A 70,515-nucleotide genomic window follows, 5' to 3' on the forward strand; every position below is an offset into this window, starting at 1 on the left:
GTATGTATAAATGTAGACATATGTATGGCCCATGTGTATGTCTAAATGTCGACATATGAATGGCCCATGTGTATGTATAAATCGATCTAATAAATTATGTCTAATTAATCGGTAAATTTAATTTTATTAAATATTCGATTAATCGGTCGCACCTTAAATCATCTAATCTCTATTAGACGATTTTATTGTTTCAAAATATCTCGTCGATTTAGTCGTCGTGTGTGACCCTGTAGGTTCCCAATTACGTTGATAGTAATATCGAAATCTCTATTTCAATATTACAAACAGTGAGCGGCATCTAGCAATGTATTACTGTTACTCAAGTAATCGGAAAGTCAATTTCTCGACGAACCTCGTGACCTACATTACCGTGTAATATAATCCATTGTCCTCTATATCTCTATTGAGCGCAAGGCATGGTTGATGACATCCTTGTATGGCTCAATATCTCTCTTTCTTGGTTTACCGGGTAAGTCTATCAGAATAAATGAGCTCGATATCATTATATCGACTCATTTGGGTATGCATACACTTTTAGACTTAACCACCAAGTGGCCGTGAGATATCGCTCCCGTTTCGTAGGAGGGACAAATCCTATCTTGGTCACTCACATTCTTTTCCATGCTTTGTGGCATACCCAATAACTATATTTATAACCAGCCTGTTACGGTGGCGTTTGACAGTATCAAAATATACGACTTTACATGTAGGAATCCATGGTGACCTCAAGTCAAAGGACCATTACACTATAGTCACTTTGAGATATGCTAATGACAGTCACGTAACAACCCATGTAGCAATTTCAGGGCGGATCAGTCCAATACACATTACTCTTAATGTATACATGTGGTGTGATTTGATATCTCCATATCCATGACCTATGAGACTTGGGCATCAATCAACACCCACACTAGTTTAACCGTATTATCGTTGTCCTAATTAACGATAATACTTTGACTATGGACATTTAGGAATAATGTTCGGTAATTATAGGATCTCACAATCAAGTCACACTTGATGCCTATTGAACATACTATTCCAAGGACATTATTGTGTAAAATCATATTTAGCGCAATCTACACAATAACAGAAATGCCTCGTTTTATAATGAAATAGATATCATATTACAGAACTGATTATAGATTGCCTCTAGGGCATACACCAATTCCCAACATGTCCATCGTCTACTGCGATACATCTTTATAACTAAGAGTTTATTTGTTATGTCATTTACTAAACCTTTGTTTTATATTTGTTGCGTGTGCTATTACTTTGCTTGAACTATGTGTTTGTTTTATGTGACTCTTGTGACATGCAATTACGATGTTTGTGCATTGCACTTGCATTTGTTTTACATTTGAATCCTGATTCCTTTGACCATATCATTTCAATTCTATGCTTTTGGTAATCTGCCATCTTGTTTGTCGATATAGTTCGCTAAGCTAAAGGGAACACACAATGTCAAGACACAGGAATTCACGACGAAATGATAACAAATCAAGAGATGCCCAACTTATGGGGATTTATCTGGCGCTGGAGATTGTGGCGGCCGAAGAAGATGTCCCGCGCAACATTCCTTGTCGAACCTCACGTCTACAAGGCAGATATTACATAGAGGAAGTTCTTGGCAATGACACAAGGTGTTATGAGAATTTCAGGATGAACCCTCACGTATTTCATAACCTGTGCGATACGCTAAGAGCAAACTGTGGAATCAGAAATAGCAGGAATGGTATGACCGTCGATGAGATGGTCGGCATGTTCTTAATGGTAGTTGCACATAGTACTCGCTTGGCCGTGGTTGCCGAACGATTTCAGCATTCTAAGGAGACGGTGTCACGAGTCATCAAGGTAATAGCTCATGGAATTCATTCGTTGTCACCAACGTATATAAGACGGAGGAACGTTGATGTGCAGCTAGAAATTCAGAGTTGCCGAAAATGGTACCCATTCTTTCAGGTATGTGTCGTACATGTGATAAATTAAAATACCACTAATTTTTTTTGCTTTATAATGTAATTCGTATTCTTTTCATTATTATTGTAGAATTGCATTGGAGCAATCGATGGGACCCATGTGTCTGCTTGTGTTCCATCATCGGTGAGAGGCGCGTATCGCGATCGGAATAACGAGATTACGCAAAATGCACTCTCCGCTTGTTCGCATGACATGATGTTCACTTATGTCGTCACTGGATGGGAGGGCTCCGCTCATGACTCTCGAATTTTGTCCGATGCCGTTACATTATAATTATTTCCTGCACCATATGGCGGTAAGTTCTTCATGCTCATATCGTATGTTCCCTTGTCAATCGCGTATGTATTTTCATAAATACATTCCACTACTGTTATATCTTAGATCTACATTTGTGCTTGCAGAACAATATTATGTAGTCGATGCGGGATTCCCTAATATTTCCGGTTATCTGGCTCCTTACAAAGGCCAAAGGTATCACTGCAGTGATTATAATGACGACACCCCACCAACGACGGAGAAAGAGTTATTCAATTAGCGTCACGCGTCCGTTCGTAATGTTATCGAACGGTGTTTTGGAGTGCTGAAGAACAGATTTGCAATACTGCAGACAATGTCAAATTACGGCCCGATTCGCCAAGGATAAATTACTCTTGCATGCTTCGTGTTGCACAATTTCATTCGGCTAAATAATTATCACGATAGATTATTCGAAGAGTATGGAAATGCATGGGAATATTACGATGAATTCCGAAATCCTCCGCATCTAACTGGGGATCGGGTTGATGTAGACATGAGAAGTAGGGAAATGGATGTATTACGTAATCGTATTGCAAATGCAATATGGAATGCGGAAACAAGAGGAAACCGGTAATATTGGAATGAATGAAAGGTATAGATAATTAATTATAATGGGATTGTATGTTTAATAATATATGAGGCCCACCAGTTTGACTTTTGAAATGTGTGTTTTGTTGTGTAGTGTATTGAGTTAAAGTTAAAGTTAAAATCTTAAACCACGACTCTGAAAACAAACGGGCCGTTGGATTGGGGTAGAGGATGAGAATGGCATGGAAAAATTCCCTATATTAGGTTTATGATTTTAATGGAGGGGAAAGAGAACGAGGGTAATTATTTACCTTGATTCCCCTTCAGATCCCGACTTTCGTTCAACTCCCATTTGGACCGAGGTTAAAAGGAGGTGACAAGAATAATTAGAAAAGTCATCCATTACAAATTTTCCAAATAAGAGTAATTTTTATATTCCCTTCCCTTCCTCCCCCTTGCTATGTCAAACAAGGTTACCCTTTCCTCCCCTCCCTCCCTCCCTCCCCCTCCCCTCCCCTCCCCTCCCCTCCCTTTTTAATGAACCATACTAAAAACTTTTCTCCCTCTTTGACGATTGGCATGCAACATTGGGATGACTAATGAAAATAAAAATTAACATGGTTCTTAATTTATTTATTTTTGCTTCAAAGTTAATAAGCTAATCGTTCTTATTGATCTTTTTATAATTTCTTTCATGTATAATATAAACCTTTCAAAAGCTTTAATGATACACTAGAAATTATGAAAATTTTTAAACATTACCAGGATAAAATATAATATCAGAAAATATGAAATCCATAAATAAATTTCTATCAAATTTAAATAAAGGTAGATTTTACAATGGAATCCCAACTTGTATTACATGATGGAACATTAATTTCAACTATTAGATCCTATCAACTTTTGATTACATTTGTCCATTATTTACATATTTTACCATAGAATTTCTAATCCTTTATATTTTCATTTTCCAATTTTCGCCTACAATAATACTATTCCACTGTTATTTAATATTCCCGCCCCATGTACCAATCACATTCCGCCACGTCACCCACCATCTCCACGTCACCGAACCGGACCATAAAATCAATTTTTAAAGAAAATCAGTCTAATATAAGACGGACAAATTAGTGACACATCATTGACATGTAAGCGGGTTTTAATTTATATAAACGTCAACGACAAGCCATCGACACTAGGCAACCCTTCAATTTTATTGTACTTTAGATGCGGCCTAATGAACTTGTGACGTTATTGAAAGATCTATAGGCCAAAGCGTAGTCTTGAATCAATTCGTACTTCCAACCAAAAAATTCAGACAAATATCACAAACTTCAGCTCGATCAATCTGTGGCACGTGGCCTTGATATTCATCTTGTTTATTACCGTGATCTCCAATGGTGGAGTAAATGTTCAAACTATCAAACCAAAACGCTGGGAAGTTACTTTTTATTGAAAGATGATGAACATTTTGTGGCACTCTGTGTACATTTTGAAGGGGATTATTGGAGAAAATATTATCTAGGAAATATAGTAAATTCGACCTATGACCACCATATTTCAATATCTTTAACTCCTCTCCTATTATTTAATTTTTTTTTGCGGGTAACATAATACTATTACCGACGGAAGACCTATCATGGGAGTGACCTGAACATAACATCGAATCTTGAATTTATATGTTCATTGTATTAGACAGAGTAAATATTACTTCTTTTTTCTTTACCGCAAAAATATTGATTGAAGAGCCTCTCCCAAAAAAAAACTTGAACACGTTTTATGTAGAAATTCCATATAGCAAGTAATGTGACGAATGGTCTACCTCATAAATTACATGGTCTATACGTAAGCATAACGTGGTGGGTATAGAAGATCAGTGGAAACACATCGTAGTAATATGTCCATCGAGATAGGGCTTCAGCCCCAAATTCACCCAAATAAAAGATATCCATCGAGATTTCTTTTGGAGATGTAGCCATAATTTTTCAAGATATTATTGGGCTATCGATGTGGTTAATTTTAGGGTGCCACTAACGTCAGGTAAGCTCTATACATAAGATTGCAATAACTGAAAGAATCCTTAGAAAATCAGAAGCTGGACAACCAAGCATTTTTGTATGCAGGAATGGTACAGTTAATCAACCAGATCCTCTTTGCCATGGTGAGCATGCTGGTATTCGATCTTATATCGTCAAAAAATGCCATCAAGATTGTCCATCAGATATGTTGAGCCTTCCTTAAACTGGCTCAGATAGTCAGAAGTGGGCTTCAATTAAAGTTAAATGGATGTCGTCTGCTTGTCTAAGCCTGAAGGAGAATTAGGTTTCAAAAATCTTTCTTGCTGGGATGCAGAATGTATTGTCAGGCATATATATATGGTTGTTATTTGTTGAATGCAGGTTCACTTTGGATTGCCTAAGTGCGTTCTTTATCTGGTGAAGCGGAGGAGAAGTTCCAGGAAACTGTTCTTGAAGTTGGAGGAAAATGTCGTAATTTAGAGCAGTTGCAAAAACTCTAACCAAAGGTAGAATTGGTGATGGTTCGAGGACTTCCATTTGGTATATTTTTTGGCTACGAATAGAAGATTAGAACCTGGTCTAGGACGTCAAATGTGAATATTGTGGCGCTGCCATGGAGACGTGGGACTATTTTTTTTCTTTCTTGTACAGTTACCGAGTTTTTTTTTTGGGGGGATATTTGAACAGTTACTGAGGTTATTTGGCTAAGCATTATGAGTAGAATTGATATATACAGGTCTCGGGTAGGGACGGAGCCAGGAAATTTTTTCAGGAGGGAAACATATAAAGCGTCAAACGTGACGAATGATAAAATTTTGCTTTGGCAATTTTAATGTTTACGAAGATTTGCCAAATCTTTATTACCAAAGCTTATTCTGTCATGTTTAAGATTTCGATGGTTTTGGAGAGATGTTTTATTTCAGAAAAGACTATTTTATTAACTAAAATTAAAACAAATTATTTCCTTCTTAATTAAATAGATGCTACTTATAAATTTTTCACTTTTGCCCAAATTTAAAAGAAAAGTTAGGGACAAAATCAAATAATAGGGCATGTACAAACTTTTGGGAGCAAAACTTAAATAAATTTCAAATATACATGGTAGATTCTCTAACTGAACCGCAACTTATGTTTCATGATGGAATATTAATTTCAACCATTAGATTCTATCAACTTTATCCGTCCATTATTTACATATTTTACTCTAGTATTTCTAGTCCTTCATATTATTTCACGATTTTTGCCTCCAATACTATAACATTGTTCTCGAATCTTCCCGCCATATGTACCAATTACATTCCGCCACGTCACATATTATCGCCACATCACCGAACTGGACCATATATATATCATATATATTTCATATATTTTAATTCAAAATATTAAGAAATAATAAAAACGCACTCACCCCTGGTCCTTGCCTGGGGGGTGATCACGGTGGCGACCACTACTTTTGAGAATGATGTTGTTTGTGATTCTGTGAAACCATAAGTCATTGATGACCTCATCTCGGGAGGTGATGGCTATCGGGTAGACCACCACAGCTGCAACCGCATGGAGATTGGAGATCTACTAGTGACGACACTACCCTTAATAATGGGTGGTGATGGTCTCGCCAACAGCCACCAACCCTAATAAATGAGGTCGTCTTTAATCTTGACTTATTATCGCGGGTTGTCTACTAGAGAGGCCACCACCCTTGACAAGGACCAAGGGTGGGTGGTTTTTTATTTTTTATTTTTTAGAATTATAATACATATAGCATATTAATTAAATTGGGGTCCATCTAAGTGTCGCGTCAATTTTTCCTTCAGTTTTGGACGGAAAATTGATAATAATAGATTTCGAACGAAAATGAAACTATTGACAAAAAAATTAATTTCTCTATTATATTGGGTTTCAAAAATCTTTCTTGCTGGGATGAAGAATGTATTGTCAGGCGCATATATATGGTTGTTATTTGTTGAATGCAGGTTCACTTTGGATTGCCTAAGTGCATTCGTTATCTGGTGAAGCAGAGGAAAAGTTCCAAGAAACTGTTCCTGGAGTTGGAGGAAAATGTCGTAACTCAGAGAAGTTGCAAAAACTCTAATAAAAGGTAGAATTGGTGATGGTTCGAGGACTTCCATTTGGTATGATTTTTGGCTACGAATAGAAGATCAGAGCCTGGTCTAGGACGTCAAATGTGAATATAGTGGAGCTGCCATGGAAACGTGGGGCTATTTTTTCTTTCTTGTACAGTTGCCAAGATTTTTTTTTTTTTAATATTTAAACGGTTATGAAGATTATTTGGCTAAGCATTATGAGTAGGATCGGAATATACAAGTCTCGGGTAGGGATGGAGCCAGGAAATTTTTTCAGGAGGGAAACACATACAAACAGCATCAAACGTGACGAATGATAATTTTGCTTTGGCAATTTACGAAGATTTGCCAAATCTTTATTACCAAAGCTTACTCTACTATGTTTAATGTTTCGATGGTTTTGGAGTAGATATTTTAGTTCAGAAAAGGATATTTTATTAACTAAAATTAAAACAAATTATTTCCTTCTTAATTAAATAGATGCAACTTATAAGTTTTTAACTTTTGCCAAAATTTAATAGAAAAGTTAGGGACAAAATCAAATAATATAATCTCTTGGGCGGCATGTACAAACTTTTGGGAGCAAAACTTAAATAAATTTCAAATATACATGGTAGATTCTACTATTGAACTCAAACTTGTGTTCCACGATGGAACATTAATTTCAGCTATTAGGTCTTATCAAGTTTTAATCTCATCCGTCCGTTATTTATATATTTTACCATAGTATTTCTAGTTTTGCCTACAATACTAAATCATTGTTCTCGAATCTTCTCGCCAATTGTACCAATCACATTCCGCCACGTCAAATATCATCGCCACATCACCGAACTGGACCATAAAAATCGATTTTTAAAGAAAATCAATCTAATACAAGCCGGACGCATCATCGACATGTAATCGGGTTTTAATTTACGTACAAGTCAACACACGCCATCGACATATAAATGACCCTCCAATTTTATTATACTTCACGTGTGACCCGATGAAATTCTGATGCCATTGAAAGATCTATGGGTCAAAACGTTGTCTTTAATATTAAAAGAACTAAAAAAATCTAGCGTTCCACTGTGAAATATAATTTGACGTTCCATTGTAGAATTAGCCTACATATATTATGTAGTTTTTTGAAAAATCTCAGGATGGCAATTGCGCCCAAAACCACCCTCTCACACACAAACGACCGATTGCCATGTACCTCCGTCTATAGGCTTAGGTTGATTGGAAAACAGAAACAGATTGAATTCTTGCTGAGAAAGGGAAGAAGCTGGAATACAAATTACTTTGAAGTCGATTTCGTCATATTATATATACTAGGTGCAGAATTGCGCGGGCGTATGAAAAATTAATAAATCTAAATTATTCAATATTTATGAAGAAACTTTTTAATTTACCGAGATTTTTCTCTAAATAGCTTTTAGTGTTATTCAATTGGCATTAGATAAAAAAAAAATATATACATCTTCATATAGTAAAATGTTATACTGTGGTATCCATTCATAGTATCATACACATATATATATAGATTGAGAAGAGAGGTAGGACTAATCAAGAAAACAACGACACGGGAGCCTACAAAATAAATAATGCTAGCACTTTTATTTAATAAATCTTCCATGAATATTGCTTTAGGACGTAAAAATATTTTTAAAGTGCGGCCAAGATCTTATCTATTTAGTCCCTTCATTCCCACTCTCATGAAAGCTAGAAATATATCTTAGTAAGTTATCATCAGCATCTCTTGTAAGAGACTTCACCACTTTCGATCCTCGTTTGCCGTCATACAGCTGCCACCTTTTCTTGAAGTTGCCATCGCCACCACCATTGCCTCTGCTCCCACTACCTCCTCCACCCATGCCTCCACCAGCCGCTACTACCCTTACATACCACCCCATTTTTTTTTCTTACATAACTGTTATATATTATATGTAACCTAAATTTTTATATGAGAATTAGGGAGAAGATGTTGATCGAGTGCAGAATTGGAAAGAAAAAAATTGGTATTTATAAGTTATTTGATGGGAAGTCTTTAGGTGAGATCAAATTAATTGTTATATCATGAATGGATGTTCATCCCTCGAAAATGACTCTTAGGATGAATAAAAGTTTTATATTCAGATAAACATTATTAAATTTTTTCGAGCAAAGAGGATAGCCAACCAATCTTTTTATTATAAATTTAATTTTTCAAGTAGGTCAAGAGGTGACCATGAGTTAAAGGTTTGTAAAAGACGACGACTCATAAGCGTTCTTCGGCTTTTGTATATTGTAATAGATTCTTTCCGACTTTGAAAAGAATAGAAGAGTCTTCCGGAAGGACTTTCATAGATAGGAAAGTTCGAATTCTGTAAAGCAAAGACTGCAAAATATTCCTAATCTCGAATATAAGGTCGGTAGGTCTGTTTTTGCCGAGGTTCGGGCTGCGTGCCGTTGAGAATGTTCAACTTGTGTAGCTATGATTTCGGCCTCTACGCAATTGTTCTTGGATGAGTGTTGGATTTCGCATTGCTTGTACATATGTTTAATTGAAATGGCTATCGATGTGCTTAATTTTGTCCGAAACTTACGGTCGGACTAAAATAAGCCCAGCCCACACAGCCCAAACAATGAATCCAGGCTGGGCTTTCTGACCCGTTCTTCATTTCTTTGTGCTGATCGGGCCCATGGCCGGCTCTTGACCAAACATCTTTCTCGCCTAATCGCGGTTCTCATTTTCTAAAAAATATATTATATATTTTTCTCCGTAAAATTACGAGTGTTCCAAGTTCATCCGCGATCTGGCTGGGAAGCCTGAGATATATCCTCATTGGCTCGTTGGCTTGTCATTATAATGAAGTACTTACATATGAGTCTGATCATATATTGCAGATAAAGTGCATTTACTGGTTATATTTATTTTTTTAATATCACTCCTCTATTGATTTCTATTTTCTTTCCACGACCTCATAAATTTCCAATATATATCCTTTCTTTTTCTTCATTTTGATTGGATTTTAATGATATATAAATAAGATGTCCCAATTCCAGATAAATTTACCAAGTTTTTAATAGAGTATTATTTTCATTTCTTTTTTTTTTTTTGCTCGATTTGGGGATCTAAGTTTGAGTTCATAAACAAAATGAGTTAAACAATACAAAGGCAAGGCATGATGGCCTATACAATCTCATCAAATAATAAGTATGAAGCCCAGGTAGCAAAGACTAAATCTATGTTCTCCGACCGAGAGTATAAGCGCATGATTTGTAAGCCAGTTTGCACAAAAATTACATTTTTTGGATTATATATAATATTTAGCTATGTACAGATAATATGTACGAATATAAGAAAGTTCGCTGAATAAATAACTAATAAGACATAATAAAAATTCAATTAACTGAAAATGATGGTTGATTAACTTAGAGCTTCTAAATATGTACAAATAACAGGGACAAATACAAGAAAGTTCATTGAATATAATACTAATAAAATATAATACAAATTCAATTAACTGAAAAAAACGAAAGGTTGATTTACGCAGAGATGGGAATTTTACGATTTGGCTTATGTGATGCAGCCATATCATGCGTTCCGACTTTTATATATTATAATTGATGAGATGTCTAAGTAATTTTTCTAAGGAAATAAATCATGTTTGTAACTGTGTTCGGTCACCTCTATTTTTGAGGTCCTAGACAAATATGGGTTCAAGTCTGAGCTCATCGGTGATGCTGAGATATATCCTCGTTCGCTTATTGGCTTGTCATAATAATGAAGTAGTTTTTATATGATTCTAATCATATATTACATGTAAAATTCACTTCTATATATAGGTATTTAAAGTAGACTTTTAAACCTCATGCGATGGGAGGCACCGGTTCATTTAATAAGAGCTTTCCACGTAAGCTTTTTCAGCATTTTCCTAGCATGTGGTTAATTGTCCGTTTGAATTCTATGCGTTAATGAATTTCTTTCTACATGATATTAAAATATACATTAATAATGAAAAAATGCAAAGCAATACAATATTTCAAGACATGATCGGACATTGAATTGCTCATTTTTAAATTTTTAGTATTCATAAAAATAATCCATTAACTTGTGACAAATGATCCATTTGATGTTATAAGGGACTTAATTGATGTGGCAATGGACTAAGTTGATGTCATTTTCGTCCGAGGGATTCAGGTGATGTAACTCGTTCATCTCATGAGTGAAATTGATAATTAACTCGATTTTGAGGATATACTAATAAGATGTCGCAATTCCAGATAAATTTACCAAGTTTTTATAGGACTATTGTTTTTTATATCTTAGCTCTGCATAAAATTGAGCATAAATTGTACTTGGCGGATTGCTCCCATTTGGGTATATGACAAGAGAAGTGAATCACAAAACTTAAACGAATTGGACCGCGCCATTTTGACTGTGTGTAAAACAAAATAATAGACTGTGACATGTCTGTCTTATATCTCCTTTGTTTTTTTTCTCAAATTTGCATTAACATAGAACAGCAAAATCCACAGTCTGTTCGAACTTAAACACCCTCTTAAAATGCGAATTAAAGCACGACTCATAAAACTAGGGAAGCGAATGGGATTAAATATTCCAGTAGTTCTAGCCGTAAACGATGGATACTATGCGCTACGCTTATTGATCCATTCAGTGCCATAGCTAACACGCGTTATGGATGCTGGTAATAAAACAAACGATTCATTGATTATGAATTAAGAGAGGAAATTTTTTTAAAAAAAAACTCAAAAAAGAGAGTGCATAAAATAAAATGATAAAAAAAATAATTAATTGATCATTAGATTTTCCCAAAAAGAAGAAAAAAAAAGAAAAAGAAAATGGAGGGGGATTCATGTAAATACAAAAACGGCAGCAGCGACTTCTCACTGTCCCCTCTCATCTTCTTGTAAACCATTTTCCCTCTTTCTTTGATCCTTTCTTCTTCTTCTTCTTCTTCTTCCCTCTCCGTTTTGAGGGTCTTTTTTTATTTTTCTTTTTCTTTTTTTCTCTTTTTTCCATTTTCCATTTTCTTTTTTTTTTTTGGGTTTCTCCTCTTCATCTTCTTCGTCCTTTCAATCTCCCGAAACCCTAGCTGGAGAGGTTTCAAATCAAGGAAGATGCAGCAGCAGAGACTTAAGCAGCCAGCGATGATGCAGCAGTCGCTGTACCATCCCGGTCTGCTCGCTGCTCCTCAGGTACGGGCTCTGTGTACTCCCGGGTTTCCATTTTCAGCTCGGCAATGAAGAGATTGAGCTCTTTTTGAGCTCGGTTGCAAGGAAAATTGGAGTTTGAATTCTACTTCTGCTGTATATGTTAAATTCTACTTCCCTCTGGATATCTCAGTAAGCTCAATTGATTTCAGTAGTTGCTTATGATGGTACTGTTATTAAATAACAGTAATTTGAGCTGTTGATTGGGGTGTGGTGGCACTGGTTACCAAGATTGTGCTGTAAGATTGAATTTTGAATGCTAAAACTGGGCCGATCAGTGTGATGTTGTCACCGTAGTATTTCCCGTTGGGTTTTCGTTTAACTGAATTGTGAATGCTGAAGCTCATGCATCACCGTCAGTTTTTGTTTTCAAGAACTTCAGTGGAGCTTGCCGTCAAGTGTAGGAATACTATTTTTGTCAAATTTCCTTTCTCATTCCTCTTTGTTTTTTGGGCATTTTGCAGATAGAGCCTATCTTGAGTGGAAATCTGCCTCCTGGGTTTGATTCGAGTACATGCCGCAGCGTGTGAGTTATTTCTTCTTCTTCTTCTTTTAGCTTCCAATGTTTCTTGTGGACTTTCTTTTATATATGATTATGGCTCTCTCCCTAGCGAGGACAGAAGGAGGAAGCTCTCTCTCATCTTATGTTTGAGTTAAAAGGAGCTAATGTTCGAAGGCCCTTTTCATATACATATGTGACTGGACTTAGTCTTCATTTTTCCTGCGCTGCTACTTGTGTTTCCATAAACATTTGCCCTTGATGTGAATCGATGATTTATCTTTACTTTTCAACGAAACAACTCTCCGAATTAATACGTGCATTTGCTCTTCTCTGTGATGAATGCAGGTACGTGGGGAATATTCATCCACAGGTCACAGAACCCCTTCTTCAAGAGGTTTTCTCAAGTAACGGGCCTATTGAAGGTTGCAAGCTCATTAGAAAAGAAAAGGTCTGTCTGGACTACTGAAAGAACCATTACATAATCAAATGTGCATTTTGGAATTGATATAAATGGAAAACGTACTTCCTTATCTGTATTGGTCACCTCAACAGTGCTTCTGAGGATGCCTCTGCTGAGGGTGCAATCGACTTCTGACATTTGTTTTCTATTTTTATGCAGTCATCATATGGTTTTGTGGACTTTTTCGATCGAAGATGTGCCGCTTTGGCTATTGTGACACTAAATGGAAGGCATTTGTGAGTTCAAATCCTAGTTGAATTCTAGCCATGTTCTTGTCTCTATCCTAATTTAATGGAATCGTTGCAGGTTTGGCCAGCCCATCAAAGTTAACTGGGCATATGCCAGTAGCCAGAGAGAAGACACATCAGGTTCGTAGCATTTAAAAATAACTGAATATGTCATTTCTAAGTTCCATGTTTCTCTCATTTGATATATCTAACTATTTTCTTGCAGGGCACTTTAATATATTTGTTGGTGATTTAAGCCCTGAGGTTACAGATGCAACACTGTTTGCGTGCTTCTCTGTCTATTCTAGCTGTTCGTAAGTTTCAATTTTCCTTGATGATCATTAAATTATTCGTTGTAGCCTAATGTCTATCGAGAATGGCAGACAACACTTTGATTTGATTTTTGGAGTATGATATGTACTTATTCAGTTTATTTTACCTTTTTGATATCAGTGATGCAAGGGTCATGTGGGATCAAAAGACGGGTCGTTCCAGGGGCTTTGGCTTTGTTTCTTTTAGGAACCAGCAGGTATTAGAGTTTTTCTTGCAAAACCTTCTTCCTTATGATTCTGAAGATAGTTGTCTCATAAGTTGCCTTTTTTAAACAGGATGCTCAGAGTGCCATAAATGACTTGAATGGTATGCCTCTTTTATGTAATGGGATTTTTTTTCTTCCTTTTTTTTTTTTGGCTGATTATACTTTCATATATTAAGGGCATGTTCTCTTAACGGTTCTTGATGCATATTTTCCTTCCATATGGATAGGGATTGTTTCGACAAGTAATTCTGTTATTATGCAGGAAAATGGCTGGGAAGTCGGCAGATAAGATGTAACTGGGCTACCAAAGGTGCTAATAACAACGATGATAAGCAGAGCTCAGACTCAAAAAGTGTTGTGGAGCTAACTGCTGGAACATCAGGTTAATGTCCAACATGGACTCTCCTTCCCCCCCCCCCCCCCCCCCCCCCCCCCTTTAACTTTTATACAACTGTACTCCTGTTAATAAGTCATGTAATTTTCATGCTTAGTTTGCATCTTTATTTGCCAGGTGGTGTAGCATAGTGCTGAAATGGTGGTTGTTATTCCCATCATGACTTTAAAGTTCATTAGATTCCTGAAACAGGAGAAGCATGCTTAGATTGGGACACTCATTCCTAGTAGTACAGCTGCAAGTTTAGAGCGTAATATCAGGAGTTTGAGGCTGCTTTATATGATGTAGAAATTATAAAGAGGCCAGACTAGTATTAATGATATACTAACCAAGGGAGCTGAAGCATGATCATTTCTACCCATTCTTTCTTCGGATTTAGATTCCTTCTGGCTGAAGTGAGTTGTTGATCCTTTAGAAGTATCAATTAGCCAGCTTTTGGAAATCAGCACTCTAATGAAGTATATACTTTTAAGATCTGATTGTAATTATCCCCATTTTATGGATCTGGCATCTTTCAAGTACTTTATTTGTTGATGATTGACCATTAATTATCATGCTCAGAATCTCGTATAAAATCAATGGTAATTGTTTTATGCTAATTTTTCTTGGCTGATTAGGAAACCTATGACATTGTTGTGAAGTATACACTTTAGATCTGATTGTAATTATCCCCATTTTTATGGATCTGGCATCTATCAAGTACTTCATTTATTGATGATTGACCATTAATTATCATGCTCTGAATCTCGTATAAATCACAGCCTTCAATTTAAGTGTCCTTTTCATCAATCGCCTTTCAATGTGCAGATGACGGTCAAGAGAAGTCTAATGAAGATGCTCCAGAGAACAACCCCCTATACAGAACTGTTTATGTTGGCAATCTTGCTCCAGAGGCATGTATTTTATTAGTTTGATATATTTGCCCTTCGACTTTCATTTCAGCATGATTCTTTTTTCTTCTTGAGACCTCACTGATCTTTACTAAATCATCTCACACTTATGCTATGGATCATTACCTTTTGTAATGAGTGGACGAGTGGGGAAATAGAAAAAGAACATATGTATCCAAAGGCAATTTCATGAAAGAATTCCCCTTGTGGGTAAGATTATTATTCCATCTTATGTTGTGCAGGTGATATTCCGATTGTAAGTCTTACATGGGTTTTGATGTAGTAAAAGTGATGGTTCGTGCATCTTATCTTCCTTCATTCTCGATTATCATGCAGGTCACTAATGCTGAGTTGCATCGGCATTTTCATGCACTCGGTACTGGGGCCATCGAAGATGTTAGGGTGCAACGTGACAAGGGCTTTGGTTTTGTTAGATACAGCACCCATGCTGAAGCTGCTCTAGCTATCCAGATGGGGAATGCTCGAATTCTCTGCGGTAAACCAATCAAGGTAGAACTCAAATAAGCCAAGAAGTAATGCTTCACCGCATATTACTCTCAATGATGATATAATATTTGGGCATTTTCCCTGAAGATATTGCTTGTTGATATTGTAGTGTTCCTGGGGGAACAAACCAACACCACCAGGGGTTTGCTCGAACCCTCTCCCTCCGCCGGTTGCAGCCCACTTCCCGGGCTTCACTGCATCTGAATTAGCTGCCGCATATGAGCGGCAGATGGTCCTGAGCAAGATGGCCCTGATGCATCATCACCACCCTCAGGCAGGCCTCAAGCAGGCGCCCCCCCTGGGAATGGGTGCTGCCGGAGCCAGCGGGGCTATTTACGAAGGGGGTTTCCCGAGTGTCGCGACCACCCAACAGCTCATGTATTATTAGTACATCAATCACGAAGGACGCCAACATTCCTCCCTGGTGTATCGTCGTGGCGAAGGGACGCTTAGTATAATAAGTCTTGTCAGAACTCACTTTTGTCTATCTGGTTCCCTTTCTTCCTGTTTCTTTGTCACCTTTTTTTAACTCTATTACTATTACTCTCTAGTAGTCTACTATTACTGTACAATCGCTCGTGCCTGTGCTTTGCAGCGGACCGATCAACTTATGTTTCTCAATTTCAGAAAGTCATTCGATTGAAAGAACCGACCACGTGAATTTCGACGACGATTGTGTGTTTTTACGTATAATGGAAGCATGATTTGTTATCCAAAGAAAGATTTGTTCACAAATGGAAATCACCACTCAATTGGAGCTTTCCAAGCCCATCCCATTAGAAAATGGTCGGCTCTAAAACAAAATCATCAGAGGCCATGATAAGATTGAAACGAACCAATACGAATTCCATTATGTTGAAGAGCGAGATAAATACTGTACAGTCTTTATAAGGAAAAGGAAAGCAATCGATATTCTAGAGCAAAAAAGATTAAAATCTAAGACTACCAAAAGTATCGACTATTGACTACCAAATATACAAGATATTACTAGTATACAGTTGTATAATCCAAAATATTTATAACACTCTCCCTCAAGTTGGAGCATGTGAGTCACAAATGCCCAACTTGGAGAGAATAAAATGGAAGCGATCTCAACCCAGTGCTTGATGAAAATGTTTGTTAATTGAAGTCTCGTTGGTAAATGATCAGCAGTCACGACCCCGATTTGAGATGCTCACAAACAAAATGACAATCAATTTCAATGTGTTTCGTTCGTTCATGAAAAAAAAGATTAGCTGCAACATGTATTGCAACTTGATTGTCATAGAACAATCGAGTCGGTGCAGCCATCTGTACTCCAAGGGAAGAAAGAAGACTCCACAACCAAATGATCTCACTAGCAGTTGCTGTCATCGCTTGATACTCTGCTTCAGCAAACGAGCAAGAAACTGTGGTTTGTTTCTTCGTCTTCCATGAAACTGGACATCCCCCATGCATGATAAAATAACCCGTAATAGACCAACGGGTCAAGGGGCAGCTTGCCCAATCCGAATCACAAAATGTTTCAAGCTCGAGAGAAGTAGGCCGCAGAAAAATCCCTTGACCAAGAGATTGCTTTAAGTAATAAAGAACCCGCATAGCAACAGCCCAATGGTCCTAACTTGGCTTCTGCATAAACTGGGCCAAAATATGAAGAGAATGGCTAATTTCTGGCCTGGTGATAGTCAGATAAATAAGTCTCCCAATTAAACGCCTATACTTGCCTGGATCCGATAATAAATCACTAGAACTCGTGGACATTCGGTGATGCTGCTCTATGGGAAAAGGTGATGGCTGCAATGCCAACATACCACACTCAGTCAAGATGTCAAGGACATACTTTCGCTGACTGAGGAAAAGACTAGAGTTCAGTCAAGTAACTTCAATGCCAAGAAAATATTTTAGAGGGCCTAAGTCCTTTATGCGAAAGCACTTATTCAGATAGCCCTTAAAAGGATCACAATGGCTAGAACTGTTCCCAACTATGATTAAATCATCCACATAAACCAACACACTAAGGAAGATGTTACCTCGAATGAAGGTAAAAAGGGAATGATCCGCACCTGATTGAACAAAACCATATTGTCGAAGTGCATCAGCAAACTTCGAGAACCAGTTGCTTGATGCTTGACGAAGTCCATACAAAGACTTGCATAGTCTACACACATCACCGTTCTTCGAAACAGGAAAACCCGACGGCAGTTCCATGTAAACTTCCTCGTCCAAGTCTCCATGCAAAAGGCATTATTTACATCAATCTGCCGAATTTGCCACCCCTTTGCTACTACAACCGTCAATAGGCATTGCACAGTTACCAACTTGGCCACTGGTGTGAAGGTCTCATGATAATCAATTGCCAGGCCTTCTAACATTCTATGCTTCCATCAGCCCGGCACTTTGCAATCGATAGGACGTTTACCAGGAGGAAGCTAGTCAATTATCCATGTCTTATTCAACTCAAGTGCATGGATTTCTTCTGCCATTGCAATTCTCCACCTCCGATCTTGAACAGCTTCTCGATAATACGTGGGCTGTTTGTCATAGTCAATTGCTACCAGAAATGCTTTGTGATGATTGGAGATACTCGAATAATCAATAAATATCTCAATAGGATAAGACGTAATTAAGGAGTTCAAAGAGATGGATAAATCAGGAGATGTGGTCTCATGACGCGCAGTATGAATGACAAAGTCATTGAAGCGTTTGGAAAGACTGGAAACCCGCTCAGATCTCCATAAATGCAATTCTAGCGGAATATCACTCGCATCCAGTTCAGACACCCGTCTATTTTGCTCACAATCTTCCTGACTAGATTCCGAATTTTCTATGAAATCAGCCGGCTTGGATAAGTTTTCCCACTCTATTAATTCCATCTGGTTCTCCCTCACTTTAGGGCTTTGGCCCACGTGTTTTGCTTTTCTCGTCCGGCTCTCTTTCACTTCTGGACTGTGGCCCACTTGTTCTCCTTCTTTCGTCCACTTTTGAACTGCGACTTACACGTTTTTCTCCTTTCGTTCGGCTCCCCTTCGCATCTAGATTGCGGGCCACTTGTTCATCTGCTCCGGCTGCTTCTGAAATCATCTGAATTGGGCTAGGCCTTGCTTGTGCCGCTTCTAAGGCCAATCGTGCCGGACTGGGCCTGTCACTATCTGAAGTTGGTTGTTGCTGCCGACTCAGTCCAGAATTGTGCCCGCTTTCTGCTTGCTTGGGTCGCCTGAATCAATTTGTTTAGCTTGCCACCCATTCAACCGGTCCAACTGCCATGTGGTGGGCTCAGACTAATCATAAGTTTCCGTGGATGAGGCCGGTAGATTTCCATCCAAAAACAACAGGCTGCCTCTCCCTTGTTTTCTCAATTCTCCATTTTTCATGGCAAAAGGAAATATTGTCTCATAAAACCGAATATCCCTTGACACTAATATATATGTCGATTCTTCAATTCATAAAGTCGCCAACCCTTCTTTCCACGAGGATATCCAATAAAAACGCACTTTTCCAGGGTATGATGCCATGTGTAGAGAAAAAGTCTTGCAACTCTCTTGACAAAAACTCCATCCCATTATCACTTCTCAAAATTGTAATCGTGCGATCAAATTGATTCCTGATTAGATTATAGAAATTAATAATAAACAGCCGAGCTTCAGATTTTTCTCGTAGCAGATATAGCCATTCTCATCGACTAAAATCATCGACAATCGTTAAGAAATAATTGGCCCTACAACTAGCTTTAGTTATGTATGGTCCCCACAGATCACAATGTATCAACTGAAAAGGGTACTTCACTTATTCATACTCAAATTAAACTGTAAGCGTGTCTGCTTTGTTCTAAGAAATACACCACACTCCTTATTACTATTATCTTCAAAATTCAAATTAATACCATCAAACTTTATTGCGCGAGATGGATGACCGAGACTCCGATGCCATATATCTGTGGATTCCTCTACGACGACCTGACACATCTGCGGTACAGTTACCACTCGACTTAGATAATAGACCCCCCTCGAAGTTCACCCACTCCAAGCGTCCTCTTCAAGTTGTTGTCCTGAATTACACACAAATCGGAGCAAAAAGTCACGGAACAGTTCATTTCCCTTGATGATCAAGCAATGAAAATTGGATTGCAATTAAAGGTCGGCACATAAAGCACGTCGATGATCTTGACAGAATTAGCAATCATCACTGTTCATATTCGGGTGGCTTGTACCATGCCCCCATTAGGAATATAAATTGGTGCACCGCCCTTGATTGGAAGAGATGCAAAAAAATTCTCAAGACACCCTGTCATGTGCCTTAAAGCTCTTGTGTCCAAAATCCATTCACTCTGTAAAGTTACAAAATTAAATTCATTACCAACAAGTCGATTAGGATCCGTAGTGTTCTGTGCGAGCATGTTGAGCAACTTCTAGAACTGTTCGTCAGGAAGGGCCTCCAGCTTTTTAGGCCGCGAGCTGTTGCCCTGAACAACCTGGGCCATATTTACTCAGTTTGGGCCTCGCTAAAATTGAGATTTTCCTCGCGGCCCATTTCCCTATTTCATTGGCCCTTGTCCAGATCCCTTCCTTGCCATGGACTCGGGCTTTGAGTGCCATGATGGATAACCAATCAAAGCCCAGCAAGAACTGTTCACATGGCCTAACTTGCCACAATGCGTGCAGGTTGGCTTCCCTTCTAGACCCATCCCCTGCATTCTATTGCTTCTTGTAACTCCACGCTATGTTTCTTTTTTGACAAAGAAAACTGCCACTTTAGGGACCGCTTCCCTAGATCGTGTGACGATTTTATGTCGTTCTTCATTTGCAATCATCTTGTAAATCTTGTTTAGGTTCAACAGCGGCTCAATGCTCAAGATGGTGGACCAGATTGTGTTGAATTTGGAGATAAGCCCCATGAGAACTGAAACGATTTCTCTATTTCTCTTTGTGTCGTAATTGTCGCACTCGCACCACAGCTGCAGCCTGGATACTCCAGGTAAAATTCTAGCTCATCCTACAGTAGCTTGAGATTGTCATAATAATCTCGAACACTCAACCCTTCTTGCTTGAGAAGACATATGTCGGTCTTAATTTGGAAGACCCGAGATTAGTTACCCTCGGAGAATCTCTCCTTTAGGTCATCCTACAAGCTCTTCGCGTCCACTGCGTAGGCAACAATAGCATGTAGACTCTCTTCCATCGTGTTAAACATCCACTCTATAATCGTGGAATTACATCTCTGCCATTTTTCTCTTAGGAGATCATCTTCTCCTGATTTTTCTAGAGGGCCATCAATGAAAGGCAATTTGTTCCTATTAAGGATAATATGGATTGTACAGTTGTATAAGAAATTAATTACTCGATATATTAGGTAATCGTAGATTTAGCCTTAAAATATTACTCTATTTCCTTTTGTGTGAGAATGTACAGCCTATTTACATGGCTCACTAACGTAATACAATTTGAGTTGGAATCAATCCAAACTTCACATGGTATCAGAGCGCCTACGCTCTTGGACCGAGTAATATATATATATATAGGTAAATTGCACTGGTGGTCCAAAATGTTTTACAAATGTTTCATTATGGTCCAAAAAGTTTTTTTCACTACATGATAGTACAAAATGTTTCAAAGTTGTTTCATGAAGGAACACACCGTCAACTCAAGCTTGACGCCGTCAAGCCGACGCTGACATGGCTATTACGTGTCACTTCCATGTTGACGTGGCCGAAAATTTTAAAAATAATTTAAAATTTTAAAAACTTTTAAAAATAATTTTAAACTTTTAATTTAAAATTTAAAATAATTTTAATATTAAATATTAATTTTTTTATAAAATTATTTTTAAAATAAAAATATTTAAAATAATTTTCAAAATTTAAATTTTTTAAAAATAATTTTAAAATTTTTAAATAATTTTTTTTTTTTTCTAAATTTTTACTCTTTTTTGTATTTTTTATTATTTTTTTATATTTTAAAAAAATTTAATTTTTTTTATATTTTTAAAAAATAATTTTCACAATTTTAAAATATTTTTTATTTTTTTGAAAATTTTTACTCTTTTTTGTATTTTTTAATTATTTTTTTGTATTTTTTGGACTTTTTAAAATTTTATTTTCTCTTAAATGACGTGGCGCACTATGATTGGTTCCACGTAACAAAAGTGACACATAAGACGCGCAACATCAGCAAAATATTAACGGCGTCAGGGCCAATTGACCGTTTGTACCATCATGAAACAACTTTGAAACATTTTGTACCATTATATAGCGAAAAAACTTTTTGGACCATAATGAAACATTTGTAAAATATTTTGGACTACCAGTGCAATTTACCCATATATATATTTGACTTCAAGATGTCAGATGTTAGCGATGATGAGAAGAGTCAAGTAAAGAACTCAGGCTCGTCAAAAGACAGGAAGGTCGGAGACAACTTTGGAAGGGGCATGGAAGTTCTGCTAGTCTATCGCCTAACTTCATCGGATAGCACCGGGATTCAGATAATCGGGTGCACCCTCACTGGCGATAACTACCTCATATGGTCGCGTGCAATGTTATGGCACTCAAGGCAAAGAACAAACTGGCCTTTACTGGTTGTTCTCTCGAGAAGCCGGGAGAAGATGATCCCTTACGGGAGAAATGAGAGAGATGCAATTCCACGATTATAGCGTAGATATTTAACACAATGGAGGAAAGTCTATAGGCTACGGTGGCCTATGCAGTGAACGCGAGGAATTTGTGGGACGACCTTAAGGAGAGGTACTATGAGGGAAATTAGTCTCAGGTCTTCCAAATAAAGACCGAGATTTGCCTCCTCAAGCAGGAAGTGTTAAGCACACGGGATTACTACGGCAAGCTCAAGCTACTCTGGGACAAATTGGAGTTTTACCTCGAGCAATCAGGCTGCAGTTGTGGTGCGAGCGCCATGATTACTGCTAAGAGGGAAACAAAGGAGTCGTATCAGTTCCTCATGGGACTTACCTTCGAATTCAACACGATTCGCTCCACCATTCTAAGTATTGAGCCGATGCCAAACTTGAATAAGGTGTACAAGATGGTGGCGAATGAGGAACGTCAGAAGATTATGACTCAAGCTCGAGAATTGTCATTTGATGCAATGGCGTTTCTAGCGAAAGCAGAAACAAGACATGGAAGGGAAGTGGGCATTAGCGACTTCCAGCACACTCTGGAAGGGAAGAGAGTTTGTACCCATTGTGGCAAAATGGGCCACTTGAAGAATACCTGCTAGGCTTTAATTAGGTACCCGTCATGGCATTCGAAGTCCAAGACGAATGGAGGAAAGAGACATAGACAAGGGCAGGCAAAGCCAATCAGTGGGTCGCAAGTGAAACCTCAAAACTAGCGAGGCCCAGATCGGGCGAATATGGCCCAAACCGTGCAGGGAAAAGGCTCACGGGCTAACTGACTGGAAGCCTTGCTTAACGACCAGTTTCAAAAATTGCTGGATATGCTCGCCTGAGATACTGCGAACTCTAATCGACTTGTTGGCAATGAGTTCAATTTTATAAATTTGCAGAGCAAGTGGATATTGGATACAGGAGTTTCAAAGCATATGACCAGATGTCTCGAGAACTTTTCGACATCTCTTCCGATTGAAAGGAAGGCACCGGTTCATATTCCTAATGGGGGCATAATACAAGCCACCCGAATAGGAATTGTGAAAATTGCTAATTCTAATGAGATTACTGATGTGTTTTATGTGCCTACCTTTAATTGCAATTTAATCTCTATTGCTCGATTATCAAAGGAGATGAACTATTCAGTGACTTTTTGCTCCGACTTGTGTGTGATTCAGGACCGCACCTCGAGGAGGACACTTGGAGTGAGTGAGCTTCGAGGGGGGATCTATTATCTGAGGCGAGTGGAATACACACTGCAGGCGTGTCAGGCTGTCATAGAGGAACCTACTGACATCTGGCATCAGAGGCTCGGTCATCCATCTCGCACGATAAAGATGAATGGTATTAATTTGAATTTCGAAGATAGAAGAAATAAGGAGTGTGATGTATGCCTTAAAGCTAAGCATACACGCTCACAATTTGATTTGAGCATGAATAAAGCCGAGTACCCGTTTCAATTAATACATTGTGATTTGTGGGGACCATATAAAGTTAAGGCTAGTTGTGGAGCCAACTATTTCCTAACCATTGTGGATGATTTTAGTCGAGGTGTATGGTTATATCTATTACGAGAAAAATCTGAAGCTCAGCCGTTCATTATTGATTTTTATAATTTAATCAAGAATCAATTTGATCGCACGATTAAAATTCTACGAAGTGACAATAGGATGGAATTCTTGTCAAGGGAGTTGCAGGATTTCTTCTCTATACATGGTATTATTCATCAGACATCGTGTACAGATACGCAGCAGCAAAATGGCAGGGTTGAGAGGAAGCATCGGCATATTCTCAATGTTGCTCGGGCACTCATGTTTCAAGCCTCATTACCAACACGGTTTTGGGGCGAATGTGTCTTGATTGCCGTTCATTTAATAAATATCACATCGACGCCTTTGCTTGGAAGCAAGAGCCCGCATGAGATACTTTTCGGCAAGACACGTAATTATTCGAATTTACAAGTTTTTGGGTCACTCTGTTATGCGCACATACGAACCCAGGATAAATTTGCTCCAAGGTCTCGGAAGTGCATTTTTATCGGATATCCCCATGGGAAGAAGGGTTGGCGGCTTTATAATTTGAAGGATCGACATATATTCGTGTCGAGGGACATTCAGTTTTGCAAAATGATATTTCCTTCTACCGCAGGGAATGAAGAATTAAAGAAAGAAATGAGGGGGAGCCCACTATTTTTGGATGAGCATCGGCCAGATTTTTCACCGGATGATGACCACGAATTAGAGCCTAGCATGCGGAAGTCGACCCAATCTAATGGACTGTCGTCACAGAAAATTGGTGTGGGTCGACCATTTGTTAGAGAAGGGCTCGCGGATAAAGATAGGCCCAAAATTGGTGTAGGCTGGCAGCAGAATACTTCAGAAGTTGGAGTGAGGCCCGCTGATGAAGTTGGGTACAGTTCGACTCAGAAGGCAGCCCAATCAAGGATCAGCCCAACACGGGCGAAATCAAAGAAAGCCCAAGAAGAAGGGCTTGCGGGCCGAGATCCAGAAGTGAGGGGGAGCCCCAGAAAATTGGCAGAACATGGAAGCATTACAGAGCCGGGTGTCATCTTGGGAGATCCGGAGATAAGTCAAAAAAATTATGGGGAGAATGCACCGATGCCTATATCGAGCACAGAAAACATCAGAAGTCAATTTGCAGAGATCTGGACGAGTTTCTAATCTTCCCAAATGATTCAAGGATTTTATTGTTCACACTGCACGCTATGCAACTTCCCCTCCTACTCTACCCATCTCCTCAGACTCCTCAGGTATGTCATATCCCATTGAGAAATTTGTTGATTATTTGAATATCTCCTATCATCACAAGGCGTTCCTAGCAGCTATTGACTCTGACAAAGAGCCCACGTCTTATCGAGAAGCCGTTAGAGATCGGAGATGGAGAATTGCAATGGCAAAAGAAATTAAGGCTCTTGCATTGAATAAAAATTGGATGATTGAACAACTTCCTCACGGCAAACGGCCCATCGACTGCAAATGGGTGTATAAAGTAAAGCGTCGAGCTGATGGAAGTATAGAACGCTATAAAGCTCGACTGGTCGCCAAGGGATTCACCCAGGTGGAGGGAATCGATTACCACGAGACTTTAGCACCAGTGGCCAAGTTGGAAGATTGTGCGATGTCTATTGACAATTGCAATAGCAAAGGAGTGGCAAATACATCAGATGGACGTGAATAACACCTTTTTATACGGAGATTTGGACGAAGAAGTTTACATGGAGTTACCCCCGGGGTTCTCTGCTTTGAAGAATGGCAATGTATGCCAATTACTTAACTCTTTGTATGGACTTCGTCAAGCATCAAGAAATTGGTTTTTGAAGTTCGCGGATGCACTTCGACAATATGGCTTCGTCCAATCAGTTGCAGACCATTCTCTTTTCACTTTCACTCAAGGGACTGTTTTTCTTGGCGTATTGTTTTATGTGGATGATTTGATCATAGTCAGGAATAGTACTAATCACTGTGACTCCTTTAAGGATTATTTGGATAAGTGCTTTCGTATAAAGGATTTGGGGCCTCTGAAATATTTTCTTGGCATTGAAGTCACTAAACTAAACTTAGGTCTCTTTCTTAACCAATGAAAGTATGTCCTTGACATCTTAGCTGAGTGTGGCATGTTGGCATTACGACCACCAGCTTTCGCTATGGAACAATGTCATCGACTGTCCACAAGTTCGAGCGACTTGTTATCGGATTCTGCCAAGTACAGGCGTCTAATCGGGAGACTCATTTATCTGACCATCACCAGGCCAGAAATTAGTTATTCTCTTCATATTCTGGCCCAGTTTATGCAGAAACCACATCAAGATCATTGGGATGCTGCCATGCCGGTGCTACGTTACTTAAAGCAATATCCAGGTCAAGGGATTTTTCTACGGCCTACTTCTCTTGAACTTGAAGCATTCTGTGATTCGGATTGGGCAAGCTGCCCCTTGACCCGTCGCTCTATTACGGGTTGTTTTATCACTCTTGGAGGATGTCCAGTATCATGGAAAACGAAAAAGCAAACCACTGTCTCTCGCTCATCTGCTGAGGCAGAATATAGAGCAATGGCAGTAGCTGTTAGTAAAATAATTTGGTTATAGAATCTTCTTTCTTCACTTGGAGTACAGATGGCAGCACAAACTCGTTTATTCTGTGATAATCAGGCGGCACTACATAATGCGGCTAATCATGTTTTTCACGAACGAACAAAGCATATTGAGATAGATTGCCATTTTGTTTGTGAGCATCTCAAATCAGGCCTTGTAACTATCGGTCATTTACCTACGCGACTTCAATTGGTAGATATTTTCACAAAAGCACTAAGTAGAGACCGCTTCCACTTCATTCTCTCCAAGTTGGGCATTCGTGACCCTCATGCTCTAACTTGAGGGGGAGTATTAAGGATAATATGGATTGTACAGTTGTATTGGAAATTAATTACTCGATATATTAGGTAATCATAAATTTAGCCTTAGAATATTACTCTGTTTCCTTTTGTGTGAGAATGTATAGCCTATTTACATGGCTCACTAACATAATACAATTTGAGTTGGAATCAATCCAAACTTCACAATTCCTTACCCGAAGTGCAATTAACATTGCATGTTACCACATCGGTAGTTATCTCCATTGAGAGTGCATCCGATTATCTGAACTCCCGTGCTATCCGACGATGTGAGGCAATACACTGGTGGAATCTCCATGCTCCGTCCAGACCCGTCCCCTGCCTTCTTGTCGTTTGATGAGCTAGTGTCCTTCCTTGGACTTTTCTCATCATCACTGACATCAGACATCTTGTAGTCGAAAAAGCTTCAATCGGTTTAGGAGCGTAGGCGCTCTGATACCATGAGAAGATTTAAACGGACCAACCCGAATTCCATTACGTTGAAGAGCAAGATAAATATACTGTACAAGGAAAAGGAAAGCAATTAATATTCTAGAGCTAAAAAGGCTAAAATCTAAGACTACCAAAAGTACTATGGACAGCCAAATCTACTAGATATTCTTAGTATACAGTTGTATAATCCAAAATACTCATAATAGGCCAGACCGAGTTTTATGATCTTTAATCAGATTTCAGATCTTTGTGTCTCCCCGATTTTCCTTTCCTTTTAATAAAAAATTAAGCTATACTTTGTGGATTATAAATGTAACACATTCCTTGTGGCTACTAAGACAAATGGTAGTTCAGTTCCCTTCGAGTTCGAGATGACGACTTCGAAATTCTTAGCTACTTCTCTCGGTGTCATAGTGTTTCTTTGCCTGTGTTCCAGCTGGGCATCGGGGACGACGGTGTCGTACGATAAGAATGCATTGATCATTGATGGCCAGCGTCGCATTATTAACTCTGGTTCGATCCATTATCCCCGCAGCTTACCCGAGGTATTGCTCACAGGCATCAAGTTTCCTCTTGTTAATCGAGCACACATGACATAATCAATGTACAAGTTTGAGTTAAAACGTCTAGGAAACGATGTTAAACTAGGCCAAACTTAGCCAATGTTGTCCTAATGATAGGTGGGTCGACCCCAGTTCTGCCAACTTGTATAAGACCACTGGGTTTAGCCTAGGTTACTCTCGTGACATCTATAAAAGATTTGACGAATAACTTTCACGTGGCATTCAGATGTGGCCCGACTTAATCAAAAAGGCCAAGGATGGAGGCCTCGACGCCGTTGAGAGCTACGTCTTCTGGGATGTCCATGAGCCTCGAAAGGGCCAGGTAACAATCTGAGCCAAATTATACTTTAATTAAATTAAACTACTTGTCTTCCGCAAATCACATCGATCATTTGTACGTATTAATCCTGAAAATTATTTTCTTTTGTGCGTGCCTTAGTATGATTTCACGGGAAGAGCAAACATCATTAAATTCTTCAAGTTAGTCCAGCAGGCTGGGCTTTATGGCATTCTACGTATCGGTCCCTACGTTAGTGCTGAATGGAATTACGGGTAAGTACACTTAACTATTTCAGCCAAGAAAAACGAAAGTCCACTTAATTATTTTAAATTTAAAATTTTTGAATATATTATGAGAAAAAAAATATCAATAAAATATTAATGTATGAATTTAATCATTTTTATCCCATATTTACAATATCATTTTAATTATCAGAGGTTTTCCTATGTGGCTACACAACGTTCCAGGAATCCAACTGAGGACAAATAATGAAGTTTACAAGGTATGAACATGATATAAATTACTTAATAATAATTTTATTTTTTTCGCGCGTTATTTTCCCCTGAATAATTTCTCAAAGAGATAGATCTTGATTTTTACTAATTTCTGTATATATTATTTATTATACAGAAAGAAATGCAAACATTTACCACCAAGATCGTCAACATGTTCAAAGAAGCAAAGCTCTTTGCACCACAAGGAGGACCAATAATACTCACACAGGTCTGTTCATAAACGATTACGATAAGTCTTTTCGAGGGTTACATCGTGTCTAGAAGTTAAAACGTCTCATTTGCTGATACTAATTTCGGTATATTGCGAATCGAGCAGATTGAGAACGGGTACGGGAACATAATGGACCAGTACGGGGCAATGGGGAAAGAGTACATCCAATGGTGTGCTGAGTTCGCAGAATCGCTCAAGGTCGGCGTCCCCTGGATCATGTGCCAACAGCACGACGCTCCAAAGAATATGGTACGCGTTCATTAATTAATCTCCTTCAATATATATCCTCGCTCGTGCTTTCGTGCAAAAGATTTCATGATATTAATCATTTATGGAATCCTTTATATAATCCTAACAACGTGTTACATTGTCGTGCAGATTGATACGTGCAATGGCTATTACTGCGACACATTCAACCCAAGCGATCCCAATGCTCCCAAAATGTTCACGGAAAATTTTGTTGGTGGGTGGGTCCTCTATAATATTTTCCCCCATATACTCTCTTTTAATTTTTATTTGTATTTCTTCTTTTTCCCCCAAAATTGCATGTTAATTATTTGATTTTCCTTTAATTAATAAATAATTATCAGAAATTCCTATGATCAAGAAAATAATAGAGAGATTTTTTTTTTTAATGTCTGTAGGCCTACGAAATGGGGTGATAGGGTGCCACACAGGCCAGCAGAAGATGTGGCGTTTGCAGTTGCCAGTTTCTTCCAAGCCGGTGGGGTATTGCAAAATTATTACATGGTAATTTGTGCTACTAACCATATTTTTACTATCAATGTTACCGTTACGACGGAATGCCGTGAATTCCTAGACAATTCAATGAACTTATTCGGCTTTGCTTTTGCAGTATCATGGAGGCACGAACTTTGGACGTACGTCAGGAGGGCCCTATATCACAACATCTTATGACTACGATGCCCCCATCAATGAATACGGTAAATCAAATCACATGACTGTAATAGTAAGCCGAGATTAACCTGAACAACCCCAAGATCAGCTAGCTTATCAATTGAAATATAATCCCATCAATACTGGGAATTATAATCCCACATTAAAAAAAAAAAGATCAATCATAGATTTATATGAGACTTGTATATCACATTTATTAGCTTATACTTTTAAGTGGAAATGAGCCTAAATCTGTATAAACCCAGTATGAATTCAATATGGCATAAGAGCCGAGGTTACACGTATGCACGTCCAAGCGTATATGCGCGCCCACACCACGCCAAACCCAATATGTTCGAGAGCAACCAAAAAGTGCGTCTCATGTTAGTCCCCTCCTCGCCTGAGCATGGAAGATGAGATCGGCTTGAGGTCAGTTGTTGATAGTGTTTAATGGCACGAAATAATGTGTAGGTAGAAACAGACCACACGTTGCACGTGAACAACCATGAATTCATATGAAAATGGGCTCAAATCGGTGTAAGTCGAGTGAAAATTCAATAAAGATCAGCTACCTTATCAATTTCGTTTGTCATCAGGAATGGTAAATCAGCCAAAGTGGGGTCACCTGAGGAACTTACATGCGGCCCTCAAGCGTGGGGAGAACCTCCTAACGAGTGGCAATTCCACAAACAAGCAACTAGACAATGGAGTTACCGTGAGTACTCCAAACCCATACTCATAACCCGAACCAAACTGGAAAACTGATCCTTATCTGAATCATTAGCTGGATATCACGAAATTCCTAGCTACCGTACTAGGAGAGCTCTGCTGCGGCCCTGCCAAGACAGGCATCCTGTGAAGGGAATGGCACACGGTGCGCAAGGACCGTAGAAGCTCGTGATCCAAAGTATAGTATGGTTGAAAGAGTGAATTTAGGTGGAAGCTAATGAATGTTTTATCTTTTTTGAATCAGTTGACAACATATACCAACAGCTCAGGCGGCAGGTTCTGTTTCTTGAGCAACCCAAGTACTAATGCAACTGCTAACGTCGACCTGCAGCAGGATGGCAAGTACAACTTGCCTCCTTGGTCTGTTAGCATCCTCATAGGTTGTAACCTGGAGATCTACAATACTGCACGGGTAGTTTACGGAAAGACCAGTGAAATCTCGATCACCTTCCCCCTGACCTATAGGAAAGTGTAGGTGGAAATTAACAACCTGTGTCCTTGTCGATTATTGCAGGTGAATGCTCAAACTTCAATAACAGGTTACAATCCCACCTCGATTAACAACGCGTCCTCAGTGCTTTCGTGGTCATGGACCCCGGAGCCCAAGACGGCCCAAAGGGGAAAGGCCTTTGAGTTTAATGCGCCGAAGCTCCTGGACCAGAAGGAGGCTGCCGTCGATGCCAGTGACTACTTGTGGTACTCGACAAGGTATGTCATCAACGTTGCTGGCACAACATATATATGTCTGTGCAACACTGAGCGCATCAACTGTTAACGTCAATCTATCTGATTACCGGCCCATTTGCCGTGGCATTACACAGTGTGGACATAAAGGACGCGTCGTGGACCAATTTGACTCTTCATGTGAATACTAGTGGCGACGTCCTCCATGGGTATGTCAATGGCCAACCCCTCGGTAAGTGAATATTTGGATTTAACTCTCGATCTCTTCGTCTCTAATTTCATACAATTCTCAGGGAGATTAATAAAATCAAGTATAAACAGGATTTCAATGGGGAAACTCAGGCGGAGGCTTTGTCTTTGAGCGTCCTGTTAGCTTGAAACTGGGGAAGAACACGATCTATCTGCTCAGCGTCACTGTTGGATTCCCCGTATGATATATTTCGAATCTCTTTTTGATTATTTCCTAAGCAGTTGTTTAGATTAGTTATTAGGTTAATAGATGTGAAAAATGAGTAGAGCCAATACTCACGAGCAATACCAGTTATGTAGTCGAGCCACTGCAGATATATGCATTCCTTGACCCTACTTGATCAACATCGAGTGGCACGGAACTGATTCTTGTGGAAATTGATTATGGCAGAATTATGGGGCGTTTTTCGAACTTACTCCCGTGGGTTTAGCAGGAGGACCAGTTCAGCTCGTCAATGGCAATGCAACAATCGATTTGTCGTCAAACTCATGGTCATATAAGGTAAGAAATAGTTCATCAGGGGATCAACGTCCTGTGGTCTCACCGAATTAAAAGGTCGATTATTTTCAAACACTTTCCAACATGCGGTTTTCCTACAGGTCGCGTTGAACGGGGAGCTGGCACAACTGTACAGTCCCAACACATCTTCCAAGGTGGTCTGGCAGACAAATGAAGTCCCCATCTTGAGCCCACTGACCTGGTATAAGGTACATAATCGACATCCGGTGACTCTGGAATCGACGTAAAGAACCTGTGCTCGTCTTCAGTATGGCGTACACAGCGTACTGTTGTCCAGGGACTTGAGCACACTTAGCTTGGCAGTTCCTTGACTATATATACTCTTGTTTGTTTCATCAGGCCCGTTTCCAAGCTCCAGCGGGAACCGACCCGGTGGTATTGGACTTGCAAGGCATGAAAAAAGGTCAAGCATGGGTGAACGGCATCAGCATCGGGCGATACTGGATGAGCGTCGAGGCCAAAGCCGACGGTTGCAGCGAAAATTGCAACTACCGGGGCAATTACTCACCTGAAAAGTGCTTGACGAACTGCGGCGAACCTACGCAGAGCTGGCAAGACTCATATCCCCTGAACTTGGATTGGTGATTCATCATAATTAGTTCCTGAATTGCGATAAACGATATGCTCTTCCATATGTGTGTGGCAGGTACCACGTCCCAAGATCGCTCATTAAAAAAGGGGTGAACACGCTTGTCTTGTTCGAGGAATTCGGGGGAGATCCCACGAAGGTGAATTTCGAGACCGTCGTGGTGACATCTGCGTGCGCCAAAGTTCCACAAGGGGGCACTCTGGAACTGTCGTGCTTGTCTGGGCACACCATGTCGGAGATAAGGTTTGCAAGCTATGGAAATCCTCAGGGAAGTTGCAGGAATTTCAGCAGCCGCACTTGCGAGTCTGCTACTAGCAAGTCCGTCGTTCAAGAGGTATGTTCACGACCACCCATGTCAATATATGTCGACTAACAGAAAGGCAGATATAGCAATTCGACCGATGTCTTTCCACATCGGGGTAGATACGTTACGAGATGCTTTACTTCGGATGTCCAACTGAAAATTGGTTTTTCTGTATAATCATAATCTCTGCAGGCATGTCTCGGGAAGCAATGGTGCTCTGTTCCAGTATCAGATGCAAATCTTGGTTCAAGCGGTTGCACGTTCACTGTGCCTTGGTTAGCCGTAGAAGCTGTTTGCCAGTAGCCAACTAGCTAGGACAATAGTTTCAGGCATTTTTTCCAACCCGTTAGACCCTATCGGTTTTATATCCTCGACTGTTGGCTAGATGGGGCATCCACAGTGTCCGCCATGTGCTACTTTGAATTTTTTTTTTTATATGTTTTTGGATGGGTACCGCCTTAAAATTGGACAAAGAAAATAAGTACAATGAAGCGATATATTTACGTTCTTCATTTTTATCTCTTTATTTTCTATTTATTAAAACCATGGAAACTTTCTCGACTAATCCAGTCGAGCTGGATCGGCCTACTAAATGGTAAAACTCTCTTAACATGAATTTTCTGCATTCATAAAGACTTGAATTCGAAATCTTATTTAAGTAGAATAAACATCGAATCGCTTAAACCAATCTACGTCGGTTGATCGAAAAGAGAAGTTCAACAGTACAATATCGCACCAAATATCAACGGATACATAAAATTCTTGAGAAATTTGAGTCAAGCAAAGACAAGAATTATGTTAATATAATTATCATCATTTTGATTAACTTCGTAAATGAAAAAGACCGTGGCCGGTAATTTCAGTCGTCGGACCAATAAAGGAGGACCACAAAAAAAAAGTGGTCCGTCCTGGAAACCCGACAACGCCAAACCGGGCGAAATTACAAAGATCCTGACCCGCTTTGAGTTCAGTACTATATATGTTCTCCTCTAGTAATCCCAGAGAAAAAATTCTTGACCTGAAAAATCATCGAACTTCTCTTCTCCAAATTCAGTTATCGGTATCGTCTGAGTATAATAATCGTCCGTGAAATCGTCGAAACCAGGAAATATCCCGTAATCCAATGGCTTGTAACTTTCCGAACCCCGATCGAGATCCACCAAAAAGTCCATGAAAGACCTGCCCGTACTGTCCACTTGGCTCGACCCGATCGAGATTGAATCTGATGGGGAATCGGGAAATATCTGACCCGACTCCGACTGAGCCCGTGACTCCTCGGAGGATTCCTCAGACACGCTCCCCAGTGAAGCTTCCGGCATGGGAGGCTCAGCCGGGATTCCCGAGTTGGCGAACCGGGCTGCGATCGACTGGATCTCTTCGTGGGTGAGGGGGCCACTGGGGATTGCCGGGGAGCTGCCGGGGAAGTTGAGCCTGGCGGAGGGCCCGCGGAGGCAGACCTGGGCCGCATCGAAGGCCCGGGCTGCCTGGTCGGCTGAGTCATAAGACCCGAGCCAGATCCGGTCGCGGCTGTTGGGCAGCCGGATCTCAGACACCCACTTGCCCCACTTCCGCTTCCTCACTCCCTTGTACTTGAAGTCAGTATCTCTCCTCTCCTCCGATGACTGCGACAACAACTTCCCGATCGCCCGCTTCACCATTTTTTCAGAGATTCCCGAGTTTCCTAATTCGGATTAATTCCTTCTTTTATGGAAAGTTTTGATATGATCTCAGCAAGTGTTTTCTGTTCTTCTTTCGCAGTGCTGTTGTTGGGGGAAGAACTGGATATTGCGGCTGTATATATATGTGCGTGGGCGGCAGCTGTTGAGTTGGGGGCCGAGTCGAGGATGTTTGACTCAACGAGTCAAACAGGCGCGTTTTCTCATATCCGAGCCGTAAAGGATGGACACGTGGCGGATGATGGAAGCCTAGATGAGCTCGAACGCGGGGGCGCTGCTCATTATCAAGAAGGGAAAATAAGCACGTGTATCTTTATTTTCCTCGTGCTCGAATTTGCACAGTAATATGGATAAATAAATAGGAATTTTTAACGTGACTTTGTGTCATGTTAACTCACTGTATGAGAGTTGAAGAATGAGATAGTGAATGTGGGACCTACGTGAATCTTACGGTCTATACACAGAATTATCATGACGTAAAGTAACGATAAAAACGCCATAAATAAATAATATCGGGAAGTGCACTGCACTTTCCTTTTCTTCGATGATTGATTGAAAAAGAATTCAATCAGTTTTTCTTTCCCGTTTGTACTGTTTCATATCCGAAAGTACGAATTTTTTTTACTTAAATCATGGATTCTCCGGCATTATTTTAACTTGTTAAAACGTGTGGTACTTCAATTTATTTATGCTATATTTCGAAAAAAAATTCAAATAATCGACCACAAGCTCATACCTGTATCATGTCACTTTATACGCAAATGTAAACGACAGTACACACACAGTCAGTTATCTAAAAAGTCCATGAACCAGAGCACGACACAAACGAATTAGAGTACGATATGCAAAAAAAAAAAGAATAACTGGAGGGTCATGACTGTACTGAAAAAATTTCCATCGAGTGTACGATAGATCTCGACTAATCTAAATTTGAGTTGAATGCTTGTTGAGAGTAAAATATTCCTAATTGTGAATTTTCTCTACTTAACAATACTTGAATATGAGACTTTATTTTTAAGGAAAACAAGCGTCGAGTCATTTGAACCAACTCGTTATAAATTTTCAATATGCTATTGCTTCACTATTGTATTACAAAATTTTTGAGATGTCCCTAAATTTTGTTGTCTTCAAACTGATTCTTGCTCAAATGTCATACCTTAATAATAAGTATTTTTAGTGAGTTTGGAACCACTAATTCATCCGCTCACACACAATGTTGCTTTTCAACTACCCTACTCTTTGGAGTATAATCTTTCTACCAATCACAAATTCATGTAATTGACCATTAAGTACATCATCTTCTGTAATACGCAACACGACGACATGGGTCGGCATTGCTAGCTTTAGCGGGCCCGTCTATCCGATCAAATAGGGATTGCTCCTATTTGCTGAGGTACGCCGGCAATGATAGACTTGCCCCGAGCCAAGAGAACATATTGGAGGTCATTCTAATTGGGTTACATTCAATTCTTAAAGATGAAAAATTGAACTGAATTAAAAATTTTCGAGAAACCTCTTACGACGTCAAACCAAATTTAAACCGAACTGAATTTCTGTCTGATTTTAATCAACCTTCAAGTTCGAACCGAATAATGGGAACCCATATGCATTGCCAAAAACACAAGGCAAATGCAAATCAAAGCAACACCTTCACCAAACAAACAAAGAGGGTTGTCCCGAACAAGAATAATCACAAATACTAATCGATAAACGCGAACGCCTTATGTCAAAATGAATTTACGGCAATCAACAGTTGTGTCGTTTCAACACAGGTATATGGTGTTAGACCTAGACCCAGTCGGGGAAGAAGTAGCCCGCGATAGCGGGGTTACAGGCACATCGAACCGTCGGGTAAACTTCTAGAAGCCTCTCGGCATCAGCTGATGAAATAAAAATTTTAAATTTTTTTTAAAAAAAAAAAAAAAGAGCAAAGAGAGTATCTACTCTGGGCCAGTCTAGGGTTTTATCTTCAGACATTTTAAAACACTCTCTCTCTCTCTCTCTCTCTGCTTCCCCGAAGCATCAAAGCGAGTCCTTATCTTCAAGCTTAGTATCTAAATCTTCTCCGTTCAAAAAGGTACTGATAACTGTCAATTTTCATTGAATTTGGCTGCCCCATCGGTCCCTGAATTCCGCTATGTAGCTTGAAAGCTTCAGTTCCACTGTTCAGTTGATTGGGAGCCTGAGTCGAATTGAGCTGTATGATGTTTGGTTTTGTCAAATTCGCTTAAAGTAGTGATTTTTCTTTCTCCCTTTCTTGTGTCTTGCGATTGAAATTTGAATTTTTGTGCGATCGACGACAGAAATGGCGGCAACTCAGCTCACTGCACCGTCAATATCAGCTAGGAATCTGCCCTCCTTTGAAGGGTTTAGGCCTTCGACTGTGAAGTTTGCTTCAGTGGGACCACTGAATGTGGGGTCCCTGTCCCGGAGGTCGTTCCGAGGGCTCGTTGTAAAAGCAGCCACTGTGGTTGCTCCGAAGGTACACTGTTCTGTTTTTTCGTGGTATTTGTTCTTTGGAGCTTACCTTCTTATGATAAGGCATTGGTTTATGGCCTAATATGGGGGATTTGGTTTCTCATGTGTGGAAGAGATGGGCTCGAGTTGGTGCCTAACGCATTGCTTTTTCAAGACCCATGTGTTATTTTGATTGGTTCATTTGGGTAAAATGAATGATGTTGAATGCTGGGAAATACTACGATATTACTTAAGTTTAGAGCGTGGTTTTGGCAAGATTGATGTTGTTTGCTTGTTGATTCTTTTCAATTAATAATCTGAGCTAAACCATCTTTTTACAGTATACTTCAATCACACCACTGGGTGACAGGGTTCTGGTAAAGATCAAAACTGTGGAGGAGAAGACACAGGGTGGTATTTTGCTCCCAACGACTGCTCAAACGAAGCCTCAAGGAGGAGAAGTTGTTGCAATTGGAGAGGGCAAGAAGTTAGGAAACACAAAAGTTGACATCAGTGTGAAGGTGATTCATGTTTCTCGATTATTGGTCGTCACCTGGTGAATACAAGTAATCTAATGTACCTCATCGATATAGTTATCTTGCTGACTCTAGTATGGGTTTGTTGTGCATTTTAGACTGGAACCCCAGTTGTGTATTCCAAGTATGCTGGGACTGAGTTGGCATTCAATGGTTCAAGTCATATTATCTTGAAGGAGGATGATCTTCTTGGTACTCTAGAGACTGATGATATCAAAGATCTCAAGCCCTTGAATGATAGAGTTCTAATTAAGGTACATTGTCTTGCAATGATCTGTAAATAGCTGCATGTGCAACATTATATTGGGTGACAATGGATATCCAAGTTAATGAGAAAGGAGAATTTTGAATGACTGCTTAGGTAGCATGTGTAACCAGTTGCAGATAATGAGTATATGCTTTCTTTTTGGGGTCTACTGTTGTCCTCAAGTTTTTTTTCAGTGATTTGACTGAGTTTTGCATATAATTCTAAGGATTCGATAAATGGATTGACCGCAAGAGTTTTATTTTGGTTATGCAGATAGCTGTGGCTGAGGAAAAAACTGCTGGAGGATTGTTGCTTACTGAAGCAAGCAAGGAGAAACCTTCAATTGGCACGGTAATCATATCCTCTGTAGCACATATCAGCGCTAGAAATATTTAAATACAAGCTCACTGGTAAAAATAGGAAGTCTTGTTTTTAGCAGAGGACGGAATTTTTTTTCCAATCTGGCAATTCGTAGAAAACAGAAAATTGGAAAGGCTTTACATGACCGGACAAAATTCTTCCAAAATGGGATGATTAAACTCATGTCATGTATGATGGAACAGATTATCGCAGTCGGTCCAGGCTCTCTCGATCAAGAAGGGAAAAGGACTCCGTTGCCAGTCTCCTCCGGTGACTCTGTGATGTACTCCAAGTATGCTGGTACTGACTTAAAGGGAAGTGAGGGTTCTGACTATATTGTCCTGAGGGTTTCTGATGTAATTGCAGTGCTCTCCTAATTTGCCTCTTGTCTACAATTAGAGAATGTACCAGGAAAATTCTTGAAACTGGATCTTTGATCTATTTCAGTTTTGATGATGAATTGCAAGAAAACATTGGAACAATTAGACAAGGTCATGGGTTTGAATACGACTGGAAACAAGCACACACGTGTTTATGAGCATGTCAGACGATTAGAACATAGTGTCCTACCTGTTTAAATCCGGCATTCTGCATCTTGCTTGTTTGAATTGGAAGTTATGGTGGGTTATAGTCAAATCGGTGGAATGGTTTTAATCCAAAGCTCTGAGCAAAAGTATAGAGCGAGGAAATGCAGAGCTCTGAGCAAAAGTATCGAGCGAGGAAATGCAAACACAACTTTCTCGAGTAGATGCAAATTGAAATGGCAAAAAAATAATCAACATGTTATACTTTCGCTTCCAAAGAGGTGATAACTACAGTTGCTATATACTCTTTACAATGGTCCTCAAGCCATACGATTTACAGTGTCGACAAGAAACTGCAGAAGTCGCCCCACCCCCTCCCCCATATAATTCTGTACTACATACCTCTACAAGCTCATTGCTTGTTCACTCGCAATCCCAATCTAGCCTCTAAGACCGCAACCTATGATCAGATCAAACAACCATGGCAAGTCAAGAATGACAGTAAATGTTAGTCAGCAGCTATAACGTTAATGGTGTGGTCTAATACCCATGAATTCAGCAAATACCCAGAAAGCCACACCGAGGTTTCATTCCGTTCCGCATGGACAAATGGTGATGAGAACAGAGATGATGTCCTTTTTCATTTTATCGATTGAAAGAAGCAGCGGAGTTGTCATCGTAGTGGTTCCTCCATGCGTTTCCACTGTCAGTGCCACTGCATGCTTGATTCGAGACGGGTAGATTGCCAAGACTGCCCTCCAAGCTCATCTGCTGCACTTCAGCAGACGAGAGTATCTTTATGCTCTGAACATTGCTGACAAACTCCCTGCAATATAAAATCAGGACATGGGTCAAAGGTTGTAATGGGCAAAAGATACTCCTATGCTCATTCATCTAAAAATAAAATTTTTAAAATATCTCAAACTTTGGCCTGTTTTTCCACAGCAAAATTGCTGTCTTAAATGCCTGGGGACTTCGGATTCTAAATGTTCCTTCTGCAAATTCATCAACTCATAAGTTCATCAAGAGAGAGAAGCAGGAGACTTACTCCCAAGGATCGTCACCGACAAGCAGCATATCATTTTCGCGATCCATATAAACTAGCTTCCATTCAGTCCTCTGGGGATCTTCCAACTGTCCTTCAATGCCAAACATGCGGGCCAAATCCCGCCTAAGATCTTCATAACCTCCGTAACGGGTCACATCAATGGATCTACCCACAGATCCACGCTTTCGAACCTTCAAAAATTCAAAACCTCAGTAATTAGATAAAACTTTCCGCAACAAGATACATCACACTCTTCAAGTAGTTACACAACAGTTGATGTCCATTGTTGGTACGCCTTCATAAGATGGCACAAGCTTTAGCTTTGATTCCGTCAGTTTTTGTTCTACAGATTTCTACTTCTTGCATCTCTGATCAGTTATTGCTGTTACACCACCTTAAGTACTTAAAACTTCTAGCAACTGTTCCCTTCATAGAAGATTCATATTTGCAAAGCAAAACAATGAAGATGTTGCCTACCTTTGTGTATGTTCTCACACGTTGATTAGCCCATATCCCACCATTGAGAACCCCAGTATCATTGATGCCCACATCGTTAGAACATCCCGCCTTAAAAGGCATGTTTGGCACTCCAAAGGACTGCGGACTTATGGCAGCAGTGGAGAGCTCCGTATCTATATCTCTGGGGTTCCCACCATAGTTCGCCAGCAAGTTCTGGAGGTCCTTCTGAGAGTCAAAGCCCCTTGATAACAATGTATCAGGTGCAAGATTATCAATGTTATTAGTAGCAAAAGGAGAACTAGTCTGAGGATTGGACTGGACATCACCATCCAACCCAAAGGTAGGGAGGGAGTAGTTCTGCTGGATTGTGCTTGCATCGAGGCAATAAGAGGTTGCTGATGAGGACACCTCCAACTGGTCTGTGAGGGCTGTTTTGTATTTTAAGCTGTCTGGTGCTTTTGAGATGGGCATTTCAGTTTTCATTCGGGCCTCGGGCTTGACCTGATGATGGTGATTGTCTTGGATCAGATGGTTGTTACTTAGCGGTTCCAGGACCGGGAACACGGCTTGTGAATTTTGCTGGTTCTTGTTGAGGAAGTTCGACGTTGGGACGTGGCAGTTGTTAGTCGAAGGTGATGTCGAGCACGATGGGGCATCATTCTCGGACAGACCAGAAAGTGGTCTGATAGTAGTGACTGGCTTCTGCTGTGACTGTAGGAGAGGAGAAGCAGAGAGGGTGTTGCAGCTGACCTGCTGCAGCTGCTGCTGCTGAGGCAGCTGGAGCTGTTGCAGCTGCTGACTTTGAGGGAGCGACTGTGGCAGTTGAGGCTGCAGAAGAGGGCTTACAGGGGAGAACAACTGCTGCTGCTGCTGCTGCTGCTGCTGTTGCTGCTGCTGCTGCTGTAGCTTCTGCAAAAATTGCAGCTGAAGCTGCTGCTCAGAGAGATTGTTTTGCTGTGATAGCTGTGCAAGCTGAGGCGACAGCTGCTGCTGCTGCTGCTGCTGTGCCCGCTGAGACCAGCTCTGCTGAAGAAGTGACGAGGGCTGATGCTGTTGCTGTTGCTGTTGCTGTTGCTGTTGATGCTGTTGCTGCTGCTGCTGCTGGTGCCTCTGCAAGAGGCTTGACTGCTGTTCCATTTGAGAAGGGAACTTCGGGTCTTGGGGCAAAGAGGATGAAATCTGGACCGAACATTTGGCAGTCCCATGGGTAGTTTGGAGTGACTGAGCATTGGTCGCAAGCAATGGCTGCTGCTGTTGTTGGATCTGCGGGAACAGAGCAGGCTGCTGTGACGCTGTCTGACTTGGAATTGGGTTAGATGCAACTACACCATTATGTACAAGGGGCTGGACCATCTGCTGCTGTGACTGTTGTTGTGGCTGCTGCTGTAACTGTTGCTGAAGCTGCTGATGTTGCTGTTGTGCCTGCTGAGTGGGCTGCCGCTGCTGTTGCTGCTGCTGCTGCTGCTGCTGCTGCAACAGCTGCTGCAGCTGATGCTGCTGAGACCAAGCCACATTGGGCTGCGGCAATTGGGCCAACGTGTTTGGTGGGTTAGTTTTGTTCAATTGGAAATTATTGTGATTACTCTGTGGAGGGAGAACAGGGGACTGGAAACTCAGTAATTTGGATGGGTCATCAAGACCAAAATTAGTGCCATGGAGGCCAAGGGAGGAAACGAGTGGTGGGACCAGCCCTGGTTGAGCAGCCTGGAGCTGATTGCCCTGTTGCATACTCATCCACTGTACCAGGCTCAGGCCAGGGAAAATCGAGTTTGAGCTATCTTTCATTCCAAACTCATCTCCAATCCACGGCATGGCCCTCTTGAATGCATTCTCTATGTCAGACTCATCTTCTGCAAGTTCAAAAACGGTATACATTTATGAGCTAATGGTTTTCTTGAGCCATGCATTGTTTTGAAGAACACTTCCATTTCTTTTTTTTTTCTTTTTTCTTTTTTTTGGAAATGTGTCCAAATTCTCTTTTCTTCAATATCTTTACGCAAAGGAGAATATCAACACTGGAAATGTAATAGAAAACTGTAACCAGCTCAATAGTTGTTCCTCTTTAGCAAATAGATTTTTTTCACTCTGTTTTTCAATTTTCATTGAAGATTAAATGAATAAAGCGCATAATCGAATTTGTATTTGCTGGGGAAAACAAATTTAAACTTTGAAGTCAAAGTTACCTGGCATCCCGGGTTGCCTAGGAAACTTGGGTCTCAAGAATGGAGGTGGGCAAATGTAGAAAGGAGTCAAAACAGGCTCAATCTCCCATATTGAAACTCGGCTAGGACGTTCACCAGCTGTAGACTCATCCCAACCCACCTAACAAGGAGCACCATCAGCATATGAACGTGGCCAGAAGAATTGGTTAAAAAGTAACTTCAGAGCTAAGACTAGTGTAAGCACTTGCAAAAAGCTCTGTACTGATGATAAAAAAATGCAATAGCGGTATTTTCTGATATGTACCTGAAGGTTGCGCCACTGAGAGCCCTTCCATCTGACAGGATCTAGGTCACTGATTCCTGTGATCGTACCCATATATCTTCTTATCCCGGATTCTTCTGTCTCAAACATCATTCTGAATCTCATCCCAAGGGAGACTTGGTTGTAGAGGGCTTTGTTGTACTTTGCCAAGGGAACAACAAATTCTGCAGGACTAGCCCTATTGAAATAAACAACTCATTCATCAGATCATGTTTACCCGTATACTAATAGTGAACATGCAAAACTGTAACTTGTGGTATAGGGTCAATCACTTTTACCAAAAATCTAAGGGATAAAAACTTTATGGAGACAATTTACTGCAATAAGGGAGAGCGGTGGAATTGTACCTGGGATTGTAGAATATAGTAAAGGGACTGTTATTAGCTGCGGCATGAGCTGCTGCTGCAAGAATCCCGATGTGCATACTGTCACTGGAAATAACCGAGGAAGACAGAGCAGGTTGCATCCTATTTGCTCGCCTTAATCCCAGTAGGAGCTGTGATTTTTCATCTCTGCAACCACCAAGATTTCTTTTTATCGCTCAGAAACAAAGAAAATGTGAGCCCTATTACATGCAAACTTGATCTGCCTAATCTATCAAATAATAAACAAACCTTATGAATAGAACAGAGTCGCCAGCAAAGAGCCTCTTTGTGCTAACAAACACGCTCCAACCTGTTGTCAGCAGGTGCCTTTTCGGCTGCCCTGCAAATAAATCAGCCACACAGTTTCAAATTCAGTGCCTTGACATCCCTATTGGTTTAAGGAACTGAAAACATTCAGCAAAAGCATCGACAGAATAGACGGCCCAGCAGTGACCAGATCTGCAACTATACCGCGGTAAATATGCCTGAATGTCCAAGTATTGTCATGTAAATCTCTAGCTACTATCTCCTGAGCAGGGGGCTGCATCGAAAAATCCTACAGACAGGAAAAAAAGAATGCTGAGCACTTCGTGAGCAAGAAAAATGCACCTCAGACATCTCATAAGCTAATATTGAATTTATGAAACTCAGCACGCACCAGAGATGGGAAAATCTTCTCAGCTGCTCGACGAGGCACAGAGAATCCACCATGAGTGCTCGTGTCACTGGCTGTGAGAGTCTTGCAGAAGAACTCTGCAGGCTGCCTGCTTTGCTTGAGGGCCATATTGGATGCTAACAGGGCTTCTTGATCGTACTGCAGAAAATAATTCTCATTTATTACTAGCCAAGAGAAAAGGAGGGAACCATATCGTTGAAGAAGATTAATGAGACTGCAAATATAAAAGCTGACCTACTTTGCTTACTGGTCGGAGGGTCATCTGAGCATAGACTTCATCAGTTTCCAGATCAGCCTGATTCAAGGCATTAGCAAGGGTAAGATCTCCCTTTAAAAGAACAAGAAATTCTTCTATTCTCGTTATTAAATTTTGTGTCTGAGATGAATTTCCTTGAGCTATGAAAAAAAACAATAAGATTGCTGCCAGCAAGAGGAAAGTCGAAGTAGCATACATGCAGCGTCACATTATGAAGCATGCAAATCAACTTCGAAGGTAGATTAGGATAGCTAGGGACGCAAGTGGTCTCCTTTTGCATCGATGCTGCGACCTGAAAATTTCAGCAGTCAAGAATTTGAATAGAAAATAATAATAATCACTTTTCATTAGAAAATAGAAAATTATGGAATGATTGTAGGGTTTCGAGCGGAGAAGCTTAAATGAACCTGCTCACTGTGGCCTTGAGGAAAATACACGACAAGGCTCCCGACTGGCGGCAAAGAAACCAGTGGGCCAGCACAAGCATGCCACAGCTCTGAATTAATAGTCTTCTTTTCCCCTGCTCTCAGCACAAATCATAGCAATATCAATAAAATAGATATTTCATTAAAATGGAAAGAATGGAAAAGTAAAGATAGTTCATTCAAAATCAGCAATTGTGATGTCTGACTCGCCATATCCGTACTTCAAAATACACATAACTGGCCTTTTTGTGTACTGGAAGAGCTTACAGAAAGAAAAATATAACTAAAATTACGAATTAAAAATTACAAAAAGTCTTTTTCTTCCCTCTCATTTCTGAATGAAATCCGACTTCTTATTAACAGAATTTGATATGAAACATGGTGAAATGGAGTCAACATATAATCTTGCTCGCCATTGTTCTGCGAGTCCATTCCACTCCCTTTATATTCCTTTGAACAAAACATGACATAACAATCATCACCCACTGAAATCCCACATGGTAAGACACGCAAATTTATCTATGCAAAAAGAGGGAAAACAGGGAAACAACTAGAACCAAACATTCAAGAAAAGAGACGCTGCAACAGATGAGACCAAATAACACGTTGTTCAGAAGTGCTGCAACTAGTTTCGACTACGACCAAGCACCTTGCCCGGTTACAAAACTGCTGCAAGATACTATTGCAGTTATAGCTACTCCAACTGCAGATTCTGATGAACCGTTATAAACATTCAGTTCCAGCCGAAAAAAATTACAATACGTCAGTTCAATGTTTCTGAAAGCAGAGAAGACACAAGTACAAGAACGACAAACTCATCCTTAGTTTTAAAATGATGTTCTTTTGAGGTAGTCGATACAACTGGAGCTGATATCCTTTCTCAATCAACTGTCTTTGACAAAGTTCAGATCCAAAATAACCATGAGAAGCCTCTCAAAACTCTACAAGAAGCAAAAAGATGAAGAGTTTCCTTCAAAGGAAACAGAAGAACTGAACTCATCACCCGCTTACCTTTCCTCATGACACCACAAGCTCAAGAAAATAGAGAGGGAAGACAAACAGAATTTACTCGCCGACTCCATCACACAAAACAAGAGACCTGAAGTAATAAGAGGAGAAGAAATGTGTGATTTTGGGAACACCCACCTTCTCCAGCACCTGGGCTAAAGCCATTTGAAGGAACCTTCATTGCTAGCTAAAAGACCACCACCTGCTGAAGCTTCAAACCAGTTGGGTTCTCAACAATTAGGCCCCAAATCTTTCACCACAAGCTGAGCTTCAACCCCACTAACTGCAGCATCATTTACCTCCACAGCCTCAACCTCACACACCCACATTGAGCAGAAAGCAATCAAAGCGGCCCCCCCTCTACCTCTAGCTCATAAAAAAGGGCTATTTCAGCTCAAGGGCCCTTCCAAGAACCGCCTCCCACAGAAAAAGATCCCAACTTTCCGCAGCTCATGAGGCTCCAATCATGCAATAACGTCAAATCCCCACATGGGTGAGTGAGAGATCAATCAAGAGCTGCTGGAAGTGCCCAAAATTGGGCGCGGAGGAGAAAAAGAGAGAGAGCAAAAGGGCAGGGGAAGACAAAAAGGAGGGACCTTGGGATTTGAGAGATGGGGAAGAATATGGTGGCAGGCAGGGGGACGATCAAGGTTGGAAAGGCACTGACTTGTCGCCGAGAAATCAGAGACCGGAAGCAAAAGGCAGGGAGAAGGCAAAGGCAGAGAAGAAGCAAAGGCAAAGACAGCGTTTCTTTTTTTTTTCCCTTATATATATAAAAAAAGGGGGAAAAAGTATAAATAAATTAATAAATAAAACTCTTATGGTTTTGGATAGAGTAAATTACATGTGTTTTTTATTATGGACAATTAGTTATCATGTGGTGTATTCCGTTGTTAAACGTAAAGGATTACTGTGTTAGTTTTTTTTCATTTTCAGTTCTCAATATTTAACATTTTAATCATTTTGGTTTTATATCTTTTTTCTTTTATCATTCATACCATCAACTTTTTATTTTATTTCATTTTAATCCTACAAAAAAATCGAAAGAGAATGAGGGAAGCTGTAGACCTCGATGGAGGGGTCGGAGTTGCCGATTGGCGGCCCCAACCCCGAATCAACTGGGGACTCCGATTCGGAGGTCCTAGGTCGATTCAGGTTTTGGGTCGCCAATCGACGACTCCAATCTCTCCATCGAGATCGTCGGTACCCACGGAGGATGTCGGCGACCTCGGTGGAGGGGTCCGGCAGCCTCGACTCTTTCTTCCCTTTCGATTTTCTTTATAGGATTAAAATGAACAAAATAAAAAGTTAAGGGTAGGAATAATAAAAGAAAAATATTGAAAAACAAAATGATTAAAAAATTAGAGATTAAAGACTAAAAATATAAAAAAAAATTAATGTCATAATCTCTTATATCTAACGGAGTACACCGTAGAGGGGTTAATTGTTCCTAATAAAAATATATGATATAATTTGTTTCGATTCTAAATCACTTTTATACTTTTATAAGAAAATGCTTATGACGTCTTCGTGTTTAATGTGAACAAGCCGACATGAAATAGACTGAGGGGGGCTGATCTGAGCTGATCATCAAAGCATTGGTTAAAAAAAGAACAGAAAGAGCAAACTGCAGCGCTGCAATGCCCTCTCTCTTCTCCCCTTCTTCTCCTCTACCGCCATCATTAATTTTTCATTATTATGTATATATACACACACAAACATGTCCATGACTGTCAAGAGGACAGCATCATGTTATCACTTAATCAATTATTAATTATGTAGAAATCTTAAAAAGTAAAAATAAGGCTGGGGAGAAAGTTGGTTAGTCCTTTTTCATATTGCTTTTGAGGAGACAATCACTTCTATCCTTGTCTACTATTTTTTATTAATAAGGATATATGCATACACGTACATACGTGCATATATGTGCAACTCTATGTATATATGATTAATGGAGCATGAGCAAGAGGCTCTAAGGGCTTGTTTGAACTACTGAAGATTTCTGGAAGTAAAATCACTCAACATAAAATTTTGTTATACCAAAGCTGTTGAGTTGAGCCAACCACTCTGTCATGCTTCCTGTAGACTGAGAAAGGTCTTTGTCTAAGTGCTTTCGTATTTTATCAAGTACCCAATTAGTGCTATATTCGAAAAGTCTAAACTTTTTTTTAAAAAAAAATTACGTGTAGAGAATTTCAAATTATCAAGTAATTTAACTTCTCCTTGTAGCAATCTCTGATGGACATGGATTGTTTTACTGTACGAGGAGAGTAACAACCCTGAGGCACAACGATATTATTTGTTGGTTCGATGAAAATCTGAGTTTATAACGTAACATTTATGAGAAATTTCGTATCAACGTATAATTTTTGGTATAGAAGTCTAAGAAATAGCTAGATGGTATATGATTACATATGTACTTTCTTTGATATGATAATATTCCCTTACAAAAATCAACCAAATTCATGCTAAATTCACCTCAGATTTCACATAAATAAATCCACCCCTCGTCTTTTGTCCTGTGGCGAGCACTTTCTGGCAAAAATATGTGAAGTGAAATGTCATTGTCTAGGCTGGGGGGAAGTACTTGCCCTTCCGTTCCTTACTTTATTATTTTCATTAATTATTATTAATATTTGCTATTCCTTTTTCCTTTCTTTTGTTAAAATTTGCCTATTATGGTTAAGTCTGATTTGGCCTTGTGGCACGGGATATGAGCTCAGTGTGGAAATATTCCCCCACAAAGTGGACGCGCATATGAAGTTTGACTAGGTGGGCATTTTCTTTTATAAAAGAAAGTTCACTAGTATTTTATATTTTCAGCCACTTGTATAAGGAAAAACAAATGTAAATCTAAATATTGTTACAAGGAGTCCCATTAGTGAGTATCAATAAGAAATTTCCTTATTTTTAGACTAGAGCATATGTCACCAAACTATACCATCTTTCTCAATCATAATATATATTTTTATTGCTTTAATTGCCTCTATTTTTTATGGGATTTTTCTCGGGATCGATCTTGGACCCACTCAACCATAACCCATGATCATTAACATGGTCTAATGATTCTTATGATCCTTTTATTATCTTCTTATCTTATATTACTATTTGTTGGAAAAAGTCCTTTTTTAATAAATGTTTTAACTTTTTACCCCGAATAAAGATGGATTGTAATTTAAGTAAAGGTGGGGTCGTATGATTAAGAGCCTTCCACAAAAGATCCATTCACAAACTCTCTCTAATCAATTATGGGCGTGTTTAGGGATGTAAACGAGCCAGACATTCGCGAATAGCTTGGGTTTGGCTCAATAAAAGTTCAAATTCGGCTCGCTTTTATAAAGCTCGAGCCCAGCTCGGCTGAGCTCGCCAGTTAAACGAATCGAGCCAAGCTCAATGGTATTCGACTCGTGAAACTCGCGAGCCTAAACAAGTTATATATATATATATATATATATGATGAGTTATTATTGTAGTTCAATCCAAATTCATGCCCAATCCAAGCCCATATGAGCTCAAGCTCACAAGCCTATCCAAGCTTGAGTTCACGAGTCTATACGAGCTCTAGTTCACGAGCCTTATATGAGTTGAGTTATGTTGGCATGACAAGCTTATACGAGCCAAGCAGAGCCTTCGTTAAATACAACGAGCCGAGCTGAGCCAAGCTCGAAGGTTAGGCTCGCGGGAGCTTGAGCCCAGACCCGAGCTCGCGAACTAATAAATGAGCCGAGCTCAAGCATAGTTTATTCGGGTTGGGGTCGGCTGGCTCATTTGCACCCCTATATATGTTTCTTTTTTTTTTCTGATGGCCATGAATAAGTTACATTAATGTGGGGCCATTTGCATAAAATTACCATTTTTTTTCTAAAATTGTCATTAAAAAGAAATATGATCGTAATTTTTTCATCTCTATATATAACATGAAGAGCATACACATGTTTAGGAATACCGAATATATGATAAAAATAATAATAATTTTTTATAAGGGAAACATATTAATATTGTCTCATATATATATATATATATGTACTTTGAGATTGGAAAATTAGAATATAATATATATATATATATATATATATATATGTAAGTTCTTCAAATTTTAAAATGTAGTTTTCATCACTATAGAAAAAAATTGTTTATTCATCTTCTTTTCAACAAATAAAAAAATAAAAAAAGAAACAGTTATTTATATGTAGAATTCTTCATTTCATTATTCTTAATCAGCTGCCCAAGAAAGTGAAATTAGAAAAAAAAAAAGAAAAAAAAAGAAAAAGAAGGGCTTGCAAACAAATAACCAGTTTACAAATATCATAAGCATGCACGTACTATATGGCATAAAGATCAGCCTCCATTTGTGCGATTACTTCAAGTAATTTCAATTTAAGTAAATGTATTCTACGTGATTCACGGTCAACATAAGCTCGTGTTGGGTATTTATTAATATGGTATATGGACGATGATATCACTAGTTGGAGGTTTAACAAAAGAGTTTATTAGCAAGACAATATTAATTTGATTTAATTAGTTTAACTACATAAACAAATGACATTATAATGACGGATTAGTTCTCGGTCCGATGGGAATAATACGAATAAATTAGTCAAGCGGAATTATTAAAATAGAGCCAAATAATCGGCCACTAGCCGCAAAAGCAGGAAGATGATCACATGTCACAGAGGCATGGGGTTTTGTTCGACCTGAGACATCATTATACTCCAGTTAAAGTTTCATACCCTTTCTTTTATTCATTATTTATGTTACATGCGAACCAAGTTTTTTAATGATTTTGTTATTGGGTGATAAAGTTTTTTAAGGATTTAGGAGATACTCACATGCAATTCTTTTGCCTTTCCTTTCTCTTTGATTTAGTATGATCATACATATCTTCAAGAATCAGTCGGAACCATGAAAGACGGGGTCCCTTTCATTGGTTTTCCACTCGATCGGTGGCCTTTGCCCTTCTAATGTTTTTTTTTTCTCTGTGGTACCCTTTTAATGTCCTCTCAAATTTATGATTCAGAATTGACGCTTAATTTTCTCTTTAAGTTTTGCAGCGGTTAATTACTCTTTGAATAAAAAATTTACATATTACATTTGTCCAATGCATATATATTTATATATTAGTTCAGAATACTATCACGGAATTCTCCCTTTCTTGTTATGAGAGCCGTTAAGACTTCTAGACAAAACCTTAGCTTGTGGCCGATCATCCTTTCGAGTCTCCCCATAAATATTTTTTTCTAAATTTTTAAAGTTAATTTTTAAAATTTTCATAATATATTTATATATTAAAAGTTATCGATAAAATTATTTATTGCATATCTCTTTTTATCATAAAATTCGTAACAAGAAGAATATCATTATTCATTAAAAAAAAAGAAACATCAACATAAGATGAAAACAAAAAATGCTGGTGTAAAGAGCGAGTTACATGTTTAATTTATGTTTTTTGTCGAATGGCCAAAAACATAATATTATCAAATGAAATTACTTGCCCACGTTTTTTTTTTCTTTATAAACTTGCACACCTTTAAGATGGCTAAAGCTTAATTTGTACTCTAAATTGTAAATGCTGATGTGGATATAGCTAACGGCTGACTGGGGTGCAGCTTGACTTGGATGCCAAATAGGCATGGTATCTCTTTCCAAAATAGAAAAAAATAAAATAAAGTATTCTAATAAAATTCAAAAGAACCAATCAAAAAATCAACATGGGTTGGTTCAAGCGATTCGGCACTTATTCCGCTTAAATAATGTCTCAGTTTGAGTCATTGATAAATGTAGAAAATTTACGCTGGATGAGTTTTACCCTTTAGTCGGTCGACCTGGCTCTACTAGATTAGTCGGGACCCAATTGGATTTTCGGATACCAGGGTCCATATTGAAAAAAATAACCAATCAAAATGCGTGTAGCGCAGTAGCACACACTCTTCTTATAATAAAGAAGTTCGATGTTCAATACCAGTGGGATTACTCGTACCATTTTATTTTATTAGTTATTATGATTTTTATTTTATTGTATTAGATTCATGAATCTCCCTTGAAACCGAATATAAATCAAAATAAAAAAAATATAACTTGAAAGAAAAAGGAAAAACCAATATATAAATTGGAAAAAGGAAGAATGGGAACATGCTGGCATTAAGAAATGCTCCCATATCAACCAACGTGAATTGATTCAAGCAGTTTGGCGCTTGTTCCACTTAAGTAAGGTCTTGAATTCGAGTCCTTGTGAATGCAGAAAATTTACGTTGTGAGAGTTTTACCCCTTAGTGGGCCAACTATGCTAGACTATATTAGTTGGAGCCCAATTAAATTTTTCGAATCCCAGAGTTCACACCTAAATGCCCGCATCTCCCTAACTGGTGGAGACCAGAATGGGAAGGAGTCGGCGACTCCATTAGCGAATGCTGGAGTTGTTTTTTGGCAAGCGGCCGACTCATCTTCTTCATTGTCTTTACGTCTCTCTCTCTCTCTCTGAGCTTGGTCATCCATATATCCATGGCTTTGGTAATCAGTGGAGCTATATGGAGGTTGCAGCTTGGACAATATATATTCCATTCTCATGTTGTTCATTGTCGTAAATTTGAGATTGCCACACACGAACCTGTTCATCGATAACCTTTAGACGGCTCTGTTTGAGCAGCCATAGACCAAGATGTCGATCGACAACCTTAAACCGACCCTATAAGAAAGAAGGACAGAAGGGAGAGACGGAAAGAAGTTTGCAAGCCTGCTCTGGTGAGAGGCTGGCCTCTAACCCCTTTTGACACCGTTGTTAATTAGAGCCATTTCAACGATAGTATGTGGCTTGTGCAGCTGTTGCTAGGGGGATCTTTGGCCCCCTTTGCATCAGAGGCTGGTTCCGATGGTACGTAGCGTGAGGCGGGTATTGGTGTCTTGCTGACCCAGGTCTCCAATTATTTAGGGTTTTCTAATTGCATTTTTTTTCTTTTTTGAATTTTGGTACGTGAAATGAAATTATCTTATTTTATGTATGAGAGTGATATGGTGCACCATGTGGCATAACATTCATGGTGTCAGTTTCTCACCTTAACCGTTCTTATTGCTGAATTGGAATTTGGGTTTTAGAACTAAAGGAGGACTAAGTATTCAACTAAACGGGAACATGCCAGTCTTTTTTAACGAAGTTATAGAGATGCAAGTTTGTCTAATCCTCGTGGCAATGTATTTGATTAATTATTACTAAGATTTTGTGACTTACTGACTAATCCAAAACATCAAAACGATGGTATGATTTATATTTACATATAATATCGGATCATGCATGCACTTCCATATATGGAGTAATATATATATATATATATATATATATATCCTTATGCCACACGTATGCACTTTGACTGCGCCTATTACATACTCGATAGAACGTACATGTTTTTTATACTCGCCATATTCTTCTTCTTCCTGAGAAAATTAACAACAGTCAGTATGCACGAGGACTCTCCTAGCTTCAACATATGTAGAACAGATTTTGAAGCTGCAGTGAAAATTAAAAGAAACCTAATTATTTGCCAGGAGAAGCCACACATACACGGAGGAAATAATTATATATATGGGCATGGGGCAGAAGAAGGGAAAGGCGGCCGATCGAGAAAGAAGCAGAAAAAGGCAGAGGTGGACAATGTGCTGACTGCTGAGCAGAGCGGCAGACTGAGAAGCCCTAAGAAGACTAGACTAAGGGCATGCATGCATGTGATAGGGCACAGCTTTTGTCGGTTCAACCAACCCTCCAACTCGGCAACTCCGACCAACACTGTCTTTATTTATTTTTTCTTTTTTAAAAATCACGTTTACATATTTATTTTTTAAAAAAATTTCTTGTACGTTCGTGAATTTCCATTGCCCACCCCTCCTCCTTGACAACTCAATACATTTAAATAATACTAATAATAATAAAAGAATTGGTTTCTTTGGCCAAAAAAATATCCTTCCCATCTGCAATAATAATGATGAAGAAAATCCACTAGTGTGGCGAGGGCATTCACTTGTACGGATGGACAGCCTCTTCCTCGACACTCCCCTCTCTCTCTATCTTCCCACTTCTCGTATCGACTCGACTCAATTATCATCCTCATAGTCCCGCATCTCTCTTTCATTCACGTACCTATGGCGCGATATCTATGCCTGACAGAGAGTAAGGTATGCTCGATATGTGGAACCCGCCTCATACATTAGAGAGCGCATCTTCATTGGACGCAATAAAAATCTCTAGGCTTGCCAAATTATTGCACTAATCTTATACCGTCACACCAAATGGAACCATCTAATTAAATAAAATAAAAAGTTATGGTCGTGTATATATATATATATATATAGAGAGAGAGAGAGAGAGAGAGAGGTGTGTTTATGACCTAGGGAAAAATCTTAGATATTGAATAGCATCAATGTATAGCTCCATAATGAGGTACTTGTAAGATAATAATTCAAGTATTATACATCTCATCAATTAATCAAGTTCAATTTTGCTCAAATTATATTAGTTGGAGCCTTTGAGCTGACAGATATGCATATCGAAAAATATATATGTATATAAAATTAATAATCATCTAGCAAAGGTTGAAGAACTTGGAAATGATAACGCTTGTCATGTATAAATATACTGATCAGCTTCCCATGGGGTTTTCAATAATGGAAGGGACGATCGAGAGAATATATATGGTGCCATGCCAAGAAAGTGGACAAGACATAACTATGAGCTAGCCATAAACTAAAAGGCAAACCTTATCAGAGATTTCGCGTAAAGAGAAGGGGATCACAAATGTTACAAGATGTTGTGTCTCGTCCACAAGTCGTCTTTCACTTCATCAAACCCGAAAATTCTTTAGACACGCCGAATTTTGCTTTGTGATCAAATGGTCACTAGGGATTGCTTGCCACATTCATCTATGCGATGTCGTGTACCCGCATGAAACCAACCTCACTCCTCTCTGATTTTTATATTGACTCCAGTTGGGGATGCCAGTGACGGATTAATTTGGGACCAATATTTCAATTCTAGAAGGTAAAAGATTTGTCTTACATTTTTTTATACATGTGAAATATAAGATAGATATATATATATATATATATAGATAGAGGTCGACTTTGAAGGCAAGCGAAATTGGCATATATATATATATATATATATATATTGGTACGTCAGAGTGGGTTGAAAGTAGCCAAATATGTGTAAAACTCGATGTTAGTAGAAAAGAAGTAACACGAAGTAAAGAGGGATTAGACGAATAATTATATAAGATCCACCGTAACACGATGGATTAGACCAAACCTCCTCGATCAACATATTATAGGACCAGCTCATCCAAAAGTTTATTAAATATCTTAATATTTGTAGTTTTGCTTTAGGTTGTCAGTTCATGCACTAAGTAAGGAGGTTTTCATCACCAATAAATGCATCGAACTGATTTGTAATTGATTTTCAAAATTTAATGTACTATATGCTTATCAGAAAAGACATAAGTCATAAGTTGTCTCAATCTGATAGGTTCCATATGTTTCATTTTAACAGGAAACGTGCTACTCAAAAAATATTGTGATTTAAAAGCATCATATGACTTAAATCAAATTCTAAAAGTAGCCAAATTAAAAGTATCATAGGGAGACTCACAGTACTAATAAATGAATAATGGAGTAGGAAATGAAAGAGAACGGAAATTTTCACTATAAGTGAATCTGAAAGTTTTGTAATTTTAAATGAAGATGTATATTATTACATTACACCTTTTTTCATTGGTAAACTGGTAATTAATTTGTTGAAGGAAGGAAGTAGTTGGAGAAGCAATAAAATTAAATTTGAGGAATAGAGCAGGCTTTCTTTTAGGCTGGTAAATCTGCTGATTGTACATCTTTTCACCATCGAGGATTGGGAGAAAAGAGAGAAGTTTCTCACGCACCTGTTTGTTTCAGCAGGCAAATTAGTGAAATAATTTTAATTTCTTGGATCTAAGAATGACCAGTACTAGGCATCCACATGGCTCCCAAGAACCAAAAAGGGAGAATATATAATCACATTTATATGAGGATTTCCCATGAAATGACGCTTATTCCCCTGTCCAATTCCTGGATTAACTCCAACATGATATTCTCTCATCAATATTCATAAGAACATATTTGATTTCAAATCAATCGATCTGTCATAATATTTCATAGTGACCGACCTGATCATGACCTAAACCACATACAATCCCAAGCTAGTAACAATATTACTATTACACGACTGAACAAGATCCCAAATATTATATGAACGACGGTCATCTAGAATTCACGCCACATACCGTGATAGTTTCGTTTGAACATTGCCTACGGCTTAATATTGATATTCGAAACGATCGAATAGAGTCGTATGCACGTTGATCATTGCTGGTTCTTGTGGTGGGGAGGCATCTAAAGAATAAATAATGTAAATATGACCAACGAATTCGAAAGGCACCATGCTCGGTTCATGGCTTCGAGAGATGGGAGCATGTGAGGTTAAATCATCGGGCTAAATCATGGGATCATTATTCCCCAACACCACTAAACAACCTTGGAATTTCAAAACCCTTTTGCCCCTCTCATCAAAAAAATATATTGTAAACAAAGCATCAGATGTTAGAATAATTAAAGACGGTGACATGACATCAATATCTTTTCTAAATTGGCCTTTGGAGATTCACCACACACGCCCAGCGTTATAGACGGGTCTCTCACGGTCCCTATTTCTTCTAATTCCTGCCAAAAAAAAAATCGTATCCATGTGATGGGAGGACATATTTATCGGTACACCTTCGGGAAATGAATTATGCACAATATACATACAAAAGCCACCCCATAGATCGATATGATTCTTTGTTTTTTTGTGAATTTTGTTATAAATTGTGCGTCATATTCCGTACGACGTGATCAATATGAAATATTTATCTCGGGAAGCAAGAGAGGAAGATGTACCTTTAAATTTGTAGGGTTTGCATATCACTATCAGTTTTGTATTCTTTCTTCAGGATAATAAATGTGACAGTACCCTAATGGTAGTTGAGTGGGATCACTTCGGTCTTGCCCGAGCATATATAGTGGGTGGTCGTTACCTCTCCATCGATTTTTATCAAAATTCGATGTATACAATTATCAGGAAGTCCGTGAAATGTGACCGACTCTTTATTCGTGGGATTCAAAATTCAATATATTGAATGGAATAAGTAGCTAGCCTAATGCAAGCTGGTTCCAAAGATCTCAAATTAACTTTCTAACTGATTTATTTATTCTCTAAAGTATTAGGATTTTTAAACTATAATGAGCATTGTATATCTATCTTTTATAAGGAATTTCTGATGTTATTTTCTCGAACGTATCCTCCTCAAATTTTCACGTAATTTTTTTCTTACAAAAGAGACCCATCGAAAGTATAGTGAAATAAAAATCTTATACCAAATAAAAGTACATGAATAGTCCCACCATGAATATCAAACATGAATTTCTTACTTATCGCGCTAAGTATGTGTTAATGCGCTACACTCATTTTGATAATTTTCTCATAATTATGTTTCACCTTGATTTTTTTTCAATGTGTGTCCTTGTATATAGATCTTCCTAGATCCCATCTAATTCAACTAATCTAGTTCGAGGCTCGAGTTACCACTAAGAAGTAATAGTCTCCCAACATAAATTTTTTTATTCATAATACAATCTGACATTTTTTTTTCTTGAAAAAAAAACAGTGTCGAAGTTGTTTATTTTCTCCTGATTTGGTCCGTTCTCTTCCTCACGATCTCATTAACTTTATTAGTCCCCCACCGAACTCCAAATCCCAATGAATTCCCTTCTATAGCTTAGAAGAACAGTTGCCCCAATGAAGTCTTGGATCGGTTGACCATATAAAATCCGAATGCATATGGCAGAATTCACGAAATTTGTTGTAATCAAATCCTTGAACACATGAAAGTAACGTAACCAATTGTTACAGTACTGTTGGCCTATTGTTGATATTAGACTAATTGTACATCGATCGAGAAGCGAAGGCAAGGGGGATCAGTCTCCACATAGGACAGCTACGTCGATGTTAATAATATATGTGGAGCCACCACTGTCAAGTCCCAATCCAGGTGATTCAACCATGTCCATAAAGGGGTCTCCATATATGTAAAGTTGTTCTTATATATATATATATATATATATATATCCACTTAGGAAAGGCCAGCCACAATATTTTTTCCTCTTTGCGGGGTCCATAATGAATCTCATCATCTTAGTGAGAGCAATCTGAATGCACCATTTCAATTGGTGGGGTTCAATCAATCAATCTTCCTATTCCTCCTCTCCCCTCCCACTTGAAATTGAGGATAAAGACACAGGCTTTAATGGGAAATTTTATGGTGCTCTTACGGCCCTCCGCTCAATAATCGTTCGATCCCTTCAAAAAAGAGAGAATATGAGAGAGTGGGGAGTGATTCAATAGCAAGGGCCCGAGGGGCCTGGCGCCCTTGGGGTCAGGAATGGATTAAGAAAAGGTTGAGGATGACGATTCCCCTCTTAAAATTTTGATGCTACGAGGGTATTTAATTTTTTTTTTCAATTTTACTATAATAATATCGTTATTTATCTCCCTAACTCAGGAATTCTTTGTTCCTATTCTTCTCCCACTAATTTCACCGTGATCCAAATTCTGTGTCCGTCCATGCTCGAGGCACCGGGGAAACTCCCAAATTTTCTTTCTTATTTAGAATAAGAGAATGAATCTTCCTCATCTTCTATAATTATTTTATGTCTTTCTATCGCACATTAATTAATATTAACTATGTTAAGGATAATTAAGATTCTTCTTGGCAGCTCACATGGACTTCATTTTTTTAAATGATAAATTGTAATATACACGTATGCAGTCACACAATGGATGAAAACTCTACTTGATTATCCAATTAATTCAACCTAGTTTCTTCAACAGTATATTGGTAAAATAAAAATGCCATATTTTTGCTCGCTAGCTGTTATGCTTTCAAGTGGTTGGGGACAAGAAGGCTACAATAAGACATCATAGGAATCATCAATTGATGAGAGGATCCACTTTGCACCAATGAACAGAACAAGAGTAGATGGGATTTACTAATGCCGATGATAATGTACTAATCTATACATACTTACATGCATATATAAATATATTCCCCATCTGTCTAGACATGTTGAACATGGAAGATTGTTCCTTCTGTGTCCTTGTGATTGTTCCTTCTGTGTCCTTGTTCATCACCTCGGCCCTCTCTATTATAAACTGCCTCTGTACTAAAAATAGCAAGTGTGTGTATATATATATATATATAGAATGAAACTATCATCATGTAACAAAAATATTAATAAATAATTTTCAAGCACTTGGGTGGAAGCCTTATTACGATAGATGGTTGTAATTGTAATTGTATGGTCTAATAATTGTGGATAGATTGCCTTTGATTGATTAGGTAGCTCTAGTTCATTCACAGTTGTCGAAATGTTTGTGTAATGCTATGAAGCATGGGCCGGCGTGGTTGTAAGCCGAAGATTGTACATGACAAATAATGTGAGAAACTCGATCGTGCATAGTCAATCAAGGCTGCAACCCCACCGATTGCTTAAATTCACCTCCAAGCAGTAGCCCTTGAGTTGTCTTTTTTAGAAACCGACCGATTCACATGGTTTCAAGTTAAACTGTAAGATATATGTGAAGCGATGTACTTTTTGATTGGAAGCTCACAGCCATACACGACACATTCAATCACTGAGTATACATCAAACTACCCATTCTTTATGATAAAATAATGCGGGAAACTCGATCATACACTGTGGATCAAGCCCACAACCCCACCCATTGCCGAAATTCACCTCCAAACGATAAACTTTGAGTAGTCTCTTTTAGGAACTGACCGATTCACATGGTTTTAGATTTTTTATCGGAAGCTCACAGCCATACAAAGTACGTTTGACCATTGAATATATATACATCAATTTAATTGTTTGCAGTGCTTTCCCTTTTAACAGGGACGAGTCAAGAGCAACGTCGATACGGGAAGATCATGAGACTTCAACTCCCACATCAAAATTAATGTTGAACATTGGATTTGTGCAAGTGTCGACGTACAGGTCATGGCATAACATGAAATTAACACCATATAAGGACATTACACCCACAAGTCTAAATTCCAAATGACAAATATAAAATCAACGGATCGAGTGAGACCTTCTATATAATTCAATATTCATCATAGCTCAGAAATTTCACTGCTTTATCCCCTAATGGCAAATGGCAAACCCTAGACCTTCCCTTTTTATAACAAAGAACATAATATGTACACAACTTGAGATACATGCATATATACATATATATATATATATACACATATGTATATGAATAGTTATTCTGACTTTGCATATCAAAGTGGAGATCTCAACAGTGGACATGAGACCCCCAAAAGGGCAAGCAAAGTCCGAGATTCACGGCAGGGTTGAACCCTAGAGGGAACCTACCCCAATAAAAAAGTGTCACCTCCAAAGTTTTATAAACAGAGAGACAGAGAGATAGTAATTGGACATCAGTAAAATAATTAATATGATTGCTTCTGTCTCCAGCGGCATTATGATTTTATCAAATGATTTAATAAATTTTTAATTTAAAATTCTACAGTAATTATTTCGTTATAAAGAAAACACCGACAGCCCCACAGATTTATGTTTCCATCCATCCAACTCCCACTCTCTGCAGTAAACATTAATCTATTTGTTTTGCGTATGCTATTATTGTCCTTTCACGTGGGGTTGTGTGATTAACTATTAATTTAATTCTGACTAGCTACTATATATATGTGTGTGTATGTATCTATGTATGTATTTATGTGTTAATACATGTATATGTACGTGCTCTGAATTTTCGAGAACGTTTGAGCTTGAATTATTGAAGTATTTCTAATTATTAGCACATACAATAATAATTTTTTGCTCCTCGTGGGGATCTTTAACAAAATTTGATTATCTCCAGTGAATGCCAAAAATAATTACTTCCTAAAAAGAATAATAGAGAAACGTATATATACCATATATATTTATTTACATAGAACAAAAATTAAAATATAGGAGTTTTTAACGCTTTAGAAAATTAGAAATTGACTGTCCTCAGCTACCAAAAACAGAAAATGACTATAAGATTTTTTCAATGCTCGTACTTCAGTATGTGACGTGAAAAAATAATAAAAATTACATGAAATGGATGATTGGATTCAATTAACATTCGGACGGTGAATCATAAATTTGTCTATTGAAAAAATTTATTTAATTTTTTCTCACATATTATTATAAGAAACGACAATCATTACGATATCTATGAACTGTGATATTTTCAAACATGATTAATTTCTGAGAGTTAATTATTACATCTGCCAGCTTGCCAATTAATTAGATAAGTGTTCTATGCCATAAATGTAATCACACAGTAAATCTTATTATTTCAGTTATTAATAAAAAGTTTGAAGGAGAAAATAATTAACTATGTCCTGCCCTAACAAGTGTAATTGAGATAGTTTCATGCTTTTAATTTTACAAAACTAATACAGTGATTTTTCACAGATAAATAATGCTCTATTATTGCCACCTTCTAGCTGCACTCCTAAGGCATAATTGAAATAATTAGTCGCATGCTTCAAGTTTTACAATTCCAGTAACAGATCATAATGGTTATTATTATTATTATTTCACACAAATTAGGGAATTAACGGCATATTTCTTCGGGTGGTGTGGCGTTTAAAATCATATTTGTCTCAGCCAAGAATCTCGATTAGGCACTGTTCTTGATCTACATATCGATAATGACATCTGCATGCACATAATATATATATGTATTTGTGATCCCACGTCGACTGGGGAAACTTCATCCACATTGACCCACCACACGACATATTCAATCATGTTGTTGGGTTGCTTTCGAAATTTCAATATCTAATAAGATCAGTCAGTGATCGCGAACTAGGTTTAATCAATTTCTTTGTTCTCTTAATCGTAATTATCGCTTTCATGATGATGTTATGCATATAATTTTATACTGTAATTTTTTGAGAAATCGATTTAACTACCTCGCTTTGAAAACTTAATGTGTACGTCATCCGCTAATGATGATTTAAAGTCCACCTTAATTATGTTTATATATTCTTTTTGGTACTAATTACACTAATTATTTTATGTCAATGAACTCTTTTTTCTTTCTTTAATTTTTTTTAATTGTTGTCAAACCCTTTTGTTCTTCATTAATTGACCTTTTCAATAAGTACCACTATCGTCTATTGCTTCTTTTGAAAAACATATTCTTTTTTCGGCTTTAGTATATGTACTAAAATAGGGATTTTTCTTTTCGATCATTTTTTTTTCTGATCATAAAATTTGTACAGACGTCAAAAAGCCACAAGGCGAATTGAGTAGAAATTTCCATGCTCAATTTCTTTTTTTTTTTCGGACAATTCAACAATATAAACATCAAGACGTTGATGCTTACCTAAAAAGAAGTTTTTCCCGATATCTTTAAATTCAAAATAGATAACAACGATGCTCGTGCGTGGAAATCGGTGTATTACAAGAATCCACTCCCCCGTAGCAGATCCTTTTCATAGAGTTGGCAAAGCTCGTCCAATGCTGACCTTAATTTGAAGCGTCAACATGGATCTCAACCATAACGTCTACGTAAAACCTAGTAACTAGGTTAGGTCATTGCATAAAAGGGTCGAGAAAAGCAGTGAACTAACGTTTTGGAAACCTTTCCAATTAGAACAGGCAAAACCGGATAAATTTTACATACGTCAATCTGGCAAAATCGAGGGGATTAATCGCACAAGAGGAATGAATTGGAAAGGGGCAATTTAAGTAAATACCCCATAAATCTTTCTACATGCAAAAGGGAGCTATCCCGACAGCTAAGATGTGAAGTGGGTCCGACTACTGATAATGGGCCTCAGGTGAATTAAGAATGGGCCTAATCTGTCCATTTGATGTGGAGCCCAAACGTAACCCGACCATGCGATCCTCAATCGGTCGGATCCCATCTGACGTGGGAGCATGCAGGCCTCATCATGGCGTTTATGGTCACCCACTCGTCAACGTGTAAAATGCACCTCGTGGAATCTTTATTTTCCCTCTCCCGTAAATTCATACCGAAAACTCGAACACCGCCTATGGACCCGACGGATCGACTGCCGTGAAAGTAAAGTATATCATTGATTTTTATCAGTTGAATGCGCGATAAAAGAATATATTATGTAAGTATCTGAATTACAGTCGTTTGCTACAATCGTGAAGAACAATCCATGTGCCTCTGATGTTGACCCCAGTGCAACTAGGGGATTGACCAATGGTGGATGTCTTCTCAGACTCTGTTTTCACCCATTTTATATTGGATGGTCAATGGCCGTGAGGAGTAGCATTGTTTCCTAACACGGTTGGGTTCCAATTGCTTTTACATCTTAATTGGTTTCCAATTTCAAGTTTATAGAGAACACAAAGGAATTAAATTTCTAGAAAGATATTATCAAATGAAAAAGGACGTGTCCGAAACCAAGTTAGGATACATATAACGAGTCAGAATCACATGATTTGTGGATGAAGTTCGTTTCTAGGTACCATGTCGAGCTGAATCCTCAAAACCGAATATCAGATTGCTTAAGGTATCATCACTTGTCAAGCATCATCATCCCAAAGAGGAACAACACCCCATGGTGTTAGTAAGGCACAATGACTGCTTAGCTCTGTCAGGAAGGGAGTTTGGTTTAGCTACCAAATTCTTGCACGCGACCTCTTCCGGTTTGTCGGATTCATATTTCCACGAATCCGAATCCAACGAGACAATAATGGAGTTCCCTTCTAACTTTAGGCAAGATTCATAATCTGAATTCTCTGGAAGCTATGTATGTTGGCATATTTTAGCTGGAAACCAAATCCTTTCATTGCCAGCCAAGGCTTTGGAAAGGATAAGACCCATCACCCAATTTTTTAGTAGATCTCACAATCACTAGAAATAAAGAAAATTTATTAAAAATAAATAATTTATAATAATAATGAAAATTATATTATATCAAAGTAGGGACAGAAGAGATTGTGATCATGGTGGTTATGATGAGAAGATTTCAATGTCCCACCCCTGCCCTATTCATTCTTTAGCCCTACCACACCTTAATGGCATATAATTCCATCATAAATAAGGGCCGTTCAACTTTTTTCAAGGGCATATTTTATTATACATAACACATTAAAGACCACTGCTTCGATGGATAAATGATTACAAGAACAAAGATTTTTTGCTAGAGGGCGCGCAGTGTATCGAACATATACAAGAAACATGCCCTGGTAGGGACCAAAAAATATAATCACACCCCTGTCAAAACTTCTGCTTGTAGTTACTAAACAGATACAAGCAACGCCTATAAACCAGAATCTCTCTTGCCATGTAAAAGTAAATTCCGAAACTACTTGGGATACAACTGCCTAGCTCGGTTCCTGAAAGCAGAACATTCCGTAGAATCATATTTTCCCACCTGACATTGTTAGGCCAAGATTAGTATGGACTGAAACACAGGTCACATTTAGTATGCCAATTCCGTTCCATTCTCCGACCATTCTTAATTACCAAACGTGATGTTGGCTTGGATTGTTAGCCCTAACAGGCTTTGGAGGTCTCATGTTTTGCCGCTGACCTTCCTCTTCTTGCCCAAGCCCTTCTGCCCCTGATCTCTCTTCCTCTTCTTCTGGAACGATTTGACGACCAAAGAGGGTTGCTCTTTCAGAGCAAAGCTCTTGGCTACATGTCCTATGTGGAGTTTCTTCACCATGAATATTCTCTTGAGCTCCCCCCGGTGGGCTGTATATGCACGAGTCCACGAACAATATGCACTCTTTGCCAGCTTATTTATATTTGCCTGAGGAGAATAAATGTGATTGAAATGTAACATAGAGCAGCATAGTCATATACCACGTTGAAAGAAAAGTCCACTCATATACCTCAGTTGACACAAATGACTCGAGTGCCTTTTGAAGAGATAGAACCCAAGGATGTGTGTCCAGGGCAACAAACTTCTGCGCATGGAATTTCTGACCGCGCAATGGGAAACTGTCCAATACCTTCACGATGGGATACTCTGTTAGTGAAACACCGTGTTTCTCGAGGTCCTTCAAGTAATCTATTTCAACAGGTTGTAAGAACAAGAGTGAGTCTCCTCTTTTATCCAATCGGGCTGTTCTGCCAACCCTGCAAAGATGGATGTCAAGCTTCAGAAGACAGTTCTGACTTACTAGAGATACACTGTCCAGAAAGATGGGAAAGTTACCAACATATAGACATGCAGTATTACCGGTGCACGTATTCAGTGGCCTCCCCAGGAGAATCATACTGTATGATACACCTGACTTTAGGGAAGTCAAGGCCTCTAGCAGAAACATCTGTTGACAGCAGTAGAGCTGACTTTTCCTCCTTAAATGTCTGAAATGTCTTTTTCCGGTCCTCCTGCTGCATATTGCCATGTAAGCGGAAAGTCTTGCATCTCAGAAACTTCTGTTTTGATTCTGCCTCTTGTAGTCCATAAGGAGCCCAACGAAATTCTGATAACAGGGTGTAGTGGAAATCTACCGCATCGCAGGTTGAAAAGAATACCACAATCTGCAGAATCAGAATTTTAGTGAGTTCACCTGTTAAGTCAAAGAGAACTTCATAAAGCTCATTGAGTCACAAAAGCTCACAACATTGTAGTATGAGCACACAATAACGGGCGAACAGCAGAGCACTACCTTATTAGATGGTTCTTTCTCAAAGAGGTGCTTCAGAACAGAAAGAAGCACTGCAAGTCGTGAACCACAAGGCACTGCATACAACATTTGTTAGGACACTCAAAAGCACAAGGAAAATGAGATAGTTCAACACAAACGCCATCCAGTAACACATACCCTTTGCATAAGTCTGGACTAATTGTGTAGGAAGTCTATAATCTCCTGTGGGTGCGATAATAGCATCCCCTGCATTTTCTAAATCCTCATCATTATCAGATTCCAAAGACCCAGATCGTCCCGCTGGTGTTTCTAACACTGCTCTCTCGCTTAGGCCCAACAAAACTGGATTGTCTAGGCTGATTTTAGCAAGACGATTTACTTTCTCATTCAAGGTAGCAGATAGAAGTAAATTCTGCCTCTTTCCCTCATCAGATCCATCTTGCCTGGAGCCGAGTATGTCCAGTATCTCTTCTATCTCTTTGCCAAATCCTAATTCAAGAATCCTATTGATATTCACAACAAAAGCAACACATCGACTCGTCAAACCATAAAGAAGAGCCGAGGCTAATTATTTCATCAAACAAAAAGCCTCTTAGATTAGAGACAGACCTATCCGCTTCATCAAAAACTATCCAGCGCAATTTTGTGTGCAAGAAAGACGACGTATTTTTTAGGTGATCCAAAAGGCGTCCAGGAGTTGCCACAAGAATAGATATGCCTACAAAAATTATATGATCGTATATAATTTCCGTCCTCATCGGATTATGAACCCCTCAATATTAACAATGACACAATGAAAGGAGCTGCATACCTTTCCGCAGCCTAGCCTTCTCTTTGGACCTGTTCTCACCACCCATTATGTAACCAGGGACAATCCAATGGAACCGGTGCAACAATTTCTGCAAAATTTCATAGACCTGCATGCACAACTCACGCGTTGGTACAAGAACCAACGCTAACAATTTATATATCAGTTAATTCGCATACACAATAGATGATGCAGAAGGAATATCAAACTAAACCAGAACAAACACACAATAACAAGAGGGAAGCAGCTCCCTTCCCCCAACTTTCTGTTAACTAAATACACTCTAATTCTAATAGACCATCTTGTCCCTTCTTAGGTTCAGATTAGTCGTACGTGGATTTCCCATCTGAAGTTCCAGCATACTCCTCATCACACTACACCCATAAAAGATAACACCCTTAAAACACACTCCTAGTTTATCAATGCCGCATCATCTATCAAGAAGTGACCATTGTACAACTTGGGAGCTCCACGAATTCGCTTACATAACACAGAGGAAAAGGGTGAGAAACAACGGAGACGATTTTTGGACATTACTACTTCAAGAAAGCTTTGTTCGTTATTAATTCAAGTACGCTAAAATTCCCCAAATGAATGATTCAATGCAGCAAAAAAGCTAAGTTGAGTAATACTAATAAAGTTCATCAGCATTGTCTAAGAGGAAAAAGAAGAGGTATTATAACTCCTCCAAGTGGGAATTCCACGCACCAAAGGTTCCATCAGACCGTTGAATTCGAGGATCCATCTTCTGCAGGTGATGAATTATAGGTGCCAAATAGGCAATGGTTTTCCCGGAGCCTGTAGCCGCATTCACCAGCCTATATTTTTCCTTCATTAAGGAGCAACAATGGAATAGAAAGCAAGCTCATACATTGAACCGAGAAGATCAAAAACATGAAAGAAAGAAGCACTGTCATTCCAAACATCATCTGTTACACAAAATACTACTATTTTAAGCGTTTGGGAAGTGCAATAATAACTTCAAAAAAAATAGAGAAAAAATAAAAAATTTAAATGAACAAGTAAACGATTCAGCAAGCAGTATACAGAAATACTCCATCTTTGTTGGCTTCAAACAACTAAAAAACAAAAAATGAAGAAGAAATTTCGGCAGAATTTCAAAAAGAGGATGACGGGAAGGATACACATGACGGCCGGACAGGACGATTGGAATCGCCTGGGCTTGGACCTGAGTCGGCACTTCGAAACCGAGCCTCTCTGCATAAAATAAAGTTGATCAAATGGCCTTGTATTAATATATATATATATATATATATATATATATATATAAGAGAAATTAAATTTACATTGAATTGATGATTAATTGATTGATTGATAGGGAGAAAAACGGAGACAACCTTTGAGCTGGTCGCATAAGCCAGCGTGCAGGCCGAGGCTGGAGAATGAGCAATCGGCGAATATCTCACCATCCTTCGAGCTGCTGCTCTTCTTCGTCTTCTCTTCGCCGGAGACTTCCTCTGTCGTCGGAGTCAGCTTCTTACTCTTCTGCTTCAGCATCTTCTTCTTCAACAAACTCAGCTCAGCAGTAGAACCCTGGACTGTAGTAGGGTTTATCAGACAGAAGAGGACGGAATATCTGATTTTCTATTTAACAGATTTTTATTTTTATTTTTGGGTTTTTGGTTTACAATTTTGGGTTGGGCTTGAAGGAATAATTAATACCCCCAGCCCCAATCTCATATTATTAATTAAAGACAGAAGAGTATGGGCTTGGGCTCCATATAAATTACGTTACCGGGAGCCGAGTACCGCTGAGCTCGAGCTTAGCCCCCCCCGAAAATTCAAAGTTCATCTCGAGCTCTGTCAACATCAAGTTGAGTTCGAGTCGGAGACATGCTGGATCGGGCAATCGAATCTGGTTCGCCATCGGGTCTGATCAAACCCAAGTAAAACCACATATCGAGATTAGTCGCTTATTTTTCTTGGGCACGGTTTTATTTAATTTACAATTCATAATTTCATAATATATGCATGACATTGCTAGCTAGTGAAGGTCGTAAATTCAGCCTCTGATCCTCGGTCAGCACTTCATCCTTGATCCTTGATCTTCCTAATTAAACTGCCTCGAACCCATCCAGACATGTCATCTGGAAGGTTGTCTTCGTCTATTTGAACTTGAAAGGAGCGTGGACGTCTCGATTATTAATTGATGATCATAAGAAATTAATAGTTCAACAAAATATTCAGATACAGATTTGACACTTAAAACATCTCAAGTCCACCAGCAACATAGGACAATATATGAGTAGTAGTGTGGGTATATTAACGGCAGGCTAGGTGGCTATGAATTTAGGAGTGTCCATGGAGTGTAGATGTATACCAGGTGAGACTACCCGCATTGCGCGCGAGTTTTATTAAGCTCCGTTAGTAAGATTATTGTGATCTTTTATTTCATTGTTTGTTGTTCGTAACTAAATTCGTATCACTTTCCATAATAAAAGATTAATTGCCATCATAATAAATTATTATATTATAAACTAATATTAAAATATTCTTTTTAAGTTAAAAAAAGGGTTGCTGCAGATGAGTTGGATTTGGTCGATGAAATGAATGATTGAAAGCATGGTTATATTTCTGCGAACCGTAGCAAATGAAGCCCTAACAGAAGATAAAAGAATCTATATATACTACATAAACTTGACAAAAGAATACATATGTATTATACATTAGCCAGGGTTAACGTGTACTGTGGTTGAGCTTATTGCCATGATATACTGTAGTTTTCCGATGAATGACGACATTCCTAAGAACTTCTATAAGGCGAAAAAGTTAGTGTTAAATTTTGAATTAAGCACCGTAACTTTTGATTGTTGTTCAAAAGGCTGCATTTTGTACTATAAGAACGATGCCACTTGTATTAGGTGAAAATTCTATGGTGATGATAAGCACAAATGTCGTTATGATTCTAAAGGCAAAAATTAAGGTCGTGGCGAGGAAAAAATTTCGCTACTTGCCTCTCATCCGAGGTTGAAAAGGCTTTATGCTTGTCCGACCTCTGCAGGCAATAGGAGATGGCATTACGAGAACCTCACTCTGAAAATGTAATGTATCATCCATCCGATGAGAGATCTTGGAAACACTTCAACGAGTTGCGCTCAAATTTCAAATCTAACCCTCGTAATCTTCGGCTTGGATTATATTCAAATGAGTTCGCTACTTTCGAAAGAGGGAAGAACTTACTCATGCTGGCTTGTTGTTATTATTCTGTACAACTTGTCTAGGGAATTGTATGACGTTGGAGTATATGTTTCTAACATATATCATACTTTGGCCAAAAAATCTAAAGTCTATAATAGATGTTTACTTGCATCAACTTATTAATGAGATGAAATAGTTACAACATATTGGGATTACTACTTATGATGTTTTGACAAGGCAAAACTTCAACATGAGGGCCGCTTTGATGTGGACTATAAAGGATTTCTCGGCTTATGGTATGTTGTCAGGTTAGATGACTACAAAAAAATTGGTATGTCGACATTGTATGAGTTACAACAAAGCATTCATACTACAGTTAGTTCGATTGCCACAGAACCATAGTTGTTTCGTTGTTAATTTCATAACTAATTGGTTGTTCATATGCAGAATTTCGATATGAGCGTTATATGAAGCAGACATTAATGAGTAAGTGTGTCGACTATGATAGATATATAATGACTATCGACGGGGTAAGTCGAAGGCTGACTTCGTTGGAGAAGCTCATTTGGTTGAGTTAGAGAAGGAATTGGCGAAGACACAAACGCTAAAGAAGATAAACAAAACAAGGCCAATCGAATAATTAAGATTAAGATATGTTCCACGTTAAGTCTCTTTCACACAAGAGATAACACTGATATCTCTCTAAATATATATATAGACAACTTATAAGTTCCCCGCATTCGTACATACATAGGTTCTTATCCTTAGGACTAACCCCTGCCACGGCTCTCATCAAGGCGATTGATCATGTACAAAGCATTGCTGGTAAGTCGGGCCACTCTGGTGATCTTGTGCCGCACGTCGGTCTTCACCTTCCCGTCGACTCCATCGAACCCGTCAAGACACGTATCCTCATTGGTCAATGCTGCACTAACCCAGGTCTCCGCGTTGCTCACCTGCCAACGGAACGTCTTCCCCTTCAAGTGCTGCAACTCCCCGAGTGTTCTGCTCAGCTCGTCTATGGAGTCCGATAACTGTAAAAATAAAAATATAAAAAAAATAGAAATAGGAATCAAGTTAACTTTTATCAGTACTCTTGGTATTTCCATCAAGTCGAGTGGCGAAACACGTGTCTCGATTCTATACTTTGCCCGAGAGATCGAGACATCACACAGATTATAAATTTTGAAAAGTTCACAGGCAAATGTTTTAGTCACTCATGAGTCATGTTCGACACATTGGAAGCACTGGATTTGTGGTACGAAAGTCATTTGCTGTAAATTTCGGTATCAGATCTAAGACTATAACGGGACGTTTGGATTCGGAGTTAAAGTCAACGAAACTTTAACTTTAACTGAGGAAGAAGACAAGGGTTTGTGAGCCCACCAGTTTGACTTTAAATAAAATAAATGGATGTAGTAGATAATTGTGTATAATGAGATTGTGTGTTTGAATAAGATATGGGACCCGCCAGTTTAACTTTTCAAATGTGTGTTTTGTTGTGTAGTGTAGAGTTAAAGTTAAAGTTAAAGTTAAAATCACGGTGATTTTAACTTTGAATCCAAACAAAACATTGCAAATAACTTGAAATCCTGCCAATGGGCCATTGTCATATCATACTTATCGATTTCTTTAAGGAACCATTGCCTGTACTTACAAGTCTTTGGATCAACTTTC

At 38.8% G+C, this 70,515-nt stretch overlaps 8 protein-coding genes across 9 annotated transcripts in view; 4 read left to right on the top strand and 4 right to left on the bottom strand.

Annotated features, from left to right (window-relative positions):
* Positions 1–1,515: 1,515 nt before the first annotated feature.
* On the top strand, positions 1,516–2,250 carry LOC116188665 (protein ANTAGONIST OF LIKE HETEROCHROMATIN PROTEIN 1-like). Its single transcript, XM_031518153.1, has 2 exons — positions 1,516–1,959; positions 2,047–2,250. Exons 1-2 carry the CDS (start codon positions 1,516–1,518, stop codon positions 2,248–2,250), a joined length of 648 nt encoding a protein of 215 aa, XP_031374013.1.
* A 9,539-nt stretch (positions 2,251–11,789) lies between these two features.
* LOC116189068 (oligouridylate-binding protein 1-like) lies at positions 11,790–16,288 on the top strand. The gene is made up of 12 exons (XM_031518597.1): positions 11,790–12,088; positions 12,568–12,629; positions 12,951–13,053; positions 13,225–13,301; positions 13,372–13,433; positions 13,519–13,606; positions 13,746–13,821; positions 13,901–13,931; positions 14,093–14,212; positions 15,032–15,117; positions 15,451–15,624; positions 15,731–16,288. The coding sequence occupies exons 1-12, from the start codon at positions 12,011–12,013 to the stop codon at positions 16,007–16,009; spliced, it is 1,236 nt and encodes a 411-aa protein (XP_031374457.1). The 5' UTR covers positions 11,790–12,010; the 3' UTR covers positions 16,010–16,288.
* Positions 16,289–19,356: 3,068 nt separating this feature from the next.
* LOC116188666 (beta-galactosidase-like) lies at positions 19,357–33,108 on the top strand. The gene is made up of 20 exons (XM_031518154.1): positions 19,357–19,405; positions 27,472–27,602; positions 27,847–27,942; positions 28,060–28,172; positions 28,336–28,402; positions 28,531–28,623; positions 28,732–28,875; positions 29,005–29,093; positions 29,271–29,376; positions 29,483–29,570; positions 30,120–30,238; positions 30,497–30,664; positions 30,767–30,960; positions 31,074–31,168; positions 31,258–31,364; positions 31,577–31,687; positions 31,786–31,893; positions 32,045–32,256; positions 32,352–32,628; positions 32,791–33,108. The coding sequence occupies exons 1-20, from the start codon at positions 19,357–19,359 to the stop codon at positions 32,899–32,901; spliced, it is 2,478 nt and encodes an 825-aa protein (XP_031374014.1). The 3' UTR covers positions 32,902–33,108.
* A 266-nt stretch (positions 33,109–33,374) lies between these two features.
* On the bottom strand, positions 33,375–34,377 carry LOC116215842 (ethylene-responsive transcription factor ERF018-like). The gene has a single exon (XM_031551625.1). It carries the CDS (start codon positions 34,254–34,256, stop codon positions 33,588–33,590), a length of 669 nt encoding a protein of 222 aa, XP_031407485.1. The 5' UTR covers positions 34,257–34,377; the 3' UTR covers positions 33,375–33,587.
* A 1,813-nt stretch (positions 34,378–36,190) lies between these two features.
* On the top strand, positions 36,191–38,415 carry LOC116215841 (20 kDa chaperonin, chloroplastic-like). 2 transcript variants are annotated; one of them, XM_031551623.1, is made up of 6 exons: positions 36,191–36,351; positions 36,578–36,756; positions 37,073–37,252; positions 37,366–37,521; positions 37,788–37,865; positions 38,078–38,415. In XM_031551623.1, the coding sequence occupies exons 2-6, from the start codon at positions 36,580–36,582 to the stop codon at positions 38,249–38,251; spliced, it is 765 nt and encodes a 254-aa protein (XP_031407483.1). In that variant the 5' UTR covers positions 36,191–36,351; positions 36,578–36,579; the 3' UTR covers positions 38,252–38,415. The 2 variants fall into 2 exon arrangements, with proteins under 2 accessions (XP_031407483.1, XP_031407484.1); XM_031551624.1 differs by having other exon boundaries at positions 36,252–36,473.
* A 214-nt stretch (positions 38,416–38,629) lies between these two features.
* Positions 38,630–45,869, bottom strand: LOC116215840 (auxin response factor 19-like). The gene is made up of 13 exons (XM_031551622.1): positions 45,258–45,869; positions 44,094–44,206; positions 43,883–43,978; positions 43,669–43,725; positions 43,413–43,568; positions 43,226–43,310; positions 43,004–43,094; positions 42,737–42,901; positions 42,372–42,567; positions 42,089–42,227; positions 39,924–41,755; positions 39,447–39,637; positions 38,630–39,224 (listed from the first exon to the last, which is right to left on the bottom strand). Exons 1-13 carry the CDS (start codon positions 45,298–45,300, stop codon positions 39,044–39,046), a joined length of 3,345 nt encoding a protein of 1,114 aa, XP_031407482.1. The 5' UTR covers positions 45,301–45,869; the 3' UTR covers positions 38,630–39,043.
* A 17,505-nt stretch (positions 45,870–63,374) lies between these two features.
* On the bottom strand, positions 63,375–67,263 carry LOC116189208 (DEAD-box ATP-dependent RNA helicase 17). Its single transcript, XM_031518771.1, has 10 exons — positions 67,038–67,263; positions 66,825–66,897; positions 66,388–66,497; positions 65,683–65,826; positions 65,481–65,589; positions 65,049–65,374; positions 64,893–64,966; positions 64,460–64,764; positions 64,110–64,356; positions 63,375–64,027 (listed from the first exon to the last, which is right to left on the bottom strand). The coding sequence occupies exons 1-10, from the start codon at positions 67,195–67,197 to the stop codon at positions 63,788–63,790; spliced, it is 1,788 nt and encodes a 595-aa protein (XP_031374631.1). The 5' UTR covers positions 67,198–67,263; the 3' UTR covers positions 63,375–63,787.
* A 2,189-nt stretch (positions 67,264–69,452) lies between these two features.
* The window catches only part of LOC116187035 (pectinesterase inhibitor 3), a 2,041-nt gene continuing 978 nt past the window's right edge, over positions 69,453–70,515 (bottom strand). The window contains exon 2 of the mRNA XM_031515614.1: positions 69,453–69,872. Coding sequence (XP_031371474.1) covers positions 69,609–69,872 — 264 coding nt within the window. The 3' untranslated portion in view covers positions 69,453–69,608. The remainder of the gene's footprint in view (positions 69,873–70,515) is intronic.

This window comes from Punica granatum, chromosome 8, assembly GCF_007655135.1.
Source record: "Punica granatum isolate Tunisia-2019 chromosome 8, ASM765513v2, whole genome shotgun sequence".
Classification (NCBI taxonomy): domain Eukaryota; kingdom Viridiplantae; phylum Streptophyta; class Magnoliopsida; order Myrtales; family Lythraceae; genus Punica; species Punica granatum.

Excerpts from the sequence above, each read along its gene's own strand:
- LOC116215841 (XM_031551623.1), top strand. The coding sequence starts at position 36,580 with ATGGCGGCAACTCAGCTCACTGCACCGTCAATATCAGCTAGGAATCTG. Across the intron at positions 37,253-37,365 it reads AAGTTGACATCAGTGTGAAG|ACTGGAACCCCAGTTGTGTA; the intron begins GTGATTCATGTT and ends TGTGCATTTTAG. Across the intron at positions 37,522-37,787 it reads ATGATAGAGTTCTAATTAAG|ATAGCTGTGGCTGAGGAAAA; the intron begins GTACATTGTCTT and ends TTGGTTATGCAG.
- LOC116189208 (XM_031518771.1), bottom strand. The coding sequence starts at position 67,197 with ATGCTGAAGCAGAAGAGTAAGAAGCTGACTCCGACGACAGAGGAAGTC. Across the intron at positions 64,967-65,048 it reads AGTCCAGACTTATGCAAAGG|TGCCTTGTGGTTCACGACTT; the intron begins GTATGTGTTACT and ends TGTTGTATGCAG. Across the intron at positions 64,357-64,459 it reads GCCACTGAATACGTGCACCG|GGTTGGCAGAACAGCCCGAT; the intron begins GTAATACTGCAT and ends CCATCTTTGCAG.
- LOC116188665 (XM_031518153.1), top strand. The coding sequence starts at position 1,516 with ATGGGGATTTATCTGGCGCTGGAGATTGTGGCGGCCGAAGAAGATGTC. Across the intron at positions 1,960-2,046 it reads AATGGTACCCATTCTTTCAG|AATTGCATTGGAGCAATCGA; the intron begins GTATGTGTCGTA and ends TTATTATTGTAG.
- LOC116188666 (XM_031518154.1), top strand. The coding sequence starts at position 19,357 with ATGTATCAACTGAAAAGGGTACTTCACTTATTCATACTCAAATTAAAC. Across the intron at positions 29,571-30,119 it reads TGCCCCCATCAATGAATACG|GAATGGTAAATCAGCCAAAG; the intron begins GTAAATCAAATC and ends GTTTGTCATCAG. Across the intron at positions 32,629-32,790 it reads GCAAGTCCGTCGTTCAAGAG|GCATGTCTCGGGAAGCAATG; the intron begins GTATGTTCACGA and ends TAATCTCTGCAG.
- LOC116215840 (XM_031551622.1), bottom strand. The coding sequence starts at position 45,300 with ATGAAGGTTCCTTCAAATGGCTTTAGCCCAGGTGCTGGAGAAG. Across the intron at positions 44,207-45,257 it reads TAGCCCAGGTGCTGGAGAAG|GGGAAAAGAAGACTATTAAT; the intron begins GTGGGTGTTCCC and ends TGCTGAGAGCAG. Across the intron at positions 42,568-42,736 it reads ACTATATTCTACAATCCCAG|GGCTAGTCCTGCAGAATTTG; the intron begins GTACAATTCCAC and ends TTATTTCAATAG.
- LOC116189068 (XM_031518597.1), top strand. The coding sequence starts at position 12,011 with ATGCAGCAGCAGAGACTTAAGCAGCCAGCGATGATGCAGCAGTCGCTG. Across the intron at positions 13,302-13,371 it reads ACACTAAATGGAAGGCATTT|GTTTGGCCAGCCCATCAAAG; the intron begins GTGAGTTCAAAT and ends GAATCGTTGCAG. Across the intron at positions 15,625-15,730 it reads TCTGCGGTAAACCAATCAAG|TGTTCCTGGGGGAACAAACC; the intron begins GTAGAACTCAAA and ends TTGATATTGTAG.
- LOC116215842 (XM_031551625.1), bottom strand. The coding sequence starts at position 34,256 with ATGGTGAAGCGGGCGATCGGGAAGTTGTTGTCGCAGTCATCGGAGGAG.